Below are 72,089 nucleotides of genomic sequence, written 5' to 3' on the forward strand. Positions count from 1 at the left end.
AACAGATGACTGAAAGGTCCTTCACCCCCTCTGCTGGTAGAACTCTGGGGTGATTGTGCCATGCAGTGTCCCAGAGTCGGGGGTGATTAACCAGTAAGCAAAGTACTCAGAGGTTTACAGTAAGCGAGGTTACTTACGCACAGGCTTTATTGTGTTTACTTACTGATCTGTAGTGCACAATTTCACATGGGTTTCATCACATCTTTGATCAAAATTACAAACTTGTGAGAGCCAGAACTCGACGAGGCTGCCTGGTTTTTCCGGGTCTCGAAAGTTTCCCGTCTTTGACAGGGTGCCATCTTAACACTTTTTGATTGCTAATTTTAGCAGAAAATACTTGTTTTCCTTCTCTGACAGATTTCCACCTTACACATTTTCCAGCTTTCTCAGGCTTTACAGTAGGAATATAACAGCTAAAAATTGAAAATAACCCAATTCATAACTTAACAGGCATATTTTGAAAAGATTAAACCAACGTGTCCATCATTAGGAAACTTAGAAAAAAAAACTGTAGTGTGTGCACACAATGGATAACTCAGCAATTGTAAAAGAGAGATTAAGGAAGTTCTCCATGTATTGATATGAAAGATAAATGACAACATATCATAATATTTGCAAAAAGAAACACTGGAAGAATACATAAAAACAGTAATCAATTACCGTTGACTCAGTTCTGACTCACAGTGACCCCATGTGTGTCAAAGTAGAACTGTGCTCTACAGGGTTTTCAACGGCTGATGTTTTGGGAAGTAGATAACCAGGTCTGTCTTCTGAAGCAACTCTGAGTGGACCTGAACCTTAGCTTTTCGGTTAGCAGCCAAGCATTTTAACCATTTGCACTACCCAAGGACTCCTGCCTGTAACTATTGTTCTCATTGCTTCCAACTCATAGAGACCCTATGTACAACAGAATGAAACACTGCCTGATCCCGCACCATCCTCGCAATTGTTGTTATGTTTGAGCCCATTGTTGCAGCCACTGTATCAATCCATCTCGTTGAGGGTCTCCCTCTTTTTTGCTGACCCTCTACTTTACAAAGCATGATGTCCATCTCCAGGGTCTGGTCCCTCCTGATAACAAGTCCGAAGTATGCAAGACAAAGTCTTGTCATCTTCGTTTCCAAGGAGCACTCTGGCTATATTTCTTCCAAGACAGACTTAATCATTCTTCTGATAGTCCATGGTATATTCAATATTCTTTGCCCACACCATAATTCAAAGGCATCAACTCTAACTATATAACACAAAATTTCCAGCTGCTCTCAAGATCCCACCCCCCTTACCCCCAGGTTTCTCCCATAAGTCTATGATCTCCAGTGTTTTCTTCTCCTGCTGCCCTCATCAAAGGGGATGCCTCTCTGCTCCCCTCTTGTACCAAATGTGAGATGGATGACCTGCCCCATATCTGCTCTGCCACCTGAGCTCATCTGCAGGTGCAGTTCCCAGCACGCTGACAGTTTCTCATCCCAAGCCCTTAGGCTTTCTCCAGCTCTACCACACAGGGCACAACCCTGAAGTGGGGAAAATTAATGCTCTTTGAGAAACTGTCAATCTAACAGTGGAGGGGATGAGAACCTGTGGATGAGTGTTCCAGCCTCCCTGTCCTGCAGTGGGACAACCATGAGGCATGTTCCACATAGTTTCTCAGAGGTTGTCCAGGTAGAGTGAGCCCCAGTTGCCCACAGAGGTGCCCTGCTTGTTAACACACCAGGTATTGGGTCTTCTCCATTCCCTGTCTCACCTCCTCTCACCCTCAACTTGTGCTTCCTGCGATCATCTCCCAAATAAACTGCCTGCACACATGTCTCTGTCTTGCAGACTGTTTGGGGAAAGCCAAACTAAGACAACTCCCTGTAGCACTTTTTCACCAGTTTCCTAAAGCAATCCATGTCCCCATGGGGACTGCATGTCCATCCCAAATAAGGTTCCTACACTGCTGAAGATGGAAGAAATACACAGAGTCACTATACCAAAAAGAATTGGTCTATGTCCAACTATTTTAGGAGGTAGCATATGATTAGGAACAGATGGTACTAAATGAAAAAGTCCAAGCTGCACTGAAGGCATTGGTGAAAAACAAGGCTCCAGGAATTGACAGAATACAATTTGAGATGTTTGAACAAACTGATGCAGGGCTGGAAATGTTCACTGCTCTATGCCAAGAAATTTGGAAGACAGCCTCCTGGCCAACTGACTGGAAGAGATCCATACTTGTGCTCATTCCAAAGAAAGGTGATCCAACAGACTGTGGAAATTATCTAACAATATCATTAATATCACACACTAGTAAAATTTTGCTGAAAATCATTCAAAAGTGGCTTCAGCAGTATATCAACAGGGTACTGCCAGAAATTCAAGCCAGATTCAGAAGAGGATGTGGAATGAGGGATATCATTGCTGATGTCAGACGGGTCTTGGCTGAAAGCAGAGAGTATCAGAACGACATTTACCTGTGTTTCATTGACTATGCAAAGGTATTCAACTGTGTGGATCACAACGAATTATGGATAACATTGCGAAAAATGGGAATTCCAGAACACTTCATTGTGCTCATGAGGAACCTGTACTTAGACCAAGAGGCAGTCATTCGAACAAAACAAGGGGATGCTGCTTGGTTTAAAGTCAGAAAAGGTGTGCATCAGGGTTGTATCCTTTCACCATGCCTATTTTTTTTTTTATTATTCAATCTGTATGCTGAGAAAATAATCCGAGAAGCTGGACTATATGAAGAAGAACGGGGCATCAGCATTGGAGAAAGACTCATTAACAACCTGTGTTATGCAGATGACACAACCTTGCTTGCTGAAAGTGAAGAGGGCTTGAAGCGCTTACTAATGAAGATCAAAGACCACAGCCTTCAGTACAGATTATGCCGCGACATAAAGAAGACAAAAATCATTACAACTGGACCAACAAGCAACATCATGATAAACAGAGAAAAGATTGAAGTTGTCAAGGATTTCATTGTACTTGGATCCACAATCAACACCCATGGAAGCAGCAGTCAAGAAATCAAAAAACGCGTTGCAGTGGGCAAATCTGCTGCAAAAGACCTCTTTAAAGTATTGAAAAGCAAAGATGTTACCTTGAAGACTAAGTAAGGTGCGCCTGGCCCGAACCATGGTGTTTTCAATCGCCTCATATGCATGTGAAAGCTGGACATTGAATAAGGAAGACTGAAGAATTGACTCCTTTGAATTGTGGTGTTGGAGAAGAATATTTGGACAGCCAAAAGAACAAACAAACCTGTCTTAGAAGAAGTACGACCAGAATGCTCCTTAAAAGCAAGGATGGATAGCCTACATCTCACATACTTTGGATATGTTATCAAGAGGGATGAGTCCCTGGAGAAGGACATCATGCTTGGTAGTGGGTCAGCAAAAAAGAGGAAGATCCTCAACAAGATGGATTGACACAGTGGCTGCAACAATGGGCATAAGCATAACAACAATTATGAGTATGGTGCAGGACTGGGCAGTGTTTCATTTTGTTGTACATAGGGTCGTTTTCAGTTGGAATTGACTCAACGGTACCTAACAACAACACACACTGCTGAGGGTGGTTAGGACTTTGAGTTATTAAAAGGTATCTGTGGACTTCCTGTATGGAAGTGACACTACCATAACTCTGTCCCAGAGTATGTCTGTGAAAGCACCAAATGGCAGAGGATCCCAGGAATCTGCTTGCCCCATGAAAAAGAGGGTGAGCATGGTCCATGAGTGGGGAAACCTTCAGCTGAAGTTGATAATCGTGCACCAAAACTTTGCAAGGGGTCTTTAAAGAGTGTGTCCAGGGATCTAAATGGCCGCCCTGTAGCCATCCCTCTCAAACAACAAACAGAACCTCTTTTTGCGTCTATGCCTGAAGGCTGCCCTGTCCATCCACAGTACCAGGCCCCTCCCTGTGAAGAAAGCAGAAAGCTGGATCGCCTGGCTTTGGTTGTGTGTGTGGACATGACAAAGGGGAGAAGTGGAGTGGAGTTAGTTCCACATATGATGAAAAAGGCAGAATCACGGAATGTCACGGGGGGAAGAGATTCTGAGATCACCTTACCCAGGAATTTTAAATTGATAGCCCAGCAGACTGTATTCTATGTTCTGTTTGGCCAACACAAAGGTTTTGGTTTTGTTTTAATTAATTTAACAGAGCGTTTATAAAGTTTCAAAATTCCAGATTCTCTTGGAAAAATAGAAAGATCTGACAAAACTAAGTCCATATTAAGACCTGACAATAATCAGATAGGGTGGGGAACCCTCTTTTAGACCTTGGTTTCCTGACCGCTCACTCGGTTCAAATTCTATACACCCAGGGCTCCCCTCTGAGCTTTTTCAGCTACGAGTCATTTTAATTGGCAACTCCTCACTCGGGGTATGAGGAAACCAAAGACCAGAGAGGTTATGGGAGTTGCCTAAAGCAACGCCGAGGTCTCGGAAATCCCCGTACAGAGTTCAGTCCACAACAGACGGATCCGACTGGATTGTCTTTGAATGGCCAAGGAACTGGCAGTGATGATCACCGCTGGGTGTGGGTGACAGCTTCAGGGTGGGAGCTTTAAGCCGGGCAAGCTGCCCCCATCTCCAGCCTCCTTGCAGGGAACCTCTCCCTCCACCACCACCTCCAAAGCCCCACATTGCACTTGTCGAGGACTCCCCAGGCACCAGCTCTCAGGCACCACGAGGCTTGCTGTGCCCCGGGCTCCTGCTGCCTGCAGAAGGCACCCTGAAGCGGAGGCGACCACTAGCACTAGACTCCAGCGGAAGACAGGACGCTGTCTCTGCACAAGCGACTGCTGTGGGGTCTCTTCCTCGGAATCGCGGCATCGAAACGTCCACTGCGCCGCATCCGGACCAAGGTGAGAGGGCGCAAGGACCCCTGCGAGAGGTCGACCCACGAGCTAGGGATCCGCGCCATCGCTGCCGGAGCTTCTGGCCTGGGCGCGCCAAGCAGAGCGCGCGGCCGGGTCCGGGGAGCCCACCTTCCGCGTCCACATGGAGGCGAGCGGGGGACCCGGCGGAGTCGAGCGCGGGGCGGGGCGCCTGGGGCCGGGTTCGAGGCGCTGAGAAGAGTTGAGGGGCGGGGCGCCAACTCTAGAGGGAGGAGAGACTGCGATGCGACAGGGCAGAGCGCTGGGAGAGGAAGAAAGAGGGGCTCCCGGCACCTCGGCGCCTCCGCGAGAGCAAGTCCAGACCCCCAGGCCGGACCCGAGCGGCACGGCCCGCTGCCACCCTCTCAGGGTCGCGGAGCAGCCAAGACCCGGGAGGAGGCGCTGAGGCCGGTAGGTGCTGCGCCGGGGGCAGTCCGGGGACTCCTAGACCCGGGGATGCTGAGGGGCGTCGTCCGGGCAGAAGGCTTGGACGCCCACTTCTCTCTCCGGAAGCTGCAGGCTGCTTCGCCTCCCGCTCCTCTCGGGACGCACCCGGGCAAGCTCCAAGGAGGGAGTTGGTGCCAGGAGGCACCCGCGGGGTCCGGGGAGGGGACGGTCGCCTGGGGCTAGGGCAGCCAGCGGACAAACTGGCTGGCGGGCGGGCGCCAAATTGCCCGGGCGAGTCTGGACCGAGGGGCACCTTCCAGAAAGGTGGGCAGAAAAGAGGTAGCGTCCCTGGGACAGTTCCCACGAAGCGCATCCTCCCCCACACTCACAGTCAGTCTCTACCCGCCCGAGGCTTTGCTTTTGGAGCCGGGATTTCAGACTTGCTTCCTCACCGGGCCAAGGCGGCGCCTCTGGGGACCCGCGGGTTAATGAAGGAGGGGAGAGAAGGGGCTGCTGGAGCCCGCTGGTCAAGGGGCAGGGAGTAACCCCGAAAGTGGAGCCGGGACCTGCCCGGCCCGGGCGCATGCCCTCTCCTCTAGGGCCTGGGAGACCCGACCGAGGGCCGCCGAGCGTAGATGCCGAGAGCGGCCAGACTCCGGCTTCTCGGTCTCCGGGGACTGGGGCCTCGCGCGACACGGAGAGGCAACCCGGAGGGAACACACGCAGAGTGCGGACGCCACAGGTCTTGGACCTCACTTCCCCGAGGTTTCCGCCTGGGGCACGCAGCAGGCGGGCGCTCCGTAGGTAGGGGGTCCTTGCCACCCCCTGCGAGCGCGGTCCCTATCCGGAGATGGGTCCCATCTCCCTGTTCTCCCTCTGCTTATAGGGGCGGGCCAAACCCTCTCTCCAGTGTGGTCCGCTTCATGCTACTAGTACCCCCGTGAACCCCAGACTTGGTGGCATTTCAAGTGTGTTGTGAGTTGGACGGGGGAGCCTTCACGGCTGGACAGTAGCGACCCCTCATCCTGTGGGTGTTGGGGTCTGGGTACTTTCTCCCGTCCCTCAGTGACGCCTTGAACCCTAGGATGCTCCATCTCCCAGGGCTCAGCACTTCGGAGACTCTTCTCTCCCTTGTGGGCTTCTTGACACCAAGAACGTAAAAGGATTTGCTTAGGCAGTAGAGGACCGTTCAGCCCTCAGGCTCTCCTGGGTCCCCCAACTCCCATTCCACCTGTGGGGTCTGTTTTTTGGGTGGCCACCACTCCCAGAGCAAGGAGGCCTGGGTGACAAGAGGTGGTGCCTCCCAGCCAGGGCTGATTCTGGGTGGGCAGCTAGGCGCCTGGTGAGGGGAAAGAGGGTGCAGACCCTAAGGAGCTGGGGGGTGTAGACGGGGGAGTGGGAGAAGAGCAGACAAAGGATTTCTTCCTGGAGTTGGTTCCCAAAGAACAGGGGAGCAGCTGGAAAATGCCCTCCCACCCACAGCCCCCTCCCCTGCAGCAGCATCCTGGTCCATTTCCTCATTGGTTCATTTGTCAGATTCTCTTCCAGCCCCCATTGTATGCCAGGCCCTGGGCTGGGCAGCAGGAATTTATATTATAGGAAGATTGGGACTCAGGGAGCATAAATCACAGGCCCACGATGACTCAGCCTGTCTTATGAAAATGGATTTGGTGATTTCCAAGTCACTGGTTTGACCAGGACAGGGGGAGCAGCGCCCTGCTTTGGAAGAAAGACCCTCCTGAGTCCCAGCCCCCCTGCGTCTTCATCCCTGGCCTGGTCAACATTGTGGCTGTTGTAGCCAGCTGGGCCAGCTGCAAGAAGCAGGCTCAGAAAACTTCCAGAAGCCCTGTGAGGGTGAGGCTGGGGGAGACTGGGCAGCCAAACCAGCCCCGCCCCCTGGGAAAAGGGCAAAAAGTTTTACATTCTTGGGTGTTTCTGGAGAGCCCAGTCCATCTTGTGGCCACTGGGGGATTTCCCAGCTGCCAGATCTTTTGTCCCCACTTCCCAGCAACCTGTCTGCTAGTAGACAGTGGTTCTGGTTGGCCTGCACCTGGGGTACTCTGAGGGTACGCTACCACGTGTTCTCCTGAACGCTGCCCACTGGTTGTATCTCCTTCCAGGATCCAAGATGGCATGTTGACTCCCCCCAAGGATGTGAGGAGGGGTGCTAGGCTCACTGACCCCATGATAGCAGAGGATCTGGACACCCAGCTTGAAGCACTTAGACCACCCACGACTCCCTCAGTACCACTTCACCTGTGGGCATCACCATGGCAGCCCAGAGTGGAAACACTAGTTTTGCACCCAACTTCAATTCACCCCAAGACCATGCCTCCTCCCTCCCCTTCAACTTTAGTTATGGTGACTATGACCTCCCTCTGGATGAGGATGAGGACATGACCAAGACCAGGACCTTCTTTGCAGCGAAGATTGTCATTGGCGTGGCACTGGCAGGTATCATGCTGGTCTGTGGCATTGGCAACTTTGTCTTTATTGCTGCCCTTGCCCGCTATAAGAAGCTGCGCAACCTCACCAACCTGCTCATTGCTAACCTGGCCATCTCTGACTTCCTGGTGGCCATCATCTGCTGCCCCTTCGAGATGGACTACTATGTGGTGCGCCAGCTCTCCTGGGAGCACGGCCACATACTCTGTGCCTCCGTCAACTACCTGCGCACCGTCTCACTCTACGTCTCCACCAATGCCCTGTTGGCCATCGCCATCGACAGGTGAGGAGGTTGGGCAGTAGTAACAGAGGGGGACCACACCAGGCTGCCCCTTTCCTTACTTGAGATCCAACAGGCATTGCCCTAGATTTGAACACTCATTGACCTGTAGAGAGAGGCAAGAGGAGACCTTGCTTCTCCACCTGTGGCCCACGTTCCCCCAAATGTGGGCAAGAGTGAGGCTCCTGAGCCCCTAGCTCTGGACCATGCCCCAGATACTGCATCTGCTTCCGATCCAGGTGTGCCATGTGGCAGTGAATGGCGTCAGATACAAAAGCTAAGGCATAAAGCCCAGGCAGTTACTACCTGGAAATAACCTGAAAATTAAGAGGGAAGTTTCCATCCAAGACAACATGTAACAATTTACTCCAGTAACTGCCCCCCAGATCAAGATATAGAACATATCCATCCCCTAGAAGATTTCCTCAGGCCCAGTGCCCATCAATCTTTCCACCCCAGACAACCAGTGATCTGACTTCTGCCACTATAGTTTTGCCTGTTGCTTAACTTCATATAGATTGAATCATACAGTGTGCATTCTTGTTACTAGAGTCTTTGTTCCAGAGCTGATTTTAAAATAAGGTAGCAGGATTTGCTTGCAGAAAAGGGGGAAAGGACATACTTGCCTTTGCTTTTTTGCATACATCTGGGTGTTCATTTGCATATATTTGCATGAGATGTTCCGGAAGTCTTTGCTCTATTAACAATTTGTAAAGGAAAATGTACAATAGCAGCCTATGTTACGTTTATGTGAACCATCGTAAGCTCCCATTGGCCTGTTCAGTTGTTGTCATGTCCTCTTGGTTACTGTCTGTTCGCCATTATGAGCTGTGCTGAAACTCATTTTGATAATGTGCTTTTTAATCACCCTATTTCCCTTTTGTCACCTTTCAACTTTTTTATTTTTCCCTGGTTCCCAGTGCTTTTTAGGTTTGTTGCCCGTTTTAATTAACCAGTTTATTATTCTTGGCTTATGGTGATCAAATACACATACAGGTATAAGAAATATCTTGCTTTTATAACATGAAATTGGCTGCAGGAAAATGATTTTGTTATCGCAACTCTGAGGCTCACCAGCCCCAAAACTGGTGTTTATAAAATGTGTACCCTTCAACCAACTGCACAAAATTCACCAGGGGAAATGATAAGTTAGATTCCCCGGCCCTACACCATCCTGCTGAATGGGAATCCTTTGGGCTGCATTTTTATCCAATTCCCTGGATGAGTCTGATGCTCACTAAAGTGTGAGTTATCACCGTCGTCATCCTCTTTTTCCCACTGAAACCTTTGTCTTTATAATGTGGAAAGCACCCACCCTGTTAGAACACAACATATGACAGAGTGGTTCCTTTTTCACCCTAAATCAGCTCCGCCCCAGTCATCTCCCAGCAGTTCCACCATCCTCTCAATCACCCAAGCAGGAGAAATCACCCTGTCTTTCTCCCTGTCCCACCCCTGCCTACCCTACCCCTTGTGGCCAGCCCTACACCAGCTTCTGGCAGTTCTCTTGGCAAGTCATGGCCAGAACTTCCTAATGTTCTCCTAACCTATTTCTTCACCCAACACGAATTCTTGACTGTCCATCAAAACATACTGATGCATATTGAGTGCCTGGATTATCATCACCATTAATAAATCTTCCTAAAGCACCTCATTGCTCACAAAAACTCCCAAAGGTCAAGTGCCCACAGACTACATGCCAAATCCTGAGTCTAGCATTCAAAGTCTTTTTAATCTGATGCTAACCTGTCTTTCCAGTCTTATATTCTTTATGGAGATACAGGTTCTTTTCCAAAAGACATTGTATTTTTAGCATATTAACCATGTCTTTATCTTTCTGTTTCCACAGTTTCTAGCACATAGTCTTATATCTGTGTTTTAGTTTGGGTTGCTCCCGCAAACAGACCCTGAGACAAAATTCATGTGCCGGTAGCGCCCAGGAAGCACCTACAGGGAAGTGGAAAGTGAGACAAGGAAGGGAAGGCAGTCAATAAAGGGAGCATTATTGAGCAAGTTTCTACTGTGGGCAACTAGAGCTTATTCCTGCTAAGGAACTCTTAGAGCCAGTGGAGGTCACATCTCCAAGTTCTCCTAGGAGTGGGAGAGGTGAGGGAGCTGGGGTATTTATACACCAGCTCTCATAAGTCATTGGTGAGGGCTGCTCTGGAAATGCTACACAGTAGCCGAGAGGACTTGAGGCCAGAGAAAACCTTCGGACAAAGAAATGCAGGTACTGGCAGGTGGAATGGACAAGCGTGCACTGAAATGATAACAGCAAAGAAATGTAAGAGGGGTAATAACAAGATCTTCCACAACCTAGTAGATCCACAACTGGCTTCTTGGTGCTCCTGTGTGCCCAGCCTGTGTACGTTGAACCATAAAGTAGTAGAAGATATAGTCCTTGAAGATACAGCTTTTCTTCTGGACAAAACTAGCATTTATGAAACATAAATAACCAAGTGATAAATCAAGAGTAAGATGTGGTCATTGTGTTACTAGTGTAGTCTGGGAATGCTTCATGAAGAAGGATGTTGTGATTCAAAGGTGCCTGCTTAGGCTGTAAACCAGCTGAAACGCAAGGCAAAATGATAAGAAGGATGAATGGCCAAACTTCACCTTTGCCCTGATGATGCTGGTATTGGAAACAGGGCTTCTATTTACGAGCGCAGGGGCTGCCTCATACTCAACCCCAGAACTAGATGGGCCTATGTACCCTGACACAGGAAGAGGAGAAGCACAGGTCTCCCTGTGTACTTCAGTTTACCCCATGGAGAAGTATGCCTGTCCCACTATATAGAAATATCAGAAGGGCCATTTCTTCCTGCCACAGCCAGAGGAAGAGCTAGGTTCATGCAGAGAGGGCCAGAAATGGTGCAGCTTCAAGTCATAGAGATCCTAGAAGGGGGAGCTTCGGCCCCAAGAAAGACCTTGCGGATATCCCTCTTGCCAATGAATGGCTCCCAGTGTGCTTTATGTACTTTTACCTTCTGTGATACTGACTAAAGCTTGAGTGGTTGTCAGTACAGTTATCATTATCCCCATTTCACAGATGAAAAAACTGAGTCCCAGGAACTTAACTGATTTAACTAAATATGCAGAGCTGGAATTCGGGTCTTAGGAATAATTCTAAGGCCAGTGTTCTTTCCCTTCTGATTTATCAGGGAAAACTCTGAGTTTTGAAATATCCTACAGAATGAGGAAGATGCTGTTGGATGAAAAGTAATTAGAATTTAAGTGTTGACAACAGACTCAGCAGGAATGTGGGCATTCCTTTTGGCATTGTTTATGGAGACCCTTTTTATGATGGACCCAGATTGAGAGACAGAGAGCTATTAAATCCTCAATTGATCACATTATCTAAGTACTTTGGACTCAGTGTGGTAGGCAGAGTAATGGTCTCCCCAAAGATGTCCACATCCTGAGCCCCAGAACCTAGGAATATGTTAGCTTCAATGGCAAAGGAGAATCAAGAAAACAGATGGAAATAAGGTTGCTAGTCACCTCACCTTAAGATAAGGAGATTATACTGGGTTATCCGGGTGAACCCAACGTAATGGCGGGCATCCTTAAATGAAGAGGGGAAGCAGAAGAGTCAGTGTCAGAGTGGTATAATGTGAGAAAGATAACCAGAAATTGCTGGCTTTGAATATGGAAGGAGGTCACCAGCCAAGGAATGTAGGAAGCCTCTAGAAGCTGAAAAAGGCAAGAAAACATTCTCCCCTCAGAGACTCCAGAGAGGAACACAGCCCTGCTGACACCTTGATTAAAATTTTGGACTTCTGACCTCTAGAACTGTATGATGATAACTCTGTGGTGTTTTAAGTCACTAAATTTATGGTAATTTGTTACAGCAGCCATGGGAAACTGATACCCTCAGCCATCACAGAGAGACAGTGTTTGTGAGATGTTCCTACCCAGTCAAGGATAGACCAGCCCGTTTTTTTCCACCTTCCAGCCCTGTGAGCCTTGTGCTACCCAGGCAGGTCATGCCAATTAACTTGGCAAGGCTGAGCCACGTGGATGCCTAAAGAACTCCAGCAACCTCTACGCACATTAATGCACCCAGCTGGGGTGAAGCCAGTGGTTGGGATAGGATCCAAGTTCATCCTAGACCTTCAGAATGCCAGAAGATGGGGAAAGCCATGCTACCATGGAGTCTTCTAAAGGATTTTGACAGAACAGAGCTGCCAGGGCAAGGGGCAGGCAAGAGGAGTTAAAATAACATCATAGGCAGAAATATTGCCAGGGATGGGAAGAAATAATATGGCAGAAGACCTTCTTGGTCAAATCAGAAACTTGGAAAGGTGACCAAAGGGCCTGGTTACAAAGGAAAGATAACTTGGATAGGACTTTCTATAGGTGGCACCCTGCTCTTGGCCTCACCTGACTCAAGCTTCAGGTATGGGGTGCATGTTCACTTCCAGGGTTGATTGATTTCTTCCCCACCTCTTGTCTTTCTCCATCTTCTCTCACCACCCACCCCATCCCCCAAAAGAAGTACAGAAATTATTTCAAGGTATCAAAGTATCTAAATAGGTGTCAGTAGGTCTCTCTGAAAAGAAGATATTCAACCCACACAAATCAGCTCATTTACCACAAAGAGCTCCAACCTCTTCCCCAGGCAGTGTGGCTCATTGGAAAGAGCAGGAGTAAGCACCACAGTGTGGTGTTGTATGCTGTCAGAGCGACTTGACACCTTCTCATTTGAGCTTGAATCAGCTGTGAGAGGTGGCTGTAAAAGATTTGGATCAGGAGCCTGGATCCTGGTCTCTGCACAAAGTGAGCTTGGGCAAGCTATTTACTTCTTATTGGCCTTATATTCCACCACACCCCACCTCTTCCTCCCTGCCTCTACAATGCAGGATGACACCTAGGGTATGGGAGAGAAAGCCCTTTTCCACTGCCCTGAAAAGGGACCCCACCAACTCAGTGATGACCACGGCCCTTCTCTCAATTCTGAAGTATGAGGTATTTGAAAAGAACAGTCTCGCCATCCTTGCCTCTAAGGAGCATCTTGGCTGTACTTCTTCCAAGACGGATTTGTTCGTTCTTTTGGCAGTCCATGGTATATCCAATATTCTTCCCCAACACCACAATTCAAAGGTGTCAATTCTTCTTCGGTCTTCCTTATTCATTGTCCAGCTTTCACATGCATATGATGCGATTGAAAACACCATGGCTCACCTTAGCCTTCAAGGTGACATCTTTGCTCTTCAACACTTTGAAGAGGTCCTTTGCAGCAGATTTACCCAATGCAATGTGTCTTTTGATTTCTTGACCACTCCTTCCATGGCTGTTGATTGTGGATGCAAGTAAAATGAAATCCTTGGCAACTTCAACCTTTTCTCCGTTTATCATGATGTTGCTCATTGGTCCAGTTATGAGGATTTTTTTTTCTTTACGTTGAGGTGCAATCCATACTGAAGGCAGTGGTCTTTGATCTTCATTAGTAAGTACTTCAAGTCCTCTTCACTTTCAGCAAGCAAGGTTGTGTCATCTGCATAACGCAAGTTGTTAATGAATCGTCCACCAATCCTAATGCCCCGTTCTTCTTCATACAGCCCAGGTTCTCAGATTATTTGCTCAGCATACAGATTGAATAGGTATGGTGAAAGAATACAACCCTGAAGCACACCTTTCCTGACTTTAAACCAATCAGTGTCCCCTTGTTCTGTCTGAACAACTGCCTCTTGATCTATGTAAAGGTTCCTCATGAGCACAATGAAGTGTTCTGGAATTCCCATTCTTTGCAATGTTATCCATAGTTTGTTATGATCCACACAGTCGAATGCCTTTGCATAGTCAATAAAACACAGGTAAACATCCTCCTGGTATTCTCTGCTTCCAGCCAGGATCCATCTGACATTAGCAATGATATCCCTGCTTCCACATCCTCTTATGAATCCAGCCTGAATTTCTGGCAGTTCCCTGTCGATATACTGCTGCAGCCGTTTTTTAATGATCTTCAGCAAAATTTTACTTGTGTGTGATATTAATGATATTGTTCTATAATTTCCACATTCGATTGGACCACCTTTGTTGGGAATAGGGATAAATATGGATCTCTTCCAGTCAAGTGGCCAGGAAGCTGTCTTCCATATTTCTTGGCATAGACGAGTGAGCACCTCCAGCGCTGCATCTGTTTGTTGAAACATCTCAATTGATATTCCATCAATTCCTGGAGCCTTGTTTTTCACCAATGCCTTCAGAGCAGCTTGGACTTCTTCCTTCAGTACCATCGGTTCCTGATCATATGCCACCTCTTGAAATGGTTGAACATCGACTAATTCTTTTTGGTATAATGACTCTGTGTATTCCTTCCATCTTCTTTTGATGCTTCCTGCGTCGTTTAATATTTTCCCCATAGAATCCTTCACTACTGCAACTCGAGGCTTGAACTTTTTCTTCAATTCTTTCAGCTTGAGAAATGCCGAGCGTGTTCTTCCCTTTTGGTCTTCCATCTCCAGCTCTTTGCACATGTCATTATAATACTTTGTCTTCTTGAGAGGCCCTTTGAAATCTTCTGTTTAGTTCTTTTACTTCATCAATTCTTCCTTTTGCTTTAGCTGCTTGACATTCGAGAGCAAGTTTCAGAGTGTCCTCTGACATCCATCTTGGTCTTTTCTTTCTTTCCTGTCTTTTCAATGACCTCTTGCTTTCTTCATGGATGATGTCCTTGATGTCATTCCACAACTCATCTGGTCTTCGGTCACTAGGGTTCAATGTGCCAAATTTATTCTTCAGATGGTCTCTAAATTCAGGTGGGATATACTCAAGGTCATATTTTGGCTGTCATGGACTTGCTCTGATTTTCTTCAGTTTCAGCTTGAACTTCCATAAGAGCAATTGATGGTATGTTTCATGGTTAGCCTCTGGCCCTGTTCTGACTGATGATATTGAGCTTTTCCATCGTCTCTTTCCACAGATGTAGTCAATTTGATTTCTGTGTGTTCCATCTGGTGAGGTCCATGTGTATAGTCGTCGTTTATGTTGGTGAAAGAAGGTATTTGCAATGAAGAAGTCATTGGTCTTGCAAAATTGTATCATTCAATTTCCGGCATTGTTTCTGTCACCAAGGCCGTATTTTCCAACTACTGATCCTTCTTCTTTGTTTCCAATTTTTGCATCCCAATCACCAGTAATTATCAATGCATCTTGATTGCATGTTCGATCAATTTCAGACTGCAGTAGCTGATAAAAATCTTCTATTTCTTCACCTTTGGCCCTAGTGGTTGGTGTGTAAATTTGAATAATAGTCATATTAACTGGTATTCCTTGTAGGCATATGGATATTATCCTATCACTGACAGCGTTGTACTTCAGGATACATCTTGAAACGTTCTTTTTAATGATGAATGCAACACCATTCCTCTTCGAGTTGTCATTCCCAGCATAGTAGACTGTATGATTGTCCAATTCAAAATGGCCAATACTAGTCCATTTCAGCTCACTAATGCCTAGGATATTGATGTTTATGTGTTCCATTTCATTTTTGATGATTTCCAATTTTCCTAGATTCATACTTCATACATTCCAGGTTCTGATTATTAATGGATATTTGCAGCTGTTTCTTCTCATTTTGAGTTGTGCCACATCAGCGAATGAAGGTCCCAAAAGCTTTACTCCATCCAAGTCATTAAGGTCGACTCTACTTTGAGGGGGCAGATCTTCCCCAGTCATCTTCTGAGTGCCTTCCAACCTGGGGTGCTCATCTTCCAGCACTATATCAGACAGTGTTCTGCTGCTATTCGTAAGGTTTTCACTGGCTAATGCTTTTCGGAATTAGACTGCCAGATCCTTCTTCCTAGTCTGTCTTAGTCTGGAAGCTCAGGTGAAACATGTCCTCCATGGGTGACCCTGCTGGTATCTGAATACCAGTGGCATAGCTTCCAGCATCACAGCAACACACAAGTCCCCCACAGTACGATAAACTGACAGACACGTGGAGGACTATGTGCCAAGCATTTTGCAAACATTGTCATGTTTAATGTTCACAGTAGCCGTACAAGGTAGGTGTCATTTTATCCCATGTTGCATTTGAGAAAACAAAGCTCAGAGAGGTGGAGTAATTCACTCCAGACCCCAAAGCCAGTCAGGTGGGTGAAGAGCCTAGATGTATTCATCATGCTTGATCCAAAGCCTGTGTTATTTCCCCTAAACCACTCAGCTACCCTAAATGCCAAATGAGGATGCTAAAAATAAGAAAATGCTTGTGGAAGCTGGATATTAGGCATACGGGGCTTCATTGTGCCATTTTGCGTGCTTCGTGTGGGGTTGGGGTTAGTTAAAAACTCATAATGTTTCCAAGCACACACATTATTATTCTTGGCTTCCCTCCCCCATCAGGTATCTTGCTATCGTTCACCCCTTGAAACCGCGGATGAATTATCAAACAGCCTCCTTCCTAATCGCGTTAGTCTGGATGGTGTCCATTCTCATCGCCATCCCATCGGCCTACTTTGCAACAGAAACTGTTCTCTTTATTGTCAAGAGCCAGGAAAAGATTTTCTGTGGCCAGATCTGGCCAGTGGACCAGCAGCTCTACTATAAGTCCTATTTCCTCTTCATTTTTGGCATCGAGTTTGTGGGTCCTGTGGTCACCATGACCCTGTGCTATGCCAGGATTTCCCGGGAGCTCTGGTTCAAGACAGTCCCTGGCTTCCAAACGGAACAGATCCGGAAGCGGCTGCGCTGCCGCCGGAAGACGGTCCTGGTTCTCATGTGCATCCTCACTGCCTACGTGCTGTGCTGGGCGCCCTTCTACGGCTTCACCATCGTGCGTGACTTCTTCCCCGCCGTGTTTGTGAAGGAGAAGCACTACCTCACAGCTTTCTATGTCGTCGAGTGCATCGCCATGAGCAACAGCATGATCAACACTGTGTGCTTTGTGACCGTCAAGAACAACACCATGAAGTACTTCAAGAAGATGCTGCTGCTCCACTGGCGTCCCACCCACCATGGGAGCAAGACCAGTGCTGACCTCGACCTCAAAACCAGCGGCATGCCGGCCACTGAAGAGGTGGACTGTATCAGGCTGAAGTGACCTGCAGGCGTTTCACAATTGAAAACCCAGAAGCAACACACACCATCAGCCACACTCACAGGCTGCATGGCGAAAGGACAACCGTGTTCACACTTCACTGTCCTCAAGGAACTGAACTTTAACAGACCTAACGTGCAGAGAGACTGAACATGAGCAGCCGCAGCTGATGTTTACAGATATCTGCTTCACACCTACCGTGTGCAGAATCACAACAATGAGACTAGACACAAGTTACTACAGTCGACATTCACTGAATGTCTGCTGTGTGCACAACCAAGCCAATGAGATTACATAAGGACAACAAGAGCTGACATTTACTGATATCTGCTGAACACCTACTGTGTGCATAGCCACAACAATGAGACTACATACAAGTAACAGCAACTGACATTCACTGAATACCTACTGTGTGCACAACCACACCAATGAGGTTAGATATGGGTAACTAGAGCTGATATTTTCTGTTATCTGCTCAATATCTACTGTGTGCACAGCCACACCAATGACATTACATCAAGTAACAGCAACTGACATGCAGTGAATGCCTACTGTGTGCACAACAACACCAATGAGATTAGACAAGGGCGACTAGAGTTGACATTTACTGATATCTGCTCAATACCCACTATGTGCAAAAACACACGCACACATCCACACACACACACACAAAAAAAGCAGAAGCTACTGGAGTCAACAAGCCATATCCAGGACATATAGATGGAAAGGCAGAGGCCACAAGTGGTTATCTGGACTCACCCTCTATCTTCCCTCGAGCTATATTCCACCAGTGTAAGAATATCAAAAGGCTGTGTGTCTTAGGCTGGGTTCTCTAGAGAAGCATCGCGCATGAACCTTATGTAGAGAGAGAGAGAGAAAGATTTACCTCAAGGAAATGGATCACACAGTCGTACAGGATGGCAAGTCCCAAGTCCATGGGTCAGGAGTCAGGCTAGAGGCTTCTCCTGACTCACATGGCTGCAGGGGCTTGACAAGCCCAAGATTGGTAGGTAGGTCAGAAGGCAGGCTGATGGCTCACAGGCTGTGGAGGCCAAGGAATCCCAAGATCAGTAGGCAATACAGCAGGTCACTTGCTCAAGTCCCATGAACTGGAGGTCAGATGATGATGAGCCAGATGCAGGATCCAGAGCAAGCAAAAGCCAGTGAGCTTTGGCAGAACGTCCGTATATATTGGATGCAGACCACACCCACGAGGAAACTCCTCTTACAATTGATCGATCACATCAGATCACATCATGGAGGTGACTACATTATATCTAAAATGGAGGATAACTACATCATTACATAACCACCAAATTGCGTCATTACATAACTGCCAAACTATACCATTATATAACTGCCAAACCACTGAGAATCATGGACCAGCCAAGTTGACACGCAACCTTAACCATCACACTCTGGAAATAAGGCACTTAGACATGATGGAAAGATGAAGTCATCAGAGGCTTTGCAGCCTCAGGGGAAGAGAGTACATCCCATCACATTGGGCCTTCTCACCCAGCTCCCACCACCCTCCCAGGACATTCCCTAGGATTCTGAATGCCAGAAGTGAATTTGTCTCTTAACCAGGCCAGCCTGGTACGGTTATCTACAATGGTGTAATTTCAAAGAAGAGAACCAAAAAATCTCTTCCCCATTGATGCTTGAAAGATCACCATTCTTTTGGGTGAAGATAAGCAATCCTGAGACAAGGGCCACATCCAGTTCCTGACACCCCAGTGTAAAGGATTTCGGTAGCTTAAGTGTCAGACAGGAAGGAAGGGAACACAAAGGGGGTAGAGGTTGCCACTGACAGTGAACATCATCTTTATGGCTGTTTTGCTAAGACCTGGACCAGTTTTCTAAAATACACTTTCTTTTACAAAGTGGGCTCTATTTTGGAATCCAAAGACATGGGTTCAAGTCCCAGTTTTGCTTCAGTGGAATGAGAATGATGAAAACACCTGTTCTGCCTACCCTACAGGATTGTTCGGAGAGCCCATTTAGGTCATGTTTTGTGAAAGTACTTTTCAACTATACTCATAAGAACGGATAAATGATATTGACAGTTCGTTAGGACAAGAGCAATCCTGTCCACTGAACTTATTATCTTCCCTGTTCCTTTGCCCAGAGACCCCTGAACTCCAGTACACTGGGATGAAAAGGAATCCCTATCCTGGGTTATAATCAGGAAGACTCAACCTCTAAGTCTCAGTGACCCCCACTCTCAGCACCTCCATGGTCCCAGGCATGTTGGTAATCTACCCCTGCATGTTTCCAAACAGCCTACCCCAGAGCTGCAAAAATACCATTTCTGAATCTGTTTGTATTATTGTACATCGGTGGTTATTGTGTGTGCTTGTCCTCGTATCTTCCTGATACTTTCGAAGCAGAGACTATACAAGCGGTACCTGGTTTGGGACTGGCCTGTCCACATTTGGGTAACTTCTAATTTTCTCTAAAGAATAGGTTACTTAGTTGTTTGTTCTTAATTATGTGTTGGTTGTGAAATTTCAGCCAACATTTTCTTCTATCATCATCCAACAATCTCATTTTCAGCCCATGCTCAGAAAATGCAACCTTAATTTAATGTTAGCCTGAGCAAAATGTTTATAAACTCTGATTTTACAAAATTATACAGTGCATTCCAAAGCCAAGTAAGTGTTTTGGGTTAGCTGCATTTTTACAAATATAATAATTATTGTATTGTTATTTATTACCCCTGTCATGGTTCTTCTAAGAAGATTCTTTAAAAGCAGACTGTGTATCAGCTGAGTCTGTCAACAGAATTTATTTCCTTTTCCCTTTTTATCCCAAAATGTACCATCGTCCTCTTATTTCAACTTGACTGGAACAGCTTTTGAAAATATCAGTGTGTATTTGTGATTTTTCCAGTGAATAAAAATGTATGTTGTTATCAAATGAAATAATGAATATATGGAATCTTAACCACACTGTTCATGTGCTTTCTCCCTAGTCCTTTATAGTATGTTAGTATAACCCGTTGCCGTCAAGTCGATTGCGACTCACAATAACCCTGTAGGACAGGGTAGAACTGCCCCATAGGGTTTCCAAGGAGGCTGGTGGATTCGAACTGCCGACCTTTTGGTTAGCAGCTGAGCTCTTAACCACCATGCCAACAGGGCTCCTATATTAGTATAAGCCAGAAAAAAAACAAACCTGTTGCTGTCAAGTCGATCCCGACTCATAGCGACCCTATAGAACAGAGTAAAACTGCCCACAGGGTTTCCAAGGAGCACCTGCTGGATTCCAGATGTCAGTGAAGTAACAGACAGCTAAACAATCCAACCCTGAAACAGAGAAGGAACATAACTGAAGGAATTTGTAGAACAGGGGCAGCTCCTACCAACAACCAGCCTTGTATCATTACATCCCTCAAGCCCAAAAAGTGTATTCACGCGCACAGATAAGCAGGGAAGTGCAACACTGTGCTGACGCTACACCATCATTTTTAAAAGATCTGTTTGTTTAAATGAAAGCTGTTATTTATGTGGAGATTGATGATCCCTCCAACTGGGGTTAAGGTATTAAATTAATTGCACTTGTGTTCACCCTTTTCTCTCAAGACTAGTGGTAAGCTTAACATACTTTAAATGTCCTAAGATATATACATTTATACATATTGAAAAATTCTCCCATTTGGCAAAATGGATCCATTCCCTCAGCCAGAGTAAAATAAAAGCTTTGTGATGAAACTATCAGAGATTTTTCTCTCAGCGTTCAACATTTAAAATAAGTTGCTTCTCAAATTGAAGAAATCCCAAGATGGCTTCAGGCCCTCAGGCATGAAAACCGATTCCACGCTTAACAGAGGAAGAATGTGACACATGTGATTTGATTAGAAAACTGAAAGTGAATTCCATTTCTGGGGAAAGATGTGGCTTTGAAACATATTCCCCCAAATTAGTCACTTTCTTTCCTTTGGCCTCAAGAGGGCACACATATACACACTCATGCACACACGCACACGCGCACACACACACACATGTCAGTAGGATATTGGAGCAGGAAAGGCCTTTTAAGAGCATGTAATTCAATTCACTCCTTTCCCATGTGAGGAAAAGGCTGACTTAAGGGCACACAGCTAACCCTTGCTGGACCCAGAATGCTACCTCCAGGTTTTACTGGCCCAGTGAATTGCACTCTGACTGCTCTCCTGAGTCCAAAGGGGCAGACCCTCTCCAAGAACGTTCTAAGGGCCATTTGAGCTGGTTTTTGGCCTCCCTGGAGAATTCTAAGCTGCACTGAAGATACCCTCCATCCCTCTGACAAGCCAAGAGCACATTCCATCCAGGGGACCTCCTAGCCCAGACTCCAGGATTCAGGAAACCAGAGAGAATTACAGCAGGACCCCTCTAGTGCTCCTGCCTTTCTTTATGGCAGAAAGATGCAAACCACCTTTCTCACCTGTACCTGGTGCTCCCTGTGCCTGGAATTCCTCTCCTAATGACATATATGCCTCAGGGGGAGAGGGGGCAACACACTTAACTGGAATGTACACGGAGCACAGTTGATCCTCATTACTTGTGGATTCCATATTCGTGGATTTGCCCACTTGCTAAAATTTATTTCTAACCCCAAAATCAATACTTGTGGCATTTTTGTGGCCATTTGCAGATGTGCATAGAGGGGCAAAAAATGTGAGTCACCCCACATGCACAATCCCAGCTGAGGATGAACAAGGTTCTACTCTGATATCTTGTTTCAGCTGTCATACTGTAAATAAGTGTCCTCTTCACAGACTAGTTAGTGCCATGTTTTTCATGTTTTTGTGCTTTTTGTTGGTGGCTTTGCTGCTTAAAATGGCCCCCGAGCCTAGTGTTGAAGTGCTGTCTAGTGTTCCTAAGCATAGAAAGGCTGCTATGTGCCTTAGGGAGAAAATATGTGAGTTAGATAAGCTTTGTTCAGGCCTGAGTTAGAGTGCTGTGGGCCATGAGTTCAATGTTAATAAATCAACAGGATATGATAAATAAGGTGTCTTTAAACAGGAACACATAAAACAGGTTTTTTATTGATCAGTTGATGAAAAAGTTGTGACCAGAGGCTTGCAGGAACCTAACTGTGTATTTCACGTAGAAGTAATGGTTCAGTATTTGCAAATTCAGTGGTTGCAGCAACTTTATAGAACATAACTACTGAGAATAATGAGAATCCACTGTATTTGTAAGTGATGCTGGAGCCTTCTGGGAAAGCAAATTGTGATTAGAGGCAACTCTGGCCATAGGAAAAGGAGGTGGTAGAAAAGAGGCCTCACTCACATTCAGAGAGAAATCCAGGACCACCCAAGATGGAGTGTGCAGTCTTCACCCAAGTTACTACTGGCTGGCCCTGAGCAGTGGTCGTTCTTCATGTCTCCAAGGACCAAATGCCTTCCGTTCACCATGTCAGCCTTTTTCATGAGGTGTGCCAACCAGGGCACATCATCTCCTAAGGTTGCTGGCATCCTCTTAAAAAGCACCTGAACCCAGCTTTCATCTGTGTTCCTTCTCTGGCAGAACTTTGGACAGCTAAGCCCAGAAACCCTAGTGTGTGCAAGAAACAAAAACCAAACCTGTTGCAACTGAGTCAAGTCCAACTCACAGCAACCTATAGGACAGAGTAGAACTGCTCCATAAGGCTTCCAAGGAGAGGCTGGTGGATTCAAACTGCCAGCCTTTTGGTTAGCAGCCGAGCTCTTAACCGCTGCACCACCACGGCTCAGGTGCCATGGTGGTTAAATTTCCTCCATCCTTACTCTACCCATAAGCCCTCAATGCAGGAGTGAGATTAATGTTGCTTATTAATGGGGCTCCCTTTTGAAAAGCTATTGGGAGCATTGCATATGGCGCCTAACCTCATCCAGGAGTTCTTCAAATAAGTTTACAGAGTATTTTTAAGAAGCGGGTGCTTTTTTAACGTACATTCTCTTTTGTATGTAATTTCCTGGGCTCAAACCTTGTTTGTCACAAGACATAGTTTGCCTGCCAGTTGAATAGAACCAGAGGGTCCAAGGTTTGAACTGGCCAAACTGCCACCTCTCCCAGCATCCCTGCCACTCCTCCTCTTACCCTACTCTGCACACCACCTTGATGCAAATTGAAACCCCTTGGAAAGAAAGGTCTCCATGGAAACACTGATATTGAACCAGCCACAGCACACACTTTCTGGGGACCATATGTCCAAGAGAGCAGCCTCTTTTTATTCCATTAATAAAACTGAACTTGAAAGCTATGTCTCATCCTTTCTCTAGTATTGCTGTGGGACAGAAAGAATAAAACTGCACACTCTCCCCAACCCAGACTGGAGAGATGAATGGCCCTTGGCTAACACTTTAACTGAGCCCTTACATAGCAATTTCAAAGGTGTAGTGGGTCTTTGCAGAGCTAAAGAACAGTTATCAAGAGGTAGCACAGTTTCTTACTCCCAGCAGACCCCAGTGCACAGTCTAAAGGGGGTGGTGGGGAGGAAAGGAAGGAACCAGCAATCTTCCACATAATAATATGAAGTTCAACGCCAGTGGGGAGATGTGGTCTTGAAAATTATGGGGTGTGAAGGAAAATGTTAGTCTCCCTCCTTGTGGGTTTCAATTGTGTCTGAGCATTACCATTTGTCCTTGGAGAGAGAAAGAGAGGGAGGAGAGAAAGGGGGGAGGGAGGGATAAAAACCCACAGTTACACGCCTTTCTGTCTGATATAACAGCTGCTCACTGAAAAACATGAAGGATAGAGATGCAAAATATGTAAACCAGTTGCCGTCTAGTCAGCTCCAACTCAGGATGATTCCGTGTGTGTCGGAGTATTGCTGGGCTCCATAGAGTTTTCAGCGGCTGATTTTTCAGAAGTAGATGACCAGGCCCTTCCTCTGAGGCACCTCTGGGTGGACTCTAACCTCCAACTTTTGATTCGCAGTTGAGCATATTACCATATGCACCACCCAGGAACTCCACAAAATATGTGGGTGGGGAGGGAACCTGGAAGGAAGAGCTCATCCCAGGCTGCTTTGTGGGACCTGGAATGCCAAAGGCAACCTCCCACTGCCCTTCTGGAGCCCCCCAGGCATTCTCAGAAACTGAGCTTTGAAGCCTCAGGGGAACTACTGTAGAGGAGAGGGGTGGATGCTGGGTGAGGCAATCCCTTGGGTGGGCAATGGATCTTCTAAAAAGGTGAGGGGAGACCCATGGTGATAGTTTAGGACAAGCTCGTGACCTTTTGTAAGGCAAGAACAACATGCCTTCCATTCAACCTGTACTGCAAGTCCTAGCCAGCATCATACAATAAGGGAAAAAACGTTATAAGAATTAGAAACAAAAATGCCATTATCATTATTTGCAGGAAATAGGATTGTCAACACGGAAAAGTCTGAAATAACCTAACAAAACAAATAGAACTAATAAGAGAGTTGAGCAAGGAAAAAAAAAATTAAAGAGCCCCTGGCTCCTTACAGGGGAGTTTCTCTTAAATCCTTCATGAGAAGCTCACTTAGCAGAAGCAAGGGCGTTATGGCTCCATCTCTACCTCTGCTCCCTCTGGTCCTTGACGGAGGAATGGCTGGACGCAGTGCCATCCCACTCACTCCTCATGCCCCAGACATTGTTCCCCTTTCTGAGCATCAGCATGGGGCATAAGGGGGCAGGCCACATTTTTCTTTCTTGTCCTGTCCCCTTACGCTTCTCAAAATCTTCAAAATAGATTGTAAGGGTAGGTGGAAGTATAACTTTTTGGTTACAAAAAAAGTCATGTATAAAAGTATCACAGCTCTATAACCAAGATTAAGTTAGCTCTTGAGCCTTCACATCCATGTTTTGGAGAAACTTGATTCTGCCAACTCCCACGTGTACGCGGGCCTGTGTCTGGGACTTTATGTTTGATTTCATTGGCTCTTTGTTTATCCCTTCCCTGAAAAGATCATTCTTTTAATTACTATAGCTTTAGAATAAGCATTGCTCTCTGGTAGAGTAAGTCCCATCTTTGCAAGTTTGCCTTGGCTTAAATTTTGGGAATAGCCTGTCAAGTTCTATGTTGGGATTTTCAAATAAGATGGTATAAATTTAGTACGTGTTGATATCTTTTTTTGATATCTTTACGATATTAGGTTTCCCATTCATGAACACAATTATTAGGGCTTCTTTTATATTCTTCAGCAACTTACATTTGTAGTGTTTCTATAAACACCTTACATGGTTTTTTGTTTTTTAGGGTTTATTCCTGGATGCCTGTATGTTTGTTGTTATTGCAAATGGTACCCTTCCTCTTTTTTTTTCCCCTTTAATTTCATTTTCTAAGTTGTTCGTTGCTCTTATATAGGAGTACTGTTAATTTTTGTATCTGAATCTTATAGCCCAAGCCCACTCAAATACCATATATTACCAACAAAATTCCTGTACTGTGCAAAAAACACCAGCAACTCACTTCATAAATGTATTCTGCAATAGCTCTACTAGTGCCAGAAACACTGCTTTCAAGTGTCTCTTCACTTCTCCCTACCAACACCAAAGAACAGGCCAAAGCTGCAAAATCTCTGGGCTATGATTCTGCCACATGTTTACTATCGGCTGATTTGTGTCCATCCCTGCCCACCCCTGATCTCAGCCCTCCTTCAATCATGATAGTACCCCTGAGCCTGCCCACCTTCATCCATATTACCTACTCTTGTTTCCTCATGGAACTGCTCTCTCTCATAATTCTTGGTCTGTTGGGTGGCTCTGGTACCATGCCCAGCTGTGGCCTTCTCACTTTGCAAAGGCTCAGCCCTGGTAGATGCAGAAGGCTTTCCCATAGTGAAGATGCAGCTATACCCTGAATATGAGTGTCTCCACTGCTCAGAGACACCTGCCTCCTCCCCTCACCAGAAGTATGTCTCCTAAGCTTCAGCATCAGCACGAACCAGTAAATGTGACCTGTAATTTAAGCCCTGAATGGCACAAATGGTTAAGCATTGGACTACTAACCAAAAAGTTGGTGGTTCAAGCCCACTGGAGACACCTTGGAACTAAGGCCTGGCAATCTCCTTCCGAAAGGTCACAGCCTTGAGAACCCTATGGAGCCGTTCTATCCTGCACACTTGGGATCGATCACCATGAGTTGGAATCAGCTGGATGGGAACTAACAACAACTACTACTGGAGCTGGACCAAAGGATCCTAGTTCTCCAAACAGCTCTACTACTGGGCTTGATTCTTTGGCCCTGCCTTCACCTCTCCCAGTTTATTTTATTTTCCCTTCTCCCTCCAACTTGTACTCCTGCTGTCTCAGAAAATCAGTCCCACATAATTTTGGGTTTGTGTGTCTTTACCCTTTCTTCATGTGCCAGTCACAGTAGGAATTCTTAGGAAATGAATTCAACTCAGCTAGTTCAAGTGAGAACACTTTAATGAAAGAGTTATTTACAGAGGTCAGTGGTATTTTGGTGCTAGAATTCTTGCCTTCCACGGGGGGAGACCCAGGTTCGATTCCCGGCCGATGCACCTCACATGCAGCCACCATCCGTCTCTCACTAGAGGCGTGCATGTTGCTGTGATGCTGCGCAGGTCTCAGCAGAGCTTCCAGACTAAGACAGACTAGAAGAAAGGCCTGTGGATTTACTTTTGAAAATCAGCCAGTGAAAATCCTGTGGATCACATGGTCTGATCATAATCTACAACTAGTTATGGGGATGATGCAGGACTGGGCAGCATTTTATTCCATTGTTCATGGGGCCACCATGAGTTGGGGGCCAACTTGATGACAACTAACAACAGCAAACATTGAGGTATAGGTGGGACTAAGAACCAAAAAGGGGTGATTGGACTCCCAGAGACTAGCAGCAGAGGGAAGCTGCTCCCACTTTTAGGGCTGGAGAAGCCAGGGAAGGAAATAGTGACACAGATGCTCAGTGAGAGCCACAGCTATGGTGGAGGAAGGGAGCCGCTGTCAAAGCAGGGGCCAGAGCATAGACTACCCTCACCTCTCCTTCTGCCCTCATGTCTCCATCAGGTCCCTCACTGGCTAAACTCAACCAGAATCCTGCTGCCAGCACGGTCTATAGGGTCAACCTCTGTAGGCTCAGGGCAGGGCAGAGAAGGGAGGAGAAGGGATCTGGGATTCAGAGTCAGCAGCTGACACCTTGCATGTCGAACCTCTTCATTTCTCCCGCAGCCGCGATAGCCTCAGCTCTATCAAGCCCAGACTCAGGCTTTTCTGGCCTCCTCACAGGGCAGTTTTTCCTAAGTCCCACATGAGGCATCCACCTGGAAGTAGCATCAGGCATCATGGCTCCCATGATGCAAAGTTCTGTTCCACCTACTTATCTACAAGTGAGACCACAATTGTGACTCCTTCCACTCCTACGGGGATCCCTGGCACTTATGTGATACCGGAAGTTACTGGGAACTTACTGAGAAAGGGCAGAGAAGACGTGTCTACCCCCAGGGAAGACCCAGGCAGGTGGGACAGAAGAAAAGGGAGGAAGGCCTCAGGACTAAAAAGCCCAAGCCAGGACTCTTTGGTTCAGTTACTGGGACAGCTGAGGGTGATGGTCCCTTTTCTCCATCCAGGGAGTGCTTGATAAGGAGCAGAATGACCAGGCAGCCCTGGTAGGGAGGGCTGAAGCAAGGCCATGTGACAAAGCCCACTCCAGCTCACAGCCCTCGTCTGTCCAGACCAGGATGCATACAATTACCCTGCCCTGACTTAATATACATCCTCTACCTGCTTCTCATATTCTTAGTTCCTTCTTCTTCTTTGTAGGTTTATTTGTGTCATCCCTATCACTTTTTGTTGTCACATAGTCCCAACTTCATGCTCTTGCCCAATTAAGTGACTTTTAAAAATGTGGTTGCCATAACAACCCTTGCAGGTATCGCAGCTGGCTGCATTATTTAGCAGTTGGTGTGCCCCACCTTGGCAAGATATCCTGGTAAAACAGAGGGTGTGGGCTTCTATTTCACATTCACACTGAGACTCACGGGCCAGAAAACAGAACCCTTTCAATTACCCTCTGAGGTGTGACTATTAGTTCTATTTTACAGACGAGGAAACTAGGCCTCTGAGAGATTGTATAACTTCTCCCAGGTTATGCTGGTAATAAGAGCAGCGGTATGACATGAATCCAGTTCTGGCTGAGTCCAAATACATGATCTTGACCAGAAGTCAAGTCTCCCACGTAAATCACTTCACAAATTCCCAGATAAGGACACAAACTTTGAGGATTGAGACGCCAACCTCTAAGAGCCTCTGCTCCAAGCATCCATCCACCCTGTCTCCCTTTCTGGGAGGTCTGGGGTCTTTTCTAAATGGTGATGCTGCTTCTGGGACATGGCCAGTTGAATTCTCTAATTCTCTTCCTTCCTGAGAACCTGGCATGTTAACTAGAATGTTCTCCTGGGGTCCAAGCACTAGGTTGCCACACATCATAAGATGATTCTACAATTTCACTTAAACCCAAGATAGGATTCAGGTGTGAGGAGTCTGTTAAAAAAATAACAAATTCCTTAATCTATAGGGTCTCGATGAGTCAGAATTCACTCAACAGCAAAGGGTTGTTTTTTTGTTTTGTTTTTGCTTTTTTTTTTTCTTTAATGAATTAGACATTTAATTAGTTAATTAAGAAGAAGCCAGTAAGGGAGTAAGGAGTATACGAGTGGCACGAACACTTAAGCACTCAACTGCTAGTCAAAAAGTTGGCAGTTTATTCCCACCAGAGGCACCTCAGGAGAAAGGCCTGGTGATTGCTTCCAAAAGTTCACAGCCTTGGAAACTCTATAGAGCGTAGTTCTACTCTACAACACACAGGGTCACCATGAGTCAGAATCGACTGCATGGCAGCTAACAACAGTAAGGGGGTAGGGAAGTAGGATAGGGAAAGGGAAGAGGCCAAGCAAGGGGGTGAATCCAGGTGAAGCCCCAGCCTCAGACTGATGTCATGGGAGTCTCAGGAGCATATATTACACCTCAGAGTTTGTCCCACGATGGGGAGCTGAGCTTCGGTGCTCCCATGCCAGCCCTTGGCTAGGAGGAAGGAGCTTGGCAGGAGGGTGTAAAAATCCCGGTGCCTTGGGCTCTCCTTTAGGCAGGTGGCTCCCCCGCCCAGACCAATCCTCCAAAGGGCACAGGTGCCAGTGTTGGCAGCAGAGCACACAGAAGCTGGGGGATGAACAACAGCTGGTAAGAAGATATTCCAGGGGACCTGGCGGCCCAACCACAGTGCCCCTGACACCCACCAACTTGTCCTCTTCAACGACACACCAAAACTGTTCTAGTTCCAGGCGGCAGACGTATCCACTCTCCTGGTCCTCCACGCAGCTCAGAGGACGCGCTGGTTTGTTTTCCAGGCCCTGCCCAGCTTTGACCAGCCCCTCTCAGTTACTATCTCTCTGTCTTGCCAAATGTCTATGACCCTAGAGCGAGGTACAAAAGCCGTATTTGAGGGGACACACTTTTCTCTCCTCTATTGCAGTCACTTTTCTGGCTTCCCCTCAGATTCTGTATAGACGTGCCCCTCCCCCTCACCTTATGTTGCAGAAAAAGCGACTGAATGAATGAATAGGCAGGACTGTCTGGGGCAGCTTCCCAGAGGGGGCCACCTCAGCCCCAGGCAGCTTGATCAGGAGCCGGGCTCCCTGTGGCTGGGCCTTTTCACGCTCAACTCATCAGCCAGCAGTTAAGTCTTTGTTCCCTTTTACCAGCCTGCTGTACTCCAGGAACAGGAGAAAGGACTTTTATTTTTTCCAGGGAGTGAGGGGTGTTTAGGGGTCATCTGCGGGGGGAGGTAACTGGACAGAAATGGGACAGGGCCTCTAACTGCTGCCTCGTCCACCTGCTATTCCTCTCAGTACAGGAGTCTTTCCCACTTTATGAAATCGAGAAAGCAGTGCGCTTAGCTCACAACAGGCCATTTCCTGCATTATCTCTGATAATTTGGGATTTCTCATCCATTCCCCAGCAACACACACATACACACACGTGTACATGTTCACAAACACACACATACGTACATATACACACACACACCAAGAGCTCCGGGTAGGTACAGAATGGACAGATGACCAAATGCTCATGTCCTGCTCACACTCTGAAGTGAAATACACGTTTGGTGTTTGAATAGTCTGTAGAATTCTCACTCCTCTCATTTCATAAATAGGAAAATCAGGCCCAGAGAGGCAAACCGTCACATGCCAGGTCACAGACCTGTTGATGGAAGACTATGGTCCAGAACCTGGTCTCCTGACCCCTGTTTAAGGCTTTCACGTGGGCGTCCACGCTCCTGCCCCTCCATAGGGCTAGCTCAGGAGAGTCGACAGCAGGGTCCAACAGGCCCTGCCTGCCAGGGCTACAAGAAGATTGGTGGAAAGACAGGCCTCTTGAAAGCCCAGGAGATAAGTCTTGTGGCCTTTCTTCTGTGGGACAGGGAACCCTTCCCAAATAGGGTTGCCAGATTTACAAATTAAAATACAGAATGCTCAGTTAAACTGGAAGTTCAGATGAACAACAAGTAGTGTTTTAGAATATGTCTTAAATATGGCAACCCCATCAAAATTCCAACCTCGTATGTAATTCAAAGCATTGATTCTCATTCCAGCTCAAACCTAAACCGTGGCTAGAGGCCTTGCATGCAGAAGGGCGCTGTGAGGGATTCTGCCCTTCCTTTATTTCCTCCCTCCCCTGGGGCAAAGCAGGAGAAATAGGGAAGTAGCCACTGACTTAACTAGTGTTGCTGTGGTCCTTCCTTGGCTGTGGAGGTCTTTTACCTACTAAGGAAACCCTGGTGGTGTAGTGGTTAAATGCTACAGCTGCTAACCAAAAAGTTCAGCAGTTCGAATCCACTAGGCACTCCTTGGACACGCTATGGGGCAGTTCTGATCTGTCCTAATCTACGCAACCACAACGGGTGAATTTTTAAGCCTTCACCAAAATTCCATGACATCAGGAAAAGCCCCTTTAACATCCTGTTAAAGTTCATCCATCTATTCATTCATTCATTCATTCACTCATTCATCTGTTTATTCATTTACCACATTATTGAGTGTGGCAGCAGGAGACCTGACTTACGAAAGACCTGGTTGAGGGTGGGAATCTGGTTCAAAGATCAGACTGAACCATCAGTAATATTGGACTTTAAAAACAGAACAGTGTAATCAATGACCACATTAATACATTATAGATAGATAGCAATTCCATTCCTCCTATATATGGGCACCAAAAAAAAAAAAAAAAACCCATTATCGTATAGTCAATTCCAACTCATAGCAACCCTACAGGAGAGTAGAACTACCCCACAGGGTTTCCAAGGAGCAGCTGGTGGATTTGAATTGCCGACCTTTAGGTTAACAGCCATAGCCCCTAACCACTGCTCCTATATGTGCACTATGAGGCATAAATAGAATATTCAAACCAAGATTGTTCCTAATAGCAAAAAGGAAAAAAAAAAAAAACTGTGTATAACCTAAATATCCACTCACAGAGAATAGATAAATGCATTGTGATTAAATTCATAAAATGGAATGCCATATAGCAGGGATTTTTAAAATTGTGATTACATTCTTACTTTGAATACTATACTACTGGAAAATGATCGGACCTCAGCTATATAACCCAATCTGGACAGACCTCCAAATCAACACTGACTAAAAGAAGTCAGTCACAGAAGGACACCCACAGGATGATTCCATTTCACCTACAGACTCTCACCTGTGAATTCTGCCTGGAAGGAAAGTAAGTTTTCACAGTCTGAACACTGCACTTCATGTTTTCATCTGATGTGTCTTTGGGAAACTTCTCACCACCAGTGCTCCAATGCGTCCAGCCCTTTCAACCACAAAAGGGGTTACATGGCAGGAGATAGAGGCTAGAAAGGGAAGCTTTCGATGCCAACTTGTAAAAAGAGCTCCTAGGAAATTCCCGTGATGGAAATCAGCTCTGTTTCCAAAAACAGGCCAGAGGTTTAACCCAAAATTCCACTCTAAGGATGTTTATTTGAACCAGGTTGCTTGTGTTCTTTTCAGGCCCTTACCCTATGCACGGACTTGTTACCTAAAAGGAAGTCACTCCTTATGTATGCATACGGTGGGACAGTGATTCTAAGATCTAAACAAGGTCTCCCCTGCCCTCTTTCCCTCCATGGTACCTGTGGCCTGTGCCCAGCCTGACAGGTGGACATCCTGCCCTCACTGCCTTGGGCAAGTCTGTGACAAAAGTACTTTCCTGTCACCCCCACTCCCTGCCAACCCCAGGAATGTAGATGTGATCATTGGGAGAGCTACAGGGAGGAGAAAAATCCTAAATTAACTGAGTTTAAATCTTAAATGACTAAAAAATCTGGAAGTAACTACATTTGCCTGGAAAGGAATAGATTAAGTTTTTTGTATTCAGTTGGAAAGACGCGCTGTCTTGGTTTGGGTTACCCCAGAAACAGATCCCAAGACAAAGAGATGATGCCAAGAAACAGTGGTAACAGGATGGAGAGGTGAGACAGAGAAGGAACGGCAGCCTATAAAAGGTGTGTTGATGAGCCCATTACTGCTGTGGGCAACCAGGACTCAAACTGTGGGGACAGGATGTCTAGGAGACTGTGCAGAGCAGCCCTTGGAGTTTCCACCCACCACCACTGGAGACCAGGAAGCTGGGTCAGACATTGGTTAAGTCTGCTCGTGGGTCAACTCCGTGGTCCTTCCAACCTGCTTCACCAGTCAGGAGCAGACAGAGAAAGCCCTCAGGATGCAGTAGGAAGCTGTAAGATTAACTGGTACTGGAACAATGAGTGCTGAGGGGACATGTGTGGGCATCGATAGTGTCTGCTGCAAAGGCTCAAGATGACTAAATTTACTTTCCAAAAGCACTCCTGAGCTCAGTGGTCTTGAAACATGGTGCCCATTACAAACATAAATAAGAAAGTTGAAAATGAAGAAGCAGTCATTCTTCCACCAACATAAGATTTTTTTCAAAGCCTGATGGAAATTTCTAGATCACTATCTACAGAGGGTCAGTCAGACAGAAGGGTGAACATAGTACAGTGTGGGGTGCACGGAGGTGTGGGGAGCACAAGGGGATGTGGGCACAGAGGGGTCTCCCGGGTGACTCCACGTGACTTCCCACACCCAGTCTCTCTGCTCTGTCCTGTTTGCTCTGGTGTCTTGTGCTCACTGCTCTGTTGCCCCACTAGAGGATTCTCCTGCTGTTTCCCGCACATGGTGCCCCATCTTCACCACAAAGCTCATGGAGTAGGCTTTGCTCCTGCTGCCTTTCCAGGGATGACCCTTGCATGCGGTGTGTCATGGATTGAATTATTTCCCCCAAAACTGCATGTATCAATTTGGTTGGGCCATGATTCCCGGTATTGTGTGGTTTTCCTATATGTTGTAAATCCTGCCTCTATGATGTTAATGAGGGAAGATGGGCAGCAGCTGTGTTACTGAGGCAGGACTCAATCTACAAGATTGGATTGTGTCTTAAGGCAATCTCTTCTGAGATATAAAAGAGAGAGGCGAGCAGAGAGACAGGGGGACCTCGTAACCCTAAGAAAGCAGTGATGGGAGCAAACCGTGTCCTTTGGACCTGGGGTCCCTGTGAAGAGAAGCTCCTAGTCTAGGGGAAGATTGATGAGAAGGTCAACAGAGAGAGAAAGCCTTCCCCTGGAGCTGACACCCTGAATTTGGACTTATAGCCTTCTTTACCGTGAGAAAATAAACTTCTCTTTGTTAAAACCATCCACTTGTGGTATTTCTGTTCTAGCAGCACTAGATAACTAAAACACAGTCTCTCTTATTTTCTTTGCAACTCATCCTTGAACACTTGACTTCCAGGAAGTTCTTCCATGCTACGCCCAGGCTGAGCAAGGAGATCCTCTTCTGGTAGTAGTATGTATAGATCTACCACATTTTTTTTTTTCAAATGCAGCATAATATTCTGGTATATGAATCCACCATAACTTGTTTAACTAGTCACTTATTGCCCCACAGGTCTTCATTAAATATCTACAAAAAACTGGGTGCTAGAGTATAAAATTTAATAAGGTATGGTACCTATAAACAATGAACTGACAGTGTGATGAGGAAATCAGCCTTTAACAACCAACCATGATTAAATATGATCAGGCCTATAAGAGCATTATTAGCCAAAATGCAAGCAGCAAAAGGGAGAATGAGAACACTTTGATCTGAGAAGTCCCCCTAGATGGCTCTTCCTTAAGGGAAAAAAAAAAAAATCAAGCCATGCATAATGATTTAGAGTCTAAACTTTAAACCCCTGTCACTCAAAGTGTGATCCCTAGACCAGCAGCATTGGCATCACCTGGGAGCTTGTTAGAAATGCAGAGTCTCAGGTCTCACCCCCGACCTGGAGAATCAGAAGCTGAATTTTAACAAGATCTCCGAGTGATTGACGTGCACATTACAGTTTTAGGAGCTTCAGTGTGTTCATTGCTTTGTACTATCTTGACATGTTTTCTGTTCCTTTAAGAAAACTAATGAAGCTAATTAATTAGGGGTAAATTTGTTAGAGAACAGTCTCTTGAAAATTGTCTCTGTGATGTACCTAGATGAGACTGGGTCTCATATGTAGCTTTTTGGGCCCTTCATATAGCTAAACCTCTCTCCACAGATGGATTATTCCAGTTCTCTGAGTTTCTAAGCCCCCATTCTATAAATTCTCAACTTCCTTCCTAACAGTTCCTCCATCTTACTAGCTCATCATTCCCACCTCAAAGGTTGGGAACCCCACGCATTTGTCAGTTTTTGTATTGTGGTGGCTTGCATGTTGCTGTGATGTCGGAAGCTGAAGGTGTTTCAAAATGCAATATTGAAGGACTCTACAGGGAAAATATTGAACAGTGCAGGAAGCATCAAAGGAAGATGGAAGGAATACACAGAGCCACTGTAACAAAAGGAATTGGCCAATGTTCAGCCATTTCAGGAGGTAGTATATGATCAAGAACCAATAGTACTGAAGGAAGAAGTCCAAGCTGCACTGAAGGGAATGGGAAAAAACAAGGCCCCAGGAATTGATGGAATACGGATCAAGGTGTTTCAACAAATGGATTCAAGTGCTGGAGGTGCTCACTCATCTACATCAAGAAATTTGGAAGACAGCTACCTGGCCGACCAACTGGAAGAGATCCATATTTGTGCCCATCCCAAAGAAAGGTGATCCAACAGAATGAGGGAATTATCAAACAATATCATTAATATCACCCACAAGCAAAATTTTGCTGAAGATCATTCAAAAGCCATTGCAGCAGTACATCGTTGGGGAATTGCCAGAACTTCAAAGTGGATTCAGAAGAGGACTTGGAACAAGGGACATCATTGCTGATGTCAGATGGATTTTGGCTGAAAGCAGAGAATACCAGAAATATGTTTACCTGTGTTTTATGGACTATGCAAAGGCATTTGATTGTGTGAATCATAACAAATTATGGATAACGTTGCGAAGACTGGGAATTCCAGTATACTTAATTGTGCTCATGTAGAACCTGTACATAGACCAAGAAGCAGTCATTCAAACAGAACAAGGGATACTGCATGGTTTAAAGTCAGGAAAGGTGGAAGATACATTATCAAGAGTGCCAGCTTATAGCCATCACATCTGTCCTATATGCTGCGAGTCCCCAATCCTCTGCTACCCTGGAGACCTGCAGCCATTTTATCACTCTCAGTATCTGCACATTCAATATCTTCTTGCTGCATGCACAACTCTGAAAGTCCTAAATTTGCATATCTTCCTGGATTCTGAATTGCAGGGGGCACAGTCCTGGAGACTGGCTCAAAGAGTTATTCAAAACCAATTATCTGGGCAGAAAAGATCAAAGAAAATGTAGAAGTCTGACCATTCAAAGACATTCTATCTTAAGATGTTTCCTAAGATGCAGGGGAAGCAAATTAAACCCCCAGTGAGATACCTCTCCGCTCCCACCAGAATGGCTAAAATTAAAGACTGACAACACCAAGGCTGAATCATGAGGCTGTACAGCAGCCAGAGCCCTCCTACATGGGAGTATGAATTGGCACAACCTCTTTGGAAGACTGACAGAATCTACCAAAACTAAACATACTTCTACCCTGTGGCCTTGCAATTTCTCTCCTCAGTATTTACCCAAGAGAAATGAGCCCCCTTGTATCTACCAAATGACACATACACAAACGTTCACAGTAGCCTTATGCAAAATAGGCACAAATGGGAACAGCCCAAATGTCCGTTAATAGATGAATGAGTAAATAAAGGGGGGTATACATTTTTTTTTTTATCCATATAATGGGGTAGTATTGTTTGCTGCTATAACAGAAATACCACGAATGGGTGACTTTAACAAAGAGAAATTAATTTTTTTCACAATTTAGGAGGCTAGAAGTCCAAATTCAGGGCACTGGCTCTAGGGAAAACCTATCTCTGTCCACACTGGAGGAAGGTCCTTGCCTCTTCAGCTTCTGCTTGCTGGTTCCTTGGAGACCTCTATGTGTCTTGGCATCTATCTTACTCCATCTCTGCTTCTTGCTTGCTTGTTCAATCTCTTATATCTCAAAAGATATTGATTCAAGATGAACCCTACTCTAATCCTGCCTCATTAACATGACAAATGCAACTCATTCCTAAATAGGATTATAACCACAGGCACAGAGGTTAGAATTCACAACACATATTTTGGGGGTACACAATTCAATCCATAACAAGTATACATCAATAAAGAAGAGCAAATTACTAACAGACTCAACAATATATCTCCCAGATAAAGTGTCCAGCAAAAAAAAAAGCTGTACACAACAGAATACATACTTTGTGCTTCCATTGATAGGAATTTCTAGAATAGGCAAACTAATCTCTAGTGACAGAGAGCAGAATAGCAGTTACTTCTGGAAGATAGGGATAGTATTAACTGGGAAGGAACATAAAGGAACCTTCTAGGGGTATTGAGGAAATTCACAGTGGCTGCAACAATGGGCTTAAACATAGCAACAAATGTGAGGATGGTGCAGAACTTGTCAATGTTTTATTCTGTTATGCAAAAAGTTGCCACGAGTCGAAGTCAACTCAACAGTACCTAACGATGACATATTTTTACATAGGTGGAGGGTACATGGATGTATGTGTATGTAAAAATTCTTTTTATTGTACATTTAAGATTTGCGCATTTAATGTGTATATTTTCATAGTAAATTTAAAATTTTTTAAATGTTTTTTGACAGTAAGGTGAGGAGGAAGTTGGCCTTTGTTCTCAGGCCTCCCTGTAAGAATAAAATGTAGCCAACAGCATCTATAGCCTGTGGGGTGTGTGGGAAGGGACAGGAGAGCATCTCCTCTTTCCACCGCAGCTGGAACCACCTTCTGGCTCCATTCTCCTCCTTCCTCCTCTCTATCATCTCCTCCTCCAGATGCCATTCAGAGATCAACGTTTATAGAAAGTTTACCATGTGCCAGACTCAACAGACTTTAGATACAAGTGTTCTATTATTACCCCCAGAACATTCCAAAACATTTGAAAACTTTAAGTAGAAACTCAGTATATTTCAGGTGGGGCGGGGAAGAGGGTAGCTCCTCAAAGAGACAGTGCAAACAGATGCCCAGGGAGAGAGTGCCAGGCGGACAATTTAGCAACACAATTCTATCCCAGAACCTTCTGCTGTTTGTGGGTGACGTTAAGTCACTGAAACTGCCTGATTTTACCCACAAAAAAAGCGGGCGGGATTAACACAGATACTCAAGTGCTGCCAAGGAAGTTTCTCTAACTTATGAATCCTGAAAGCCTGGAGAGTTTATCTTGCTGCCAAAATGGCGGGTTCACCAGCTCCCTAAATGGAGGTGGGTGTGTTTATGAACATGATGCAAAAATGGGAGCAAGTCCAGATAACTCTTCAGTTCTCTCTAGGGGGTTGGACTTAATAACCCTCTCAACTTTACAAATAAAGCCTATGACAAAACAAAAAAATATATATAGATATGCATATACAAACGTATACATATATACAGGGCTCTTTGGTAGTTATTTTACAAAAATGGTATTGCATTGAACATGCTTTTCTACACAGACCTTTTCACTCAAGAATTCCTTGGGAAAATACCTCAAAGTCATCTGTATCACTCTTGTAGTCTTTTTCTTTTTTTTAATTTTTATTGTGACGCTCCTTAGAAACTCTATGGGGCAGTTCTACTCTGTCCTTTAGGGTGTCTATGAGTCGGAATCGACTTGACAGCACTGGGTTTTTTTTTACTGTGTTTTAAGTAAAAGCTTACAAATCAAGCCGGACTCTCAAACAAAAATTTATAAACACCTTGCTATATACTCCTAATTGCTCTCCCCCCTAATGAAACAGCACACTCCTTCCCTCCACTCTCCTTCGTTGTCCATTCGGCCAGCTTCTGACTCCCTCCACCCTCTCATCACCCCTTCAGACAGGAGATGCCAACATAGTCTCTTGTGTCTACTTGATCCAAAAAGCTCATTCTTCACCAGTATCGTTGTCTATCCCATAGTCCAGTCCAATCCCTGTGTGAAGAGTTGGCTTTGGGAATGGTTCCTGTCTTGGGCTAACAGAAGGTCTGGGCACCATGACCTCCAGGTCCTTCTAGTCTCAGTCAGACCATTAAGTCTGGTCTTTTTACAAGAATTTGGGGTCTGCATCCCACTTCTGTCTTGCTCCGTCAGGAGTTCTCTGTTGTATTCCCTGTCAGGGCAGTCATTAGTTGTAGCCGGGCACCATCTGGTTCTTCTGGTCTCAGGCTGATGTAGTCTCTGCTTTATGCAGCCCTTTCTGCCTCTTGGGCTCATAATTACCTTGTGTCTTTGGTGTTCTTCATTCTCCTTTTGTCCAGATGGGTTGAGACCTCTAGTCGTCTTTTTAATGGCTACATGGCATTCCATGGTGTGGTTGTACCATATTCAAACATCCCTCCATTTGTGGGCATTTTCTTTACTCCCCATTTCTTTCCACACAGCAAACAATGTTATAATAAACACTATACCAAAGTCCTTAGGAGTCCCTGGGTATTGCAAACAGTTAATGCACTCAGCTGTTAACCGAAAGGTTGGAGGTTCAAGACTACCCAGATGTACCTCAGAAAAAAGTCCTGGTGAGACATTTCCTAAAAATTGGCCATCGAAAATCCTATGGAGCACAGTTCTACTCTGAGACACATGGGGTCGCCATGAGTTGGAACCGAGTCCATGGCAACTGGTTACCAGAGCTGTTATATATGGCCTGGTGGTTTTGTTTCATGGAACAGATTTCCAGGAGGGTATTAAAAGGCTAGGGTAGACGTATTTTTTTTTCTTGCTTGCTTTTTATGCTAGTATAACTTACATACAGTAAAGCACATAAATTTTTAAAGGTTATATGCATGTTTAATTGTAATAGAAGCTGCCAGATTGCTTCCCAATCAAGCTGTTTATAATTCACATTTCCACAGTAGTGAGTGAAAGTGCTTTTTGCCCTCACATCCCTGCCAGCAATTTTTTATTTTTTGAACAGTTTGAAGGGTATAAAGTGATACTATATTACTATAATGTGCATTTCCCTGGCTGCCGGTGAGTTTGAGTGTCTTCTCATATACAGGTGGAACCTTTGAATTTGCTTTTCTGTGAATCATCTCATCAACTCTTAGCCATGGTTTGTTTTTCACTTTGTTTTCCTGTTACGTGATTGGTTTCTTCCTTGTGGATTTGTAAGATCTCTTTGAATATTAAAGATATCAACTCTGTCATCTATACTATTTTTTTCAAATCGATCATTTATCTGTTAACATTGTCTATAGACTATTTTTGCTATAGAACGTTATTAACAAGTTAAGAGTGGGAGGAGGTGCTTCTTCAGCCTGTTAATATGGATTGATTTTTTTTTAATGTCAAACGAACCAGCCTTGTATCCCTGGAATAAACCCCACATGAGGTCAGTGTAAAAAGGAGCCCTGGTAGTGCAATGGTTAACACCTGAAAGGTGGGCAGTTCACACCCACCAGCTGCTCAGCAGGAGAAAGATGTTGCAGTCTGCTTCTGTAAATATCACAGCTTTGGAAACCCTTTGGGGCAGTTCTACCCCATCTATAGAGTCACTGTGAGTTGGAATCGACTTGATGGCAATGGGTTTGAAGGCATCATTATGAAGCATTGTATAATGTACCAGTTAATGGAAACCAGGCTGCTTAGGTTTAAAGCCTCAATTTCCACCTTCTAGAATATGGCCTTGGACAGAGTGCCTAACCTCTCGGTGCCTCAGCTGCCCTGTGCTTCCTGGGTTTGCTGCAAGGATTAAATTGGGATGATTCCTACGAAGAGTTTAGCATGGCGTCTGGCACATTAGAGTTCCTAAGTAAACACTAACTATGGCCGTTTTTGGGTGCATACTCTACGGTAAGCACAGACCTAGCCGATTCACTTAAATGACGTCTTTTAATTCTCACAGTGACCCTATGAAGTAGATATAAAATTTTCACAAAAGATGGAACTGAATCTTGGGAAGGTTCTACTCTGTGCTGGACACTCTGTTGGGTGATGCAAAAGGGAAGAAAAAGATACTCTCAACACTGGCAAGTTTTGTGGGAGAGACAGAAAGAGGAAAAAACAATGACCATCTGGAACGACGGGCGGATGGAAATGAAAGCATGGAGCACAAGGTCTTTTATGAGGTCACAGGACCATTTATTGACTGGTCCATCTATTCCTCCTCTTTGCAATGGCCTCTCTGCCATGTATTAAGTTTCCACAACCCTATGTTTCTGTTTCTGGCCTATCTGTGTGCCATCAGTCTAATTGTCTACCCTTGTGCCAATACTATACTGCCTTAATGATTGCAACCTTTTAATAAATCTTAAAATCAAATAGAGATTTCCCAACTCTCCACCCCCACATACACCTTGCAGGGTCTCGGCTATTCTTGGCTCTTTACTCTTTCATATAAATTCTCTAATCAGCTTGCCAGGTTCCAGAATAACCTCATTAGAATTTTTTAATGAAATTTCATTAAATTTACCACTCAGTTTTGGGAAAATTGACATCTTAATGGCATTGAGTCTTCCAATCGTAAACATGGTATTTCTCTCCATTTGCTTAGATATTTCTCAATATCATTCAATATTTTTTATCCTTTTTCACAGAATAAGCCTTGCATATATAAGTGAAAATTATGAGTTCACATGAAAAGGCTCTTTATCTTAATTTGCAATGTGCTCATCTCGTTAACACTGGCACTGGTTTCTGTTAGCAGTGGTTGCTTCTATAGGACTTCAACAAGAGCTCCTCAGTCTAAGTTCTCATTAGTGAGACCAAAGGGTGGGAGGAAAACTAGTTAATTTTCTCATCTACTTGCTCAAAGGGAAAAGATATGCTCATAGCTTAGGCAGTGCTCCAGACTTTAGATGGGTTTTCAAAACCTACGTTCTTTCACTTATTCAACAGACTCTTGTTTTCCATGTGCCTGCACATGGAGAGTGTGGGAAGTACTTCGTGATGGGAAGTACTTCGTGATCAGTCCCTGTCCTCCTGAAATTTACAATGTCTCTGTGCAGACAAATCACCACTGATAACAACAATAGCAACAAAAAACCCTGTTGCCTTCGAGTTGATTCCAACTCACAGCGACCTTATAGGGTAGAATAAAACTGCCCCATAGTTTCAAAGGAGTGTCTGTGGATTCGAACTGCTGACCTTTTGGTCTTAACGACTGTGTAACCAGGGCTTCAATTCCACAGCCTCCAGTTTCAAACACTCCAGCCACTGATTTCAACTTGCCATTTCCAGTTGGCCCAAGGCAAAGTGATGATGAAACATTCAAAGTGATAAAATTTTGGTTTTCCTATATCCCCATAATATTCTTTCCAGAAAATTTTTATCATCTGCACCCATCTTTATGGAACCAATGACTTCCCTTCCTCAATCATCCTCTCCCAAACTGTCAAAACAAAAGGAGCTGAGGTTCCCCTCAAATCACTGGTTGATGTTTTTCCTTAGTATGAGTGAGTTTCTTATACTACATCAGCTAGTATTTCTGTCATAAGCCTTTTATGTCTAGTTGGGGGAACATAAGACTTTGCCTGCTGTTAAAGGAATTTTATGTCAGTATTTGAGGAGATACTTTTTGGAGGAAGGGCATCAGCAAAAGAGAAGAGAAAAGTGGCTATCAAGTGGCAGTGTACAGCCCTGAGAAGAAAGAGACTGAAACTTCCCAGGTTGCACTGCTGAAATAAACCTAGAGAACAAGTAAAGGAATAAGTGGTGCATCTTCCAACCAACCTGCTACTTCCCATAGGAAAAATAATTTGAAATCATGAAATATGATAAAACTGACAAAAAGTATATTGCTTATATATCTTTTGTAGGTAAGTAAACTGTAAAACCTGTCATATTTCCATTCTGTAACAAAATAAAAATTGTAAATCTCCTGTCAAGGTAGAAAAAAAAAATTAAGACCATTGGTATAACTTGGCTGCCTACCTTGTTCACATCATGCCAACTTTGTGTCACCTGGACCAACTTATTTCTTCATGTTGACACATGTGCAGTTCTCCAGGGCTAGGTTTACACATTTCATATTTTTCCTTCAGTCACCAGACATTTTACACGTTTGCCTGTGGTTTCCTTCTAGACCTAAACTGTCCTATACAGTAACCATTAGTCACATGTAGCTACTTAAATTTAAATTAGAACTAATTTAAATTAAATAACATCTAAAATTCATTTCCTCAGCCACACTAGTCATATTTCAGCTGCTCATTAACCGCATGTGGCCAGTGGCTACTTTATCAGACTGTGCAGATATAGAATTTCCCATTCTAAAAAGAAAGTGCTATTGTGGTGTTGTTGATAACTGGAATAATTTGAAAATAATATGAAAACAAAAGTCTTTTTCTTTTCTCCCCAGCTTCTCCCCTGCTCCCATCTTCTCTATCTCACCCCCTTTCTACCACTACTTTTTCTCTTAAAACTGCTTCAGAATTTCTGGGAGAAACTGAACAGGATTCTCCAGTGTCTCTGAGTGTGAAGAAACTCCTAACTCTTACAACAATGATCCCAAATTTGTTATATAGCTTACCCCATCAATGAAAAAATCTTGAGCCACAATCTCAGTATTTATGTATATATTATATACATGTACATTACCAACCGTACACAAAAAGAACATTTTTAAAGGATGGATTAAATAGAAAATAAACATATGATAAATTTATCAGGCATAGGTCAATAGTTTATTATAATGAAGAGTTCTCATTAAGATAGCATTGTTGTTGTTAGACAGGCGCCATTGAGTCAGCTCCAACTCGTAGCAACCCCATGTAAAACAGAATGAAACACCGTCCAGTCTTGCACCATCCTCACAATTGTTGTTATACTTCAGCACATTGTTGTAGCCACAGTGTCAATTCTTCTCGTGGAGGGTCTTCCTCTTTTTTGCTGACCCTCTACTTTACCAAGCATGCTATCCTTCTCCAGGGATTGGTCCCTCCTGATAACATGTCCAAAGTACATGAGACTATGTCTTGCCATCCTTACTTCTAAGGAGTATTTTGGCTGTACTTCTTCCAAGACAGATTTATTCATCCTTCTGGCAGTCCATGGTATAATCAATATTCTTCGCCGGCCCCATAATTCTGAGGCATCAATTCTTCTTCGGTCTTCCTTATTCAATGTCCAGCTTTCCCACGCATACGAGGTGACCGAAAATATCAAGGCTTGGGTCAGGCACACCTCAGTCCTGAAAGTAACATCTTTACTTTTTAACACTTTAAAGAGATCTCTTGCAGCAGATTTGCCCAGTGCAATGTGTCTTTTGATTTCTTGACTGCTGCTTCCATGGGTGTTGATTGTGAATCCAAGTAAAATGAAATCCTTGACAACTTCAATCTTTTCTCCATTTATCATGATGTTACTTATTGGTCCAGTTGTGAGGATTTTTGTTTTCTGTTGAGCTGTAATCCATACCGAAGGCTATAGTCTTTGCTCCTCATCAATAAGTACTTCAAGTTCTCTTCAGTTTCAGCAAGCAAGGTTGTGTCATCTGCATATCGCAGGTTGTTAATGAGTCTACCTCGAATCCTGATGCCCTGTTCTTCTTCATATAATCCAGCTGATTGGATTATTTGCTTAGCATACAGACTGGATAAGTATGTTGAAAGATGCAGCCTAACTCACACCTTTCCTGACTTTAAAACACGCAGTATCCCCTTGTTCTGTTTGAACGACTGCCTCTTGGTCTGTGTACAAGTTCCTCAGGAGCACAATTAAGAGTTCTGGAGTTCACATTCTTCCCAATGTTGTCCATAATTTGCTATGATCCACACAGTCGAATGCCTTTTTGCACAGTCCATGAAACACAGGCAAATATCTTTCTGGTATTCTTTGCTTTCAGCCAAGATCCATCTGACATCAGCAATAATATCCCTCTTTCCACGTCCTCTACTGAATCCGGCTTGAATTTCTGGCAGTTCCCTGTCAATGTACTGCTGCAACCACTTTTGAAAGATCTTCAGCAAAATTTTGCTTGCATGTGGTATTAATGATATTGTTTGACAATTTCCACATTCTGTAGGATCATCTCTCTTTGAAATGGGCACAAATATGCACCTCTTCCAGTCAGTTAGCCAGGTAACTGTCTTCCAAATTTCTTGGCATAGATGAATGAGCACTTCCAGTGCTGCATCCATTTGTTGAAACATCTCAAATGGTATTCCCTCAATTCCTGGAGCCTTGATTTATGCCAATGTCTTCAGTGCAACTTGGACTCCTTCCTTCCTTCAGTACCATCAGTTCTTGATCATATGCTACCACCTGAAATGACTGAACGTTGACCAATTCTTCTTGGTAGAGTGACTGTGTATTCCTTCCATCTTCTTTTGTTGCTTCATGTATCAGTTAATATTTTTGCTGTAGAATCCTTCAATATTGCAACTCTAGGCTTGAATTTTCAATACAGTTTTTTCAGCTTGAGAAATGCCAAGTGTCTTCTTCCCTTTTTGTTTTCTAACTCCAGGTTTTTGCACACTTCATTATTATACTTTGTCTTCTCGAGCCATCCCTTAAAATCTTCTGTTCAGCTCTTTTACTTCATCATTTCTTCCATATGCTTTAGCTCCTCTATATTCAAGAGCAAGTTTCAAAGTCTCTTTCGACATCCATTTTGGTCTCTTCTTTCTTTCCTGTCTTTTTAATGACCTCTTGCTTTCTTCATGTCTGATCTCCTTGATGTCATTCCACAATTCATCTGGTCTTCACTCATTAGTTTTTAATTTCTTCAACTGCTTTATCTGTGTGTTCCTTGGCTTGTTCTGCATATTGCCTGATTTTCTTTCTGATGTCTTGAAGGGTTCTGTATGTTAATCTTTTGTATTCTGCCTCCAGTAATTCCAGGAAGGCACTTCCATCTAGAAAATCCCTTGATTCTTTGTTTCGAGAGCTTGTTGAGGTGATCATGGTCTGTTTCTTTATGTGACTTGATATTGACTGTTGTCTCCGAGCCATCTATAAGTTATTGTATTAGTTTATTTTATGTTTGCTTACTGTGTTGTAGCTTCTTGCTTTGTTTTGTTTTAATATGCCCAGATGGATTTCTTCAGTGAGCTAGCTTAATTATTTTTACCTTTGGAGCTCTGACGTCCTGTCACCACATGGCTAGAGCTGTTATCAGGTATATCAGTTTAGGAGTCCACTCACTTTTCTTATATGAGTTCAGCTTATGTGTCCAGGTAGCTGATCATCAAGAGTGTGCATAGGCTCTTTCCTACAGTCTTAGAGGGGCAGGGGCAGGGGCGATTGGCGTAGGTACCAGTATCTGTTTGCAGCAGGGTGTCATGCTCTAAACAAGGCAGGGGGCTGAGAATCATCCCCCAAGTGTCTCTGAGGAAAGCGTGTCCCTGTTCCCTAGAGCGTACAAGTGGGTGGGTTCTGCAGATGGACCATAGGCACCCAATATTTTTGGTTGTAAGGACTGCGAGGTACCAGTTATCTTTGGGCCCCTGTCACGGGTGTCTGGGTGATCTGAGTGGAGCCACCAGTCCTTAGGCCCCTGATGTGGGTAGGTGAGGACCCTGTTTAATAGGCAAAGCAGTGTCAAACATCAAACACCCAACTCTCCACTGCACAGCTGTAACAGTTGTAGTCTGCCAACAAGGGCCTATTCTCCTGAGATAGGCCCACACAGGTCCATGCAGAGGGGAAAGGTACTCAAAGTTCATGGACCATTTATGCCTGGACAGGAGTCGCTTCTGTCCTGAGCTCCCCTGGTTAGTGGAGCTGGCAAATTATCTTTTCCCCCAGTTGCAAATTTATTCCTTCTCCAAGGCCAGGAGGATGCTCTAGGGGCTCAACGGGGCCTATCTCATGCCCAGGGAAATCAGCCGCTGAAGCTGGCTTGAGGGTGTGGGGGTGCAGTAAAATATACGCAGGTACTTAGCTTTCACCGAGAGCGCCATTCTTCTCTGGTTACTGAGGTGTAATTAGGCTGTTTGGCTGGCTGCTTCTCCCTGAGGAAACTGTGATCGAACGCTCGTATACCAGCCCGCCACCACGGCTCAGGGAATGGTGTCTGAGGGCTCCCTGTGATTCAGGTCCGATAACTCCTCTCTATTTCTGAACCGTCTCTTCCTCTCCCTGCCCCTCAGTTCATTTTCTAACCATGCCTTTGATGTTCAGGGCTCCTAGCTTGTCATAAATATACTCGCTTCACTTGTTTTTTCAGATCTTTCTTGTAAGAGGGCTCGCCGGAAGCATCGGTCTATTCTGCCGTCTTGGCCCCGCTTCCCCACTCATTAGTGTTTAATGAGCCGAATCTATTATTGAGATGGTCTCTAAATCCAGGTGGAATATACTAAAATTCATACTTTGGCTCTTGTGAACTTGTTCTAATTTTCTTCAGCTTCAACTTAAACTTGCACATGAGCAATTGACAGTCTGTTCCTCAATCAGCCCATGGCCTTGTTCTGAATGAGGATATTGAGCGTTTTCATCTTTTTTTCCACAGATGTAGTCAATCCGATTCCTGTATATTCCATCTGGTAAGGTCCATGTGTATAGTTGCCGTTTATGTTGGTGAAAAGAAGGCATTTGCAATGAAGAAGTCGTCGAACTTGCAAAATTCTGTCATGTGATCTCCAGCATCATTTCTATCACCAAGGCCATATTTTCCAACTAGTGTTCCTTCTTCGTTTCCAACTTTCACATTCCAATCACCAGTAATTATCAATGCATCTTGATTGCATGTTTGGTCAATTTCAGACAGCAGAAGTTGGTAAAAATCTTCAATTTCCTCATCTTTGGCCTTAGAGGTTGGTGCATAAATTTGAATAATAATCGTATTAACTGGTCTTCTTTGAGGAGTATGAATATTATCCTGTCATTGACAGTGTGGTACTTCAGGATCAATCTTGAAATGTTCTTTTTGACAATGAATGCAAGTCCATCCCTCTTCAATTTATCATTCCCAGCACAGTAGACCATATGATTGTCTGAATCAAAATGGCCAATACCAGTCCATTTCAGCTCACTAATGCCTATGCTCACTAATGTTTATGCATTCCATTTCATTTTTGATGACTTCTAATTTTCCTAGATTTATACTTCGTACATTTTATGTTCTGATTATTAGTGGATATTTACAGCTCTTTCTTCTCATTTTGAGTCATGCCACATCAGCAAATCAAGGTCCCAGAATCTTGACTCCATCCATGTCATTAAGGTCAACTCTACTTTCTACTTTGAGTAGGCAGCCCTTCCCCAGTTGTATTTTGAGTGCCTTCCAACCTGAGGGGCTCATCCTCTGGTACTGTATCAGACAAGGTTCTGTTACTATCCATAAGGTTTTCACTGGCTAATTTTTTCAGATACAGACTGCCAGGTCTTTCTTCTTAGTCTGTCTTAGTCTGGAAGCTCCACTGAAACCTGTCCATCATGGGTGATCTTGCTGATATTTGAAATTCTGGTGGCATAGATTCCAGCATCACAGCAACATGCAAGCTGCCACAGCACAACAAACTGACAGACATGTCTGAAAGATGGCATTAGAATACACTTACTATTAATATTTTGAATTCAGTGTAATCTAGTTTTTTTTAATTAGCATAACACTATGGGAAACAATGATTTGAAGGGCTGTTGCTTTCAACACTTGCTTTTGATTATTGTCATAGCTTAAAAAAAAAAGTAAAAGTAGTAAGGACATCGCTGCACGTATTCTCCTAAATTGTTATATTTATTTTTCAGTCTCTTTCACCACCATTATGCAAAGATTCTTGTTGACACTTGGCTAGTAAATCACCATGTTCCCTGATGTTCTTGCAGACTAATCAGAGGGTACCGTATTTTCATATTTTTAACAAAATATTTCGGTTCAAAACCTACTGATACACTTCATTTGGAAGCTCTTCAAACAGCTCAACAATTCTATTCCCAAGTTTTCTTAAATATCACAGAAGAAGAGTTTATAGATGACCCAGTGTTGTGGATTGAATTGTGTCCCCCAAAATACATTGCAAATCCTAATCTCTGCCTGTGGTTATAATTCCATTTGTGAATGGATTGTGTTTGGTATGTAATGAGGAAGGATTAGTGTAAGTAGTATCTTGAGTCAATCTCTTTCGAGATATAAAAGAAATTAAGCAAGCAAGTGAGTGAGCAGAGATGGGTGGAAGAGAGATGACAAGCCACAGGAAAAATACACAGGAACAGAAGCTCAAGAGACAAGCACCTTCCTTCAGAGCAGATAGAGAGAGAAAGCTTTCCCTTAGAGTTGGCACCCTGAATTCCAACTTCTAGCCTCGTAACTGTGAGAAAATTTCTGTTTGTTAAAGCCACCCATTTGTGGTATTTCTGTTATAGCGGCACTAGATAACTAAGACATCCACTTATATTTCTTTCATTAATAAAATAATAAAACCATGGAAACATTTCACATGTTCTGTCAGTATATTTTATTCCAAGAAAATATTTATTTTTGCCCTCACCACTGAAACATCATTTTCACTTTGATGGTACAGATTTTTGTTTGTTTGTTTAATTTAGGTGAAAGTTTACAGAGTAAATTAGTTTCTCGTTAAACAGTTAAGACACAAATTGTTTTGCAACGTTGGTTGCCAGCCCTGTGACGTGTCAACACTCTCCACTTCTCCACCCCAAGTTCTCTATTTCCATTCGTCCAGTTCTCCTGTCCCTTCCTGCCTTCTCATCTTGGGTTTTGGGCTGGTCAGCTCATTAGTCTCAGATGCATGACTGAGCTGCGAAGCACATTCCTCACGTGTTATTGTTGGCCCTATAGACATGTCTAATCTTTCACTGAAAGGTCAACCTCAGGAGTGACTTCAGTACCAAGTTAAAAGGGTGTCAGGGGTCATACTCTTTGGGTTTCTCTAGTCTCTGCCAGATCAGCAGTGCAGATTGTTTTTTCTATTATTATAAATATTTTTATGATAAGCATTTTCAAACATATAGAAAAGGTGGAAAATGATCTCCCATAATACCCATTGTTGTTAGGTGCCATCGAGTCAGTTCCAACTCATATTGACCCTATGTACCACAGAACGAAACACTGCCCAGTCGTGCACCATGCTCACAATCGTTGTTATGCTTGAGCCCATTGTTGCAGCCACTGTGTCAGACCATCTCGTTGAGGGTCTTCCTCTTTTCTGCTGACCCTGTACTTTACCAGGCATGATGTCCATCTCCAGAGACTGATCCCTCCTGACAACATGTCCAAAGTATATAAGATGCGGTCTTGCCATCCTGGCTTCTAAGGAGCATTCTGGTAGTACTTCTTCAAAGACAATGATACCCATTACCTAGACTTAACAATTCTTAACATTTTCCAGATTTGCTTCATCTGAATTTTTTGCCAAGTCCCTGGATGGTGCAAATGGTTAAGTACTTGACTATGACCTGAGAGGCTGGCAGCTCAAACCCACCCAGAGGCACCTTAGAAGACAGTCCTGGTGATCTGCTTCCAAAAGGTCACAGACTTGAAAACCCTATGGAGCAGTTCTACTCTGCATACATGGGGCCACCATGAGTCAGAATTAATTTGATGACAACTAACAACAACAAACTTTTGTTAGAGAGTTATTAATAAATTTCAGACATTAAGATATTTCCCCTCAAAATACTTTCATGTGCACCTCTGAAAATAAGGACTTTTTCTTATTTAACCACTACACCATTATCACAAATAACAAAATGAATAATAATTCCTTTATATCATCTATTACCCAATCTATATTCAAGTTTCCCCAATTTTTGCTGAAATGTCTTCTGCAGTTGGTTTGTTTAAGCCAAGATCCACATCAGGACCACACATGGCAGTTGCTTGTTAGGTCTCTCAAGTCCCTTTTAATCCAAAAACAACTGGGAGCCGGCCCCTGTTCTGTCTGCAGCAGTAAGTTCAGGAATTTGTCTGGCTGCATTAGCCTGGAGAGTCTGAGGGGACAAAGAAGGCTGTGTTCATGTCTGAAAGTACTGGGACCTGTAATAATACTGTATATCATAAACTGGGAGAGTGAGGAGGTGCTGCTGGCCCAAGTACAGAACTTACCTATATGTCTGGAGTGGAGAGACAGTTAGGCTTCCAGAATTTTGATGGAATCCTCACCTGTTCACATGTTACCCCACCCTGAGAAAAGATTTAGTGCACGAGTTAGCACCTCTGTGTGGCCTTCTCAAGGCTCCTAATGTCTTTGCAGTGACTCCTGGCTGTGCCAACATTCAAAAATGCCTTCTTTCTCCATCGGATCAGTGAATCTTATTGATTTACCTATCAGTGTTTTTTTCTAGACTGTCTGCCAGTCTGAGCCCTCTACTGTCATTGACAATTCTGTTGTCACCTGTCTTCCCAGAAGAGACTGGCAAATTTGAAACATTTGTCTTGTAAAAAAGTGTGTAACTCATCTTTAAGCTGGAGGCTCTTTCAAGAACTTTGTCACAAGATAACCTGTGAAATCTTGTGCAGGCAAATGAATTTCGTGTTCATCTTTATAAAACAAGCTACATCAATGGAGCATTGTTGCTTCCACCTCACTGCAACAGCTGACCTGTGAACAACGATGGATGCATTTTTATGGAAAACTCAATATTCTCACCCCAAAGTCTTTTGTGTTTCTTTTCCAAATTAAGGTAGATAATTCTTCGTAGTTACTGTTGGCTTTTTCTCATCAAATAATGTTTTTGCTCAAAAAGCCATTACTGTGGAGACTATATCTTATCCAGTTCATCTTTCCTTTCATGAATCATAAAAAAATACTGTTTGCATTTTGTTACTGACACAGAATTTAACAAGTACTATAAGCTCCTTTATAAGCTGGTACATGCTAAGGATGTCTGTAATTTTATCAAACTAGACTGCAAATTTCTCACTTGTATAACTTGTTTTAATATTTTCCAAATCTCCAGTGATGTTTTCCATGTGTCTTCCATACATTTGCTGTCCAAGGACTGCATGTTAATTTGCTCCCATATTGTTTCCAGGTTTTTTTTCAATATTTTTGTTCCAGAAGGATGAAACAACTTTATACACAATTATGTGTGCCTTCCCATCTTTTACTCTTAAAGAAGAAATATCACAAGAGGTTTTCTGAATATTTATTATTAAGTTCAATGAAATTTTGTGGTGCTGAATCAGGTTTCCCATGACTTTAAAAACAAAACAATGTAAAAGCATAGAGGTTTGTCATTTTCTGGATGCTTTTTTTTTTTAAAAAAAAAAGTCTTGTTAATAATGATACCTTTATGTTAGATTGATATGAAATTGCCATATCAAACTGGCAATTTTAGGTCAAAATACAGCTGCATATTGGCAGTTTCATAGCCTAATACTATCATTACTTCATTTTTCAAAAACACACACTCAAAATAAGGTTCAAAGATGGTGACAGTGGATATGAATCCATAATTCAGAAAGTTTTCTCAATAATTTTGATTTTTTTTTTTTTGCCAAACCCTGATCGGGTCTGACTAGACTATTGTTTGTTTTTAACCTTACAGTTTATGCACAGTAGGGATGGGAAGTGTCAGCTCCCCCATATTCTCTTGGTCTGCTTAACTTGCCTCATTAGAATTACCTCCTAACTGTGGATCCTTTGAAGCAGTCTTCTTAAACCATTCGTCTATTTGGAGAGTATAACCCATAAATCAACTTGGTAGGCACACATAAACCACAACCACATATAAAGCCCAGGCAGCCCTCCATGGTGGGGGGTATCCCCTCTGTCTTTGAGATCCCCATGGAGGGCTTATAACACATGAAATGATACCCAGCGTCATCAGCCATCAGAGAGATGCAAATCAAAACCACAATGAGATACCATTTCACTCCTACTAGAATGGCTAAGATTAAAAAAATAATAATAATAACAAATGTCGGCAAGGATGTGAGGAAATGGAACACTAATCCATTGCTGATGGGAATACAAAATGTTACAGCCATTGTGGAAAACAGTGTGGCAGTTCCTCAAAAAACTATAAATAGAACTACCACATGACCCAGCCATTTCACTCCTAGATACACACCCAAAAGACTTGAAAGCAGAGATGCAAAAAGAGACTTGTAGACAATGTTCATTGCAGCACTATTCACAATACCCAAAAGGTGGAAACAACCTAAATGCCCATTAACAGATGAATGAATAAACAAAATGTGTTACATACATTCAGTGGAATACTACCCAGCCAAGGAGGAGAAAAGAAGACTTGATACATGCTACATACAGTATGGATGGAGCTTAAAGACATTATGCTGAGCAAAATAAGCCAACCACAAAAGAGCAAATATACAATTGTATGATATCACTTATTATAAAAAAAGACAAGAAAAGGCAAATGTATAGAGACCAAAGTTTATTAGTAGTTACCAGGGGTGAGAGGGAAGGGGAAAAAGGGGGTTAACAGTTCTGGAAAAATCAGATTGATTAAGGGTAATGCACAATTATCATAATTGGTGTCAATAAGTTGTATACCTGTAAAAAGTTGAATTGGCGAAGGTTGTGAGATAGGTATATTTACAACAACAACAAAAAGCGTCGCAGCTGATGCTGCTTAAGTACAACCAAATACCTCATTGGATTTGGTTCCTTGGTTTGGAGGTTTGGGGTCATGGTTTCATGGGACATCCCAGTTAACTGGCCTAATTTAGTGCTTCTGTTCTACCTCCTAGTTCACTGTGTAGTGCCTAGGGTCTTAAAAGCTTACAAGCAGCCATCCAAGGCACAATTGGTCTCTCTTCACCTGGAGCAGCAGAGGAAGAAGGAAAGTCAGGAATAGGAGAATACGGAATATGTGGCCAATTGCTTCCGTGAACAACTATCCCTTTGCCATGAGACTAGAAGAACTGGATGGTGCCTGGCTACCATTATTGAACATTTTGATCAAAGCTTCTATAGAAGAATCTTGATCAAAAAGGAGAAAATGCAGAACAGAATTTAAAATTCTCATGGATTCTAGACTTTCTGGAGCCATGGAGGGTAGATGAACCCCTGAAACTGTTAACCCTGAGATAATCTTTAGACCTTAAACCAAAAATATTCCCTAAAGTCATCTTAAAACCAAACAATAGTTTAGCTTAACTAGTAAAAAAGGTCTTAAGAAACTATCTAAAAAAAAAAAAAAAAAACCCCAGTGCCATCGAGTAGATTCCGACTCATAGCGACCCTATCTGTATGGGATCGAATTGACAATAGCCATCAAAAGATTAGATAGGAAACTTAGGGGGCAGTGAGTTTATGTTAATAGGGGAGGAACAACTCAGAAAGGAAAAGTGAGAATGGTTGCACAACTCAAAAAATGCAACTAGTGTCACTAAATTGCACATGCAGAAACTGTTGAATTGATGTGTGTTTGGCTGTGCATATATACTCTCAGTAACAACAACAAAATAAATAAAATTTAGAAAAGAATAAATTAAAGCAGTGACCTCACAAAAATCAAGCACATTTGTAAAACAAATCTCTTGAGATTAAATGCCATATAAGAATTGTATTATGAATTTTTGAGCTAAGGTATATACACACAAATTTTACTTTGCCACAAATGTAAAATAACTTTTTTTAAAAAAATGTGACTTATTGAAGGTAGATTCTCAGGGGAATAGGAGCGAGGGGTGCAGGACAGGGCCAGGGAAAGAGCTGGAGCAGAATGTGGTATTAGCAGGAGTCTCACCTCACCCTGGTCCCCCAGGAAGATCTGAAGTGTGAATTACACCCCTGAGTTGGTCACACATTAAGGCAGGGGGTTGATATTTGTACCCCCATATCAGTCAGTCATTAGCTGTGGGTGACCAGGGGAAGATGTGCATAACTTCTCAAGCAAGGAAGCTCTTAGACTAGGAAAATTCCACAGAGAAGGGGACAACTGTGACTCACAGGTAGCCAGCAGTCACAACAGCTGAGAGATGGGTACCTTGGCTGATAAAGGGGGCTGGAGGGGGACATCCATAGCACCCTCTACAGTTAGTATTGTGTGCCTGGCTATAGTCCCCTACATAGATTAGCTCACCAAAGACCAGGATATTTGATTAGCCTGGAAATACAGAGGGTCAGCAACAAAGACGAAGACCTTCAACGAGACGGACTGACACAGTGGTTGCAACCACAGTTTAAAACAGAGCAAGTATTATGAGGATGGTGCAGGACTGTACCTAGAACCGCTACAGAGTTGGTACTGACTTGACGGCCCATAACAACCACAACCCTGCTAGAGGGGTCCCTGGGTGGTGTAAATGGTTGATCCAATCAGCTGCTAACTGAAAAGTTGGAGGTTCAAGTCCCCCCAGAGGTACCTCAGGAGACAGGCTGGGCAATCTGCTTCAAAAACTCAGCCATTGAAAGCCGTATGGAACACAGTTCTAGTCTGATACACATGGGGTCGCTACTAGTCGTAGTTGACTGGATGACAACTGGTAAGGTAAGGGACCCTGTTAGAAAACACTAGCCATGTTTTCGTTATTCCCAATGTCCAGAGATCACCAATAGAAATGAGTTCACCCAACAGTCTACGTCTGTTGTAGCACTGCTACCATTCAGGCATCTCATTAGTGTTTCCCACACTCTTCTGGGGGTGGTTTATGTAGCCGGGAAGCAGGCTTTGTTTTGCTAAGAATTACAAATTTCAGAGCCCCTGCATTAGTGGTGGTTTGAATAATAGTGGGAGAGAAACGCTATTAGACCAGGCCTGCTCAGTGTCTTCTGTTTATAGAACATCTTCGTTCTGTGATGGTGCCGGGGGATATTAACACATCGTTCGTGGGTAAAAGCTTTATAACAACACCATCTTACCCAGAGACCTATCAATGATTGGATTATGATGGCAAAGTACTCAAACAGCTATTGATTTCTGTTACGTTGTGTGGGAAAAGATATACTGCTAGGATTTTACCATCCTCTTCTAAACTATTGGCAGTGGGTTGGTTTTTGGGAAAGGCTGCTGTAGGTTTGGGGAGATGTCACTGTTCATGGAAGAAAAGTTAATTCTTAATTATCTTTTCCTTACGGGGGCATAGGGCTAAGAAGACTGAAATTGTCACACAGGCAATTTCAACTCCTTCCCTCTCCTTTTCTCAGAGCCTTTAAGCTAGTAACAATGTTGGCTCCCTGGAGTTTCTTTGGTTTTTATTTCCTCTGCCCACTGACTGGTGGAAATACCAATGACGAGGTGAGGTGGTTGTCCCCAGAGCAGACAGGAGAGAAAGGGGAGATGCAGATCACAGACTGGACCCTTCAGTTATCAGCTCTCCCTAGCCAAAGCTTCAGGGTTTAATTGGGGCCAGTGGCTCAGTTATACTGGCATTCTGGCCCCAGAAGTGTTGGCCCAATGGTCTTCCTGACTTCTCAGCCATGTTCTTGGGTCTTTGGATGAGATCCTCTATCTGGGCGACTGTTCAGCATTACGCAGCTATAGCCCCTGCAGCTACTCAGAACCTTCTCTCTAACTCAGTGGTTCTCAACTGTGAGTGATTTTGCTCCCTAGGGGACATCTGACCTAGAGACATTTTTGGTTGTCACAGCTGGGGAGGGGGTGCTACTGGCATCTAGTGGGTAGAGGCCAGGGATGCTGCTAAACATACTACAATGCACAGGACAGTTCTCCACAACAAAAAAGAATTAACCTAAAGCAAAAAGCTAATACTGTTGAAGTTCAGAAGCCCTCCCCAACCGAAACCCAACTGCTCCAACCTTTTATCCTTCCTTTAACTGTACCATCCATCCATTCCAAAAACACTTACCAAGTACCTGGTCTATACCTGGAACTACACCATTTGCTTTCAAACACACATAGAACAAGAACGATGAAGTTTTAAATTGTAGACTGGTAACTAATAAATGCAATATTTCAGAGACCAATTTTATTTGTAGATATCAAAGATTATTTTGTGTGATAAAAGAACTTGGGGTGGTCCCTAGTTATAGTATTTAGAAAGGTGAAGAGAAGGAAGGTGTGGTTGATTATAAATGGCTACAAATTCTTTGCTATTCCAACCATTGAGAGGTGGAATTTAATTCCTCTTCCCTTGAACTGGGGTTGGGCTTAGTAACTTGCTTTACCAATAGAATGCAGCAGAAATGATGCTGTAGGATTTCTGAGGGTAAGTTATAAACAGGCTTGCAGCTTCTGCCCAGATCTCTTGAAATGCTCACTCTGGAGAAAGCCAGCTACCCTTAAGAAGTCTGAATACCCTGAGATCTTCTTGCTGGAGAGGCCACATGGAGGAGCTTCATAGAGAGTCCCTGAGACTACATGAAGACAGAGGAATACTCAGCCACCCCCAGTTGTTCCAGCCCCCAGTCACTGAGGCCCCAGGCATCATGTAGAGCAGACAAGTCATCCCCACCAAAGGTTCATGAACTGAACAAGTGATTGTCATTGTTTGAAGCCACCAAGTTTTGGTGTGATTGCTACACAGAGAATAGGAAAAGAAGGAAAGCATGTTAAGCAGGAGAAACAACAGTAGTAAGTTGTTTGCAGGGTGGCTAGGTGAGCACCGCTCAGAGGAATTCTAGTCTGGCAGGAAAGAGGGTTCCAGCGAGGAATTGTGGGAGCTGAAGTTAAACCGACTGAACAAAGCCAGATTCCAAAGAGCACAGAGGAGTAAGTAGCCTCCTCTGGGCTAGTGGTGTTGAGAGACAATTAGATTTGCTTTATAAGCATGTGAGTGCATGAAGGACAGTTCAGACTTCTGAAAAGCCCCCTGAGACCTTCAGCAGAACTAGCCTATTGAATGACCCAATCACTCCTTGGAGCTAGTGTCTGGGCGTCTGTTCTTAGGGCCAATATCAGGCTTCCATTTGGCCATCTGAAATACTGGGTCCCAGAGCAAACAGATGCATCTTTTCCATTTCATTTTATCTGTATTGAACTTAGAGCTGACCTACAGATGCTTCTATACTCTGTGAACTTCTAGCTGCCAAGGGAAAGCCCAGCCCAAAGAGGAAATATACCTAACTATACTTAACAACTTTTAAAAAGTTCTGAAACTTCTGCTGCTAAGAGAAAAGCTGTTAAAGAAAAGGATCTTTTTTTGTTAAGATGCATTTACATTTTATCTCAACTCAAAATACACAAATATAACAAAAGAATTCTGAAGAACAAAATAAGATGTCTCATACTTCCTGGGTTCAAAACATATTACATAGCTGTAGTAATCAAAATACCCTGGTACTGACATAATGATAGACACAGAGAACAATATACTAGAACTGAAAACCTAGAAATAAATCCAAACATCTACGGTCAACTGATTTTCAGTAAGGGAGCCAAATCCATTTAATAGGGAAGGAGCAGACTCTTCAACAAATTGTGCTGGCAAAACTGGATTTCCACATACAGAAAAGTGAAACAAGATCCATACCTCATGCCATACAGAAAAACTAATTCAAAAGAGATCAAGGACCTAAATGGTAAATCAAAACCATAAAGTTCGTGGAAGAAAATATAGGGGCGAAGCTTTGAGACCTATTTTTCAATGATAGATTATCAAACACAACAACAAATGCACGAGCAACAGAAAACAAAATACACCTATTCCTAACTTATCAACTACCTCGTTATCTAACATTTCACATTTACAACAATAGTAAAAAATCTACTCTCCAGCTATTTTGCACATTAACAATGTACATCTGGCAGTAATGAATACTGAGGTATAAGGCTGTGATGGTTAAGGTTATGTGTCAACTTGGCTGAGCCATGATTCCCAGTAGTTTGGCAGTTATGTAATGATGTAATTTGGCAGTTATGTAATGATGTAGTCATCTTCCATTTTGTGATCTGATGTGGTCACCCTTCATTTTTGCATAACACCAATTTTAGCATAACCACCTGGTCTTTGGAACATAACCGTGTCGATAAGTCAGGAGTGGGTGTAGATAACTGGAACTTCATCAAATTAAATACTATGTTCATCAAAAGACTTTATCAAAACAGTAAAGAGATAACTTACAGACTAGGAAAAAATCTTTGGGAACAATATAACTGATAAGGGTCTAATATCTAAAATATATAGAAAGCTTCTACAACTTAACAACAAAAAGAGAAATAATGCAATCAAAAGCTGGGCAAAGGACATGACCAGACACTTCACCAAACAGGATAATCAAATGGCCAACAAACACATGAAAAGATGCTCAACAACATTAGCCATCAGAGAAATGCAATTCAAAACCATAATAAGATACCATTTCACTCCCACTTAGAAGGCTAAGATAAAAAAAAAAAAAAATTGGTAAATAACAAGTGTTGGAGGAGATGTGGAGAACTTGGAACCCTCACCCATTGCTGGTGGGAATGCAAAATGATCCATCATTGAGGAAAAGTCTGGTGGTAGAGCTGCCATAGGACCCAGCAATTCCACTCTTAGGTATATACTCTAGGAATCTAACAGAAGTGACATGAACAGACATATGCACACCTATGTTCACTGTAGCACAATAGTCACAATAGCAAAAAGATGCAAACGACTTACGTGCCCACCAACAGATGAACGGATAAGCAAAATGTGGTACATACATACAATAAAATACTATTCAGCAGGCAGGAGAAATGAAGTCTTGATACATGCTACAGTATGGATGGAGCTGGAAGACATTATGCTGAGTGAAACAAGTCGATCACAAAAGAACAAATATTGTATGACCTCACTTATATTAAAAGACAAGAAAAGGCAAATGCATAGGAAACAAAGTTTATTAGTGGTTACCAGGGGCAGGAGGGAGGGGGAAATGGGGTTAACGGTGATGGAAAAATCACATTGATTAAGCACAGCCAATTATTGTAATTGGTGTCAATAAGTTGTACACCTGTAAAAAGTTGAATTGGCAAAAGTTTTGTAATAGTTATACTTACAACAACAACCAAAAAAGAGTAGCTGATCTGCTGAGGTTGCTTAAAAAAAAAAAAAAACCTCATGGGACTTGGTGTCTTGGTTTGGAGGTTTAGGGTCGTGGTTATATGGGACATCCCAGTTAAATGGCCTAATAACATGTTTAGCATTTCTGTTCTACCTCCTAGTTCCTTCTGTAGTGTCTGGGGTCTTAAAACCTACAAGTGGCCATCCAAGGCATGACAGTTGGTCTCCATTCATCTGGAGCAACAGAAGGAGAGTCAGGAATTGGAGGAAGATATGAGATGCACGCCTACTTTCCTGTATGAACAACTGCCTCCTTTGCCATGAGACTAGAACTAGATGGTGCCTGGCTACCATTACAGAAGTCCCCCCTTATCTGTGGCGAATACATTCCAAGACCTCCCATAGATGCCTGAAAGTGTAAATAGTACAGAATCCTGTGTTTTTATCCTATACATACATACCTGTGATAAAGTTTAATTTATAAATTAGGTACAGCAAGAGATTGACAACAATGACTAATAATAAAATAGAACAATTATAATAATATACTGTAATAAAAGTTATGTGAATGTGGCCCCCAAACGAGATGAAGCGAGAAGGCACAAGATTTCATCATGTTACTCGTTTAACACTTTCAGACCATGGTTGACCACTGGTAACTGAAACCACAGAAAGCAAAATCACTTTATTCAGGATTAAATGTTCAAAATGTACTGAACATTTTGATCAAAGATTCCATAGAAGAGCCCTGATCAAAAGGTGGAGAATGCAGAGCAGAATTTAAAATTCTAGCAGACTCCAGACTTTCTGGAGCCAAGGTGGCTGGATGAACCCGTGAAACTATTGCCCTGAGATAATCTTGAAACCTTAAACCAAAAATATCCCCTGAACCCTTTTTAAAACCAAACAATAGTTTAACTGGTAACAAATGTCTGGCTTGAGCATTAAGCTCTTTTAAGAATCATTGTATGGGATCAGGAACCCTGGTGGTACATTGGTTAAGAGCTTGGCTGATAACCAAAAGGTTGGCAAAAACCCTGTGGGGCAGTTCTACTCTGTCCTATAGGGTCACTATGCGTCAGAACCAACTCATCAGGAACAGGTTTGGTTTGGTTATATATATATACACATACATATGTGTGTGTGTGTGTATGTATATGCATGTGTGTTGTTCTTAGGTGCCATTGAGTCAGTTCCAACTCATAACGACCCTACGTACAACAGAATAAAACACTGCCCGGTCCTATGCCATCCTCACAACTGCTGTTATGCTTGAGCCCACTGTTGCAGCCACTGTGTCACTCTATCTCATTGAGGGTCGTCTTCTTTTTCACCCACCCTCTGCTTTACCAAGGATGATGTCCTTCTCCAGGGACTGATCCCTCCTGATAACATGTCCAAAGTATGTGAAATGAAGTCTCACCATCCTTGCTTCTGGTTGTACTTCTTCCAAGACAGATTTGTTCTTTCTTTTGGCAGTCCACAGTATAGTCAAAATTCCTCTCCAGCACCACAATTCAAAGGCATCAATTCTTCTTCGGTCTTCCTTATCATTGCCCAGCTTTCACGTGCACATGAGGCGATCAAAAACACCATGGCTTGGGTCAGGCACAACTTAGTCCTCAAGGTAACATCTTTGCTTTTTTAACACTTTAAAGAGATCTCTTGCAGCTGATTTGCCCAATGCAATGTGTCTTTCGATTTCTTGGCTGCTGCTTCCACGGGTGTTGATTGTGGACCCAAGTAAAATGAAATCCTTGACAACTTCAATCTTTTCTCCGTTTATCATGATGTTGCTCATTGGTCCAGTTGTGAGGATTTTTGTTTTCTTTATGTTGAGGTGTAATCCATAATGAAGGGTGTGGTCTTTGATCTTCATTAGCAAGTGCTTCAAGTCCTCTTCCCTTTCAACAAGCAAGGTTGTGTCATCTGCATAACGCAGGTTGCTCATGAGTCTTCCTCCAATCCTGATGCCCATTCTTCTTCATATAGTCCAGCTTCTCAGATGCATGTGTGTGTGTGTATGTATATGTATGGAAACCCCGATGGCATAGTGGTTAAAGCTACAACTGCTAACCAGAAGGTCGCAGTTCGAATCCACCAGGTGCCCTTTTGGAAACCATACGGGGCAGTTCTACTCTGTCCTATAGGGTCGCTATGAGTCAGAATCAACTCAACAGCAATGTGTTTCATGGCAATGGGTATGTATATGTATATGCATGTGTTGATATGTATATGTGTATATATACACACACGTATATATACATATAAATATATGCCACTGGTTCGATTTTTCCGGTGAACCCTAAGACACATAAACTAACTATTGATTTTAGAGTACAGAATTGTTGAATGCAATATTAGGAATTTGTGAAATATTTTGGAGCTAGAACCATTGTGGAAATTCTTTATCTATTGTTTATAAGTTGCTGTGGGAATCTCAAACCATGAAGCTGCCACAGGCAACAATTTCACCCAGTGGCATGCTTGGGAGCTGCTGTCTGTGCGCTCTCTTCATTGCCTCAGGTCCAGGACCCCTGTGTCTTCCCTAGTAGCCATTGTACAGACATGGTTGGTACCCTCCCCACCCCCTTGGCACTCACCATTCCCCTGCATGTGACGACAAGTACCTGTGACTCACTGCAGAAGGTTCTTGGCCCACCAGCACAGTGGGTAGGATGTGCTGGGGGGGGCGGTTATCCCCCCAGAAGCTCTCCTCAGCCGATGACAGAAGCAGGTTGGAGAAACATCCCCAGCCTCAGCAGGAACAACTCTGAGGCCTGCTCTCCCCAGTCTCTCAGGGGGATTAAGCCCCAGTTGACCCTAGCAGCAACCTGCTCATTAGCACATACTTTTCTGGCTTCCTTCCTTCTCTGTCTCACCTCTCCACTCTGCTGTTGGTGTGTCCTGTGCTCACTTCCCAGGTAAACTGCTTGTACTCAGATCCTTGTCTCACTGTCAGCTCCTGGGAAAAAAACCCAATCTAAAACAGCTGTTTAATGGATTTCTTAAATTGATTCTTCCTTTCAGTGTTCAAGTCTAGTTCTTTAGATTTCAGTGTAGACAGGAAGCAATTTTCACAGAGGAACTTAAAAAATGCAAATGACATTCAAACCCCACTCAGTGGGCAGGGTAAGAACGACTGTTACTGCTGCAAACCTAATTATGCTCACGCCCACCAAATGCCAGCAAAAGAGAGGCTGTCAAAACAAAGATAACAGGGAAAAAAACGCAAAGCAGCAAAGCAATCGGCCCTGGCCAGTGTTATCAACCCCAAGCGAGTAAATACTCCTGGGCTGTGAGCAGCCCCAATCTCCAAAGTGGGAGGGGGAAGGAGAGACAAGGGGCCCCTGCTCTAGATCATTGTCCACCACTTCACCCAGCTAGATTCTCACTCCCACTCCTAACAACCTCTGTTCTGTACTAAGTAGTGAGACAGTTACAAGGGAACAATGGCGCCCCATCCACCTGTTGGGCAAGGCTAAAACCTAGACTTATTCTTGATGCCTCTTTCCCTCACCACCCCACATGCAATTCATCAGCAAGCTCCACTAGTTCTACCTCAAAATTCATCCCAAGGGACCCTGTGCCTCTCCCTTTCCAGGACGGCCACCACAGTCCAAGCCACCATCAGCACCCCCACCTGGATTACTACAGTACCTCTCACCTGGCCATGTCTGCTTCCACCCTTGTCTCCTTATATGCAATTTCAAGACTACCTTTCCCAGTTTGTGGTTCATGCCATCTGGCTTTCACTGGAAGACAAACATGATGATGGAGGTCTTGATGATGGTGCAGCAGTGGAAACTGAGGCCCCATTGCCCAGATCCCACTACATGAGGGCTAAGAGGCTGGGCAACAATCCCTGGTCTCCTCAGCATGGATGTTTGTTCCCAGAGCCAGCAGTAGGGGTGGCAATTCGCTGACCATGGAGGAGGTGGCAGCTTTCTTGGTGGCCGATTCTGCGATTGCCCTGTAAATTATTCCCAGAACCCAGCCTAGCGTCTGCTCCTCTAAGTTGTCCAGTGACCTTGCAAGCACTCAATTCCCTATATAAATCCCTTTCTGCTTGCACTAGCTAGAAGAGTTTGTTACCTCTGGCCAACTCCTTACTGTTACCATTTCAATCTCTAAAATGGAATTACAAAGATTGCCTGCATAGATGTTTAAGAACATGTTTAGCAATGTCTATGAGAGAGAAGCCACCCTCTGTCAGTCTGTTGCACTGTGGTGGCTGGTTTGTTGCTGTGATGCTGGAAGCTATACCACTGATATTTCAAATACCAGCAGGGTCACCCACGGTGGACAGGTTTCAGCAGAGCTTCCAGACTAAGACAGATTAGGAAGAAAGACATGGCAATCTACTTCCAAAAATCAGCCAGTGAAAACCTTATGGATCACAACAGGACACCATTTGACTTGCTTGCTTTGGACACATCATGAGGAGGGATCAGTCACCAGAGGACAACATGATGTTTGGTGAAGTAAAGGGCCCATGAGGGCAAAGGAAACTGTTGGTGAGATGGTTTGGCCCAATAGCTGAAACAATGGACTCGAACATGCTGGCAATTGTGAGGATGATGAAAAACTGAACAACATTTTGTTCAGTTGTACATAGGCTCACCAGGAACCAGAGTCAACTCCGCAGCAGCTAACAACGAGAGAGGGGAACAAAGCTACATACCTATCACTTTTCCCAAAAACATCGGAAAATATTTCCAAGAATACATGTTTTCCAGAGGGGCCTTCTTGCATAATCCTGGTTCTTTCTCTTGCTTTCCTGACCTTTCTGTCAGAGTGCCGCCTCCTAATCTCTGCTGGGGAATTTCCACCCACCTTCTGGGAATTCCAGAGGATTTGGTCTCGCCCATTTCTCTGTCCATCCCTAGCTTAGAGGATCTACATGGCATTCCATGGGGACTTTGTCACTCCAAAGCTGGAGAAGGGTTGGCAGGAGGGAGCACAGATGACCAGAGTCCTGCCAGGCAGTTCAGGGAGGGTGTGGTCAAGGTCCCTTCAAGGTTCGCCCATCAGGACAAGTTGCAAGGATGCGTTTTTCATTGTTACATATTTTCCAGACAACTCACGTATCTCCCACAGACACACATAGATTCTTAGCAATGATATCCATGAAGAATAGGGGAGATAATTCCTAACTGCTGGCTTATTTTCAAGGCCCCCTATCCATAATAAGTTAGAAATGCACAGCTCAATGAAAGGTTGTGGCAGTTCCTCTCCCTAATTTCTCATCTCCAAATTGAGCACCCCTTGGACCCACCAAAGTCCCTGGGTGGTGCAAACAGTTAGGGCACTTGGCTGCTAACCAAAATGCTGAAGGTTTGAGTCCACCCAGAGGCACCTCAGAAGAAAGGCCTGGAAATCGACTTCCAAAAAGCTAGCCTTGAAAACCCTATGGAGCACGGTTCTGCTCTGACACACGTGGAGTAGGGGTCAACTCCATAGCAACTGTTTGGTTGGTTGGACCCACTGGCTAGAGAGCTTATTGGTAAGCCACACATATTCATAGACACTCTGCAGCTACAGAGACAGGAAAGATGTTCAACAGTTACCTCTTTTAAGGACTGAACTAAACTCTTGGCTACCTCACCTTGGGCCTCCTGTCTTGGGGGATGATTTCAGTCTTTCAGTTATGGCCATATTTAATATACAAGACCAGGAACCTTAAACGTTTATTTTTTAATGAACAACGATGCCTTTAGTGAAGATGTTGCAGCAGAAAAGGCACTACATGCTCACTGGTTCTGTTGATTTCTGTAAGGACTCAAGTCAACAGCCCTGAAACACCAGTTGATTCCCGTTGTGGCTTCTCAGGGATAGAACCTGGAGGGCAAAGCCTAGAGGACGAGATACACGTGCCTTCAAGAACACAGTTAGAGAGTCAGACAATGTCTCTCTCATACATGCACATGCAAACACATACATACACGCACATACGTATGCACACATGTGCACACACGTGCACATGTGGACACACAGGCACACACACATACACACCAATGATTTGTTCTGCCGGTGAAAGGCAATTTAAAGAAGACTGGAATCTCATGCTGTCAGTTAAATGAGGAAATGTGTCCATAGCGTTATCAAGCCCCTACTGTGTGTGCCATTTGTGCTTTCACAAGACAGTCTCTCCACAGCGAAGTATTACCATGGAAGAAAGCACTAGCTGCCTCCCAATAGCCATTCTCCCTCTTTTCCTTAGTAACAGAGCTCAGTTTTTACTTTGGCACATTGCTAGCCAAAGAAAGGCTACTTTCCTATACCCCGTCCCCAACCCTTGCTCTAGGTTTGGCCATGTGGCTAAATTCTGGCCAATGGTCCATGGGACTTCCAGGAATTATAAAAAGGGATTTAGTACACCTTTTCTCCTCCCTTCCTCCTCCTGCTGCTGGAAGGTAGATGTGATGACTGGTGCTCCTGCAGCCCTCTTGGAACACAAAAACAAAGGCCACACCCTAGGGATGGCAGAACTGAAAGGTGGAAAGAGCCTGGGCTCCTGAAAATTTCATTGTACCATCACGCCAGCTCGACCCTGGAATTTTTTTTTAATTGTACTTTAGACGAAGGTTTACAGAGCAAGTTAGTTTCTCAATAAACAATTAATACACATATTATTTTGTGACATTGGTTGCCAATCCCACAACATGTCAACCCTCTCCATTCTCAACCTTGGCTTTCCCATTATCAGCTTTCCTGTCCCCTCCTGCCTTCTCATCCTGGCCCTCGGGCTGGTGTGCCCATTTAGTCTTGTTTTGTTTTATGGGCCTGTCTAATCTTTGGCTGAAGGGCAACCCTCAGGAGCGACTTCATTAGTGAGCTAAAGGGTGTCCAGGGGCCATATTCTCAGGGTTCCTCCAGTCTCTGTCAGACCAGTAAGTCTGGTCTTTTGTGTGTGTGTGTGAGTTAGAATTTTGTTCTACATTTTTCTTCAGTTCTCTCTGGAACCTTCTATCGTGATCCCTGTCGGAAGAGTCGATGGTGGTGGCCAGGCCCCATCTAGTTGTGCTAGACTCAGTCTGGTGGAGGCTGTGTAGTTGTGGTCCATTAGTCCTTTGACTAATCTTTTGGAACTTTATTTTACATAAGGTAGAAATAAAATTCTGTCTTGCTTAAGCCACTGTTATTTTAGCTTTTCTTTCATAAGTAGCTAAATGTAATCCTAACTGATAAAATGTATGAAACATTTCACTTTGGAAGTAAAGCCCAGAAAGGATAAGGATTAGAACTAACGTCATCTGACCATAGTTCATGGTGCTTCCCATTGTCTTACATTGCTTACTAATAAACCATCAATTTTAGAAAAGAATTTGAGGGCCACGAATGTCTCAATGACCAGATAGACCATTTCGCCTCTTGACTGACTAGCACTATTTAATTAGAAGATTCTGGCCTGAAAAACTGAATTCTAAGCTCATCCTATCTTAGCTATGCCCCTCAGCCTCTTACCTTTTCTCAAGACAGGCTATGGAACCTCCAAACTGAAAATCACCTTGAGGGACTTTAGCCCAATGGCATCCCTGGCCTCTACCACCAAACAAGGGTTATGTCATTTCTGCCCATCAGCGAGAACTTTAAGGAAAATAGAGCAGGCTAATAATAAGAGGAGATACTTTTTAAGGCTAATTTTCATGCAGTAGAACTTAGTAGCAATTGCTTGCCTCAGTGTTGTGAAAGAACATCAATTATGAAATCTTAGGAAGTACTTTGAGGGAAATCCACGATGTGAAAATGCAAACATCCCTAATTCTCTGTAATATAACCTACTTCTGGCTAAAGTAACGAGCAATTTACCCCATCACGTGATGTCATTTTCATGGCATGGTGAGCACATTTATTCCCTGCTGAGGTAAGCCAGCATGTCTTCTCCATCATGTTACAGAAATGCCAGAATCTTGATGATTTCAAAAGAAAAAACAAAACAATCTGTCAGTAGCATTTATTGGGTCCCACCAGTGTAGGGTTTATAATTCCTCTTTGCTCCTCCAGCTATTCTTTTTCTGCTCCCTTTCACTCCCATCCTCCCCTTTCTCCCTGCCATCTCCCTTCACATCAGGGCTTGATTCCAGGACACACTCCCAAGCAACTCCTTGGTACATGGCCTGATGTCTGAAGAAAAAGAGGATAGGATCGAGGAGATACAGGGAAGACTTTGCTTCTAAGCCCCTCTTCTACCAGCTGTAAATACAGACTAGAAACTTATTCTTTTGGATTAAAAAGGCAGTTCCCAAAGTGGGTTCCACAAGACACTAGTTCTGAAAGATTTTTCCTGTGCCAAACCTCATCTCCCAAAAAAGAAGGAGATTCTATGACCAAACATGTTTGAGCAACACTTTATACTACTTCCTGTTTGGAAAATTCTGAGAAGTTCCGTAGTAAAAGAAACTGGTTCACTTGCTTATCCCATAAAAAATAGCTGCTCAAAATTCTTTGACCAGAGGCTGCTTATTGTAAACATCTACTGACAACCAGTAGAAAAGGCCAAAAAAAGGCTTTGGGAAATATCGGAATATAATGTCATATTAAATTATTCCACAGTCCCTAGGATCAGCCCTTAACACTGTAACACATTTATCCCCACCCCCCTTTCTAATGGCCTGCTGAGAGCAGTTTGCAGCAGAAGTATGTATATAATTTTTTTTTGATTGTGCTTTAAGTGAACGTTTACAGTTCAAGTTAGTTTCTCATACAAAAATTTATACATACATTGTTATGTGACCCTAGTTGTTCTCCCTATAATGTGACAGCACACTCCTCCTTTCCACTCCAGATTTGCCATGTCCATTCAACCAGCTCCTGTCCCTTTTTGCCTTCCCGTCTCACCTCCTGACAGGAGCTGCCCATTTAATCTCGGGTATCTACTCGAGCTAAGAAGCACGCTCTTCATGAGTATCATTTTATGTCTTATAGCCCGGTCTAATCTTTGTCTGAAGAGTTGGCTTCGGGAATGGTTTCAGTTCTGGCTAACAGAGAGTCCGGGGGCCATGTCTTCCAGGGCCCCCCAGTCTTAGACCATTAAGTCTGGTCTTTTTTCATGTATATCATTGACGGATGATCCTGTTTGTCCAGGACAGGCTCAGAGAAGTTATATGGCTAGCCCTAGGAGGTTAGTACCCAGCCACCGTGTGTTTTTCCTATAGCACAGCGACAGCATTTACATTATAACCAGCTCGACTGACTGACACCCACTATGTGAGAGGCACTGGGTGTTGGGGATACAAATAAAAATGAAACACCATCCCTGCCCAGAGGAAGCTTACAGCTCAGTAAAGAAACATTTCATTTGGTTGTGCCTGGAGTTGCCACGAGCCGAGGACCAACTCAATGGCAGCTAACAATATGGCTCCCCAAAGCATCCTTATTGGGATGACAAGTATGAAGTATGATACTGGTTGTGGAATTCCCCAGTATCTGTTGTTGTGGTGTAAATAGTAATGTTAGGTGCTGTTGAGTCAAAGTCAACTCTTAGTAACCCCATCTGACAGAGTAGAACTGCTCCATAGGGTTTCCTAGGCTGTAATCTTCATGGGATCAGATAGCCAGGTTTTTCTCCCACAGAGCTGCTGGGTGAGTGTGAACCACCAACCTTTCAGCTGGCAATAGAACCCCCTATTACTCCCAAACAGGGAGCAGTAGTGGTCAGTCGTAGAATTCTCACGTTCCATGCAGGAGACTCAGGTTCGGTTCCTGGCCGATGCACCACACGTGCAGCCACCACGCATCCGTCAGTGGAGGCTTGCATGTTGCTATGATGCTGAACAAGTTTCAAAGGTGCTTGCAGACTACAAAGGACTAGGAGGAAAGATCTGGCAGTCTACTGCTAAAACTCAGCCAATGAAAACCCTATTTGTCACAATGGAGGGGTCCACAACTGATCATGGGGATGGCGCAGGAAACAGGCAGTGATTTATTCTGTTGTGCGTGGGGTCACCATGAGTCACAGGCTGAATTGATGGCAGCTAACAACAGCATCACTCCCAAAAGTGTCTTTATTGGGTGATAAAGTATAAGGCCTAATCATAGGTAAGCCTTGGTGGGAAAGGGGTGGAGAAAGCACCTGGTCAGTGGCCTGGAATGAATTTAGAAGGTCACTATTGATGAGAAGGAGACAAACAGACATTTCAGGACTCCAAGGACTATATAAACGGCTCTGACAAAGGGTTGTGGGTGTGAGAAGCACCAGAAAGAAACATGGCCAATCTGGCTGTTGGCCAACGACTGAACCTACCTGTGGCCAATGTGCTCAGGATCACATAAGCTCACGTTCGGGCTTCACAGGCACCTTTTCTAATCTGGGTAGAGAAGACTACCCTACAGACAGAGATGCCAGTGCCCCAGGCTACATGTGCTTCAACAGTGCCATGTCCTACTGTCCATACAACTTAACCAGTCAGACAGGCGGCTCATGGACTGCCCCACCCCTCCACTTCTTCAACCACCCCCCAAGGCCACACAGCTGCCAAATGTGGTTCGGAGTTCTCAGAGCCTGCAGGCCCTGGGGCAGGCGTCTTCGAGTGAACATGGGGGCAGAAAGCTCCCCTGGTCCCTTGTACATACAGCAGTTCAGAACATGGGTGCCAGACTCAGACATGCCTCAGCTGAAATCTTGATTCCATTTCTTACCAGCTGGGAGATCCTGGGATTTTAACTGACTGAGGCCTAACTTTCTAGTGCTGCTGTAAGGGTGGAATACACGCTGACCAACAGAAATGTCAGGCAAGCCACAAATGCAGGCTACAGATGTCATTTTAAATGTTCTAGTAACCACATTAAAAAAGTAGAAAGAAACAGATGAAATTAATCTGAAGATTTTAACATGTTATACCCAAACTATTATTATTTCAACATGTAATCAATATTAAAAATTATTGAGATCTTTGATGTTCTTTTTATTTGCGTACAAAGTCTTTAAAATCTATGATGTGTTTTATGCTCACAGCTCAGACTAACCACAGTTCAAGTGCTCAATAGCCACAGGTGGCTAGTGGCAGCCATATAAGAAAACAGGGGCAGATGCTCTCAGCAGCCCTCCCATATAAAAAAAAAGTTCAGGTCTTATGGAGTCGACTTTGAGTCATGGCGACTCCACGTGCATCAGAGTAGAACTCCTCTTCATGGGGTTTTCGGTGGCTTGTGTGTGTGTGTGTGTGCGCGCGCATTTTAGGTGAAAGTTTACAGCTCAAGTTAATTTCTCATACAAAAATTTATACACATATTGTTATGTGACCCTAGTTGCAATCCCAATAATGTGACGACACACACCCCCTTTCCACCCTGGATTTCCCATGTCCATCCAACCAGCTCCTATTCCTTTCTGCCTTCTCATCCTGTCTCTGAACAGGAGCTGCCCATTTAGTCTACTTGAACTAAGAAGCACACTTCTTTTCGCCAGTATTATTTTATGTTTTATAGTTCAGTCTAATCTTTGTCTGAAGCATTGGCTTTGGGAATGGTTTTAGTTCTGGGTTAACAGACATTCCAGGGGCCATGTCTTCTGGGGTTCTTCCAGTCTCACTCAGACCACTAAGTCTGGTCTTTTTACATGAATTTGAGTCCTGCACCACACTTCCTTCCTGCTCCATCAGGGATTCTCTGTCGCGTTTCCTGTCAGGGCAGTCATTGGTGGTAGCCGGGCACCATCTAATTCTTCTGGTCTCAGGCTGATGAAGTCTCCTGTTTATGTGGCCCTTTTGTCTCTTGGGCTAATATTTTCCTTGTGTCTTTGTTGTCCTTCATTCTCCTTTGCTCCAGGTGGGCTGGGACCAATTGATGCATCTTAGATGGCCACTCACAAGCTTTTAAGACCCCAGACATCAGCAGCTGGTTTTTCAGAGGTAAATTACCAGGCCTTTTTTCCAAGGCACCTCTGGGTAGGCTGGACCCTCTAACTTTTCAGTTAGCAGCCAAGCACATTAACCATTTGCATACCCAGGGACTCCATACTGGCCACTAGCAGCTTCTTACTCCAAGACCTTTCTCTCGCTTACACACACGGCAGGTCAGAATTGCTGAGGAACTGACCCAAGAGGCAGCCTTCAACCAGTAATGAACCAGAGCCAGTAAATATCCCACTTCCTTGCTCACTGGGTAAGGCAGGGCTATTTAATTTTAATTAACTACAATTAAATAAAATAAAAACTTTATTTCTTCAATCCCACTAGTCCCGCTTTAAGTGCATTACCAACCACATATGCTAGTAGCTACCATATTGGGAAACACAGACACTGAGCATCCCCACCATCACAGCGAGTTTTATGAGACAATGCTACTTTCCACAGTCTCTCAGAAGTCCCGACCAGGACTTAGTTCCTTTGTCTACAGGGATAACTCCCTCTTTTTTAACAGCTTTTTTGAGAGAGAACCCACATCTCATAAAATTCATCTATTTAAAGTTCACCCATTCAATCGTTTCTATCGTATGCTCGCAGAGTTGTGCAATGACCACCACTATCTAATTTTAGAACACTTTCATCGCTCCAGAAGAAACCCTGTACCCATTTGCAGCCACCCTCTCACTTCCCCAAGCTCCCCGGGCTTAGGCAACTACTAGTCTGCTTTTTGTCTCTATAGATTTGCCTGTTCTGGAAACTCTGGTGGCATAGTGGTTAAGTGCTATGGCTGCTAACCAAGAGGTTGGCAGTTTGAATCCACTAGGCGCTTCTTGAAAACTCTATGGGGCAGTTCTACTCTGTCCTCTAGGGTCGCTGTGAGTCGGAATCGACTCGATGGCAGTGGGTTTGGTTTTGGTGTTGCTTTTGGTTTGGACACTTCACGTAAGTGGAATCATGCAACATGTAGTC

The 72,089-nt window shown here is 44.0% G+C and overlaps 1 protein-coding gene across 2 annotated transcripts; it reads left to right on the top strand.

The window, feature by feature from the left end:
• The first annotated feature begins 4,441 nt into the window (after window positions 1–4,441).
• PROKR2 (prokineticin receptor 2) lies at window positions 4,442–50,654 on the top strand. Of its 2 annotated transcripts, none has more exons than XM_023550034.2 (3): window positions 4,442–4,852; window positions 7,372–7,979; window positions 16,323–50,654. In XM_023550034.2, the coding sequence occupies exons 2-3, from the start codon at window positions 7,522–7,524 to the stop codon at window positions 17,017–17,019; spliced, it is 1,155 nt and encodes a 384-aa protein (XP_023405802.1). In that variant the 5' UTR covers window positions 4,442–4,852; window positions 7,372–7,521; the 3' UTR covers window positions 17,020–50,654. The 2 variants fall into 2 exon arrangements, with proteins under 2 accessions (XP_023405802.1, XP_003411644.1); XM_003411596.4 differs by lacking the exon at window positions 4,442–4,852 and adding an exon at window positions 5,108–5,275.
• Window positions 50,655–72,089: the final 21,435 nt, after the last annotated feature.

Source organism: Loxodonta africana, chromosome 24 (assembly GCF_030014295.1).
Source record: "Loxodonta africana isolate mLoxAfr1 chromosome 24, mLoxAfr1.hap2, whole genome shotgun sequence".
Classification (NCBI taxonomy): Eukaryota; Metazoa; Chordata; class Mammalia; order Proboscidea; family Elephantidae; genus Loxodonta; species Loxodonta africana.

Coding starts and splice junctions, on each gene's coding strand:
- PROKR2 (XM_023550034.2), top strand. CDS start 7,522: ATGGCAGCCCAGAGTGGAAACACTAGTTTTGCACCCAACTTCAATTCA. Junction 7,980..16,322: donor TTGGCCATCGCCATCGACAG/GTGAGGAGGTTG, acceptor CTCCCCCATCAG/GTATCTTGCTATCGTTCACC.